This window comes from Hemicordylus capensis, chromosome 5, assembly GCF_027244095.1.
Source record: "Hemicordylus capensis ecotype Gifberg chromosome 5, rHemCap1.1.pri, whole genome shotgun sequence".
NCBI classification, from domain to species: Eukaryota; Metazoa; Chordata; class Lepidosauria; order Squamata; family Cordylidae; genus Hemicordylus; species Hemicordylus capensis.
In genome coordinates this window covers 192,830,810-192,902,898 of record NC_069661.1, presented here as the reverse complement: position 1 = coordinate 192,902,898, position 72,089 = coordinate 192,830,810, and the positions used below count along the sequence as shown (strand labels likewise).

The following is a 72,089-nucleotide window of genomic DNA, read 5'->3' as shown; positions in this document are numbered from 1 at the left end:
TTCTATTCACAGGTAGTGTGGAAATGCTTGGTGGGAACAGAGTTGCTACTAAAGTCTGCTGTACCAGCAGAACTAGCTGGGCCCTTCAGACACTCCCTCACACGTTCAGAAACACATGGACGGGAGAAGGGGACCATGCTCATTGCCCTCAACATCAGCATACCTGTTGCTCCTGCCCTCAGTGCCCGTGTGTTCAGCTGAATGCTGGGCCTCTATATGTGTACAGATCTAAGTGCATAGACCTTCCACATGCCTGAGTGTTTCAAATGGTGTCCAAATTGCATGCTTTCCTGAAAGCTGCCAGCGCAGTCTTTCTGACTGTACACTTAGAAGGTGACCCACAGGTTTGTGCTCTCCTTCCTTCTGCATTCTTGTTCTCTGTCCACACAGCAAGCAGGGAGCTTGTGTGATTTTGGCAGTCCCACCTGCTGGTCAGCTCTTGCATCCAGTGATTTTAACCATACTACTTTTATGGCGACTGTGGATTAATCACCGCACGCACGCAAGAGCTGACCAGCAGGTGGTGCTGCCAAAATTATGCTGACTCCCCACCTACCCGCTTGATGTGCAGCCAGAGAATAAAAATGTGGAAGGAAGGAGAGCAAAGGCTTGCAGGTCTGTCTTTACAGCCAGTCAGATTGTGTTGGCAGCCTGTGGGGAAAGCAACAATTTGTTGCAGTCTGGACAGACCCCATGCTTCAAACAAGACTCTTTCATCTCCCATCCATCCTCCCGTGCTCTGCAAAGAGACAGAGAGATGACATGAGTGTGCAGAGCTGCATATACCCAAGGCTACAGCGTGTCTCTTGTACCTCAGCAAATGAGCAGTAACTGTACTGTTGTACTAGCCTAACAATCATCCCAAATTCAACAGAAGAGGAAGGTCTCCACAGAGGTGCACCTAGGTAATTTTGGTTCCTGGACTTCCCACCCCCACCGCTGCAAGTTAAGCATCTACCCTACACACACACACCATGATCCACGCAGTATTTTTAACACATGGGTTCTTTAGGGCACAAACAGCAACTGAACTCACAAGAATGTGAGAGAATACACACACACACACACACACACACTCATTCATTCATTCAAATATGCATTGACAGAAACATTTCAACACATAACTTAACATATTCCCATCCCACAGATCTCCCCAGTCCTCCCTTTGTCTCTAAAGCAGTGGTCCTGCCCGGCGCAGGTCACAGTCATGCTAGGCTAGCAGTGTGGCCCGGTGACCACACCACCAGGACAGACTAAAGAGGATTTGGGGGCCACCAGGGGGTGTGGAGGCCCTGGACTTCAGCCCAGAAGTTCAGGGGTAAGAGCACTTCTGGGTCCCCAGTTTCCACACAGTAAAAAATGCATGCAGACAGAAGCCTGTTGGCCATGAAGCCCTCATATCCAGGTGTATAGGTGAAGGTATATTATTCTTAGAATTTCTCTCTTGTGTGTGTGTTTTCTTTAAATGCACTCAACCATACCTCCTACAGCAGTATCAACCTTCTTACACATGAAATAGGATCATTATTTGTGTATTAGCAAATGACTGGGAAAGTTATAGCTGTTGAATTTGTACCTGGTCATTTGCCACTACTCTCCAGGCTCCCTAATTCTACAGTGAACATCTATGTGTTGATTGACTGAAGCAATCCACTGTCAGAATAAAGCGACATATGTAGCAAGTGATTTGGAAAGTCTGCCTCTAGAATTTTTATTTGGATATTTACTGCTCTATGCATAGAAATTTACTACATTTTTCTTCCTTCTAAAACTGAAACAATTTGTCCTCTCAGTATAACATTTGGTATGGAGGTTGTCTTGGCTGAGAAATAGAAGCATTCCAGATTTCACAGAAATGCAGTGAACATTCCTGAGTTATTTAATTATTGGGGGCAGTTCCTTCCCACCTTCAGGTACTATAGAGTTAGATAAAAAGAGTTACAACTCTGGGTTCTGATTTCCACTTGAAGACTACCATATGCAGGAACTCTCAGTCCCCTGCTCTTACCCCACATGCATATGGTTGGCATTCAAACAGAAACCAAAGTCAAGATTGTAACTCTTTCTTTTTGTATTTCATTGGTACATGGAGGGGAAAAAATCCTGTTTCCCCCCACTGCTGTAATATAGTTATTTTCTAGCCCATTTCTCTCAACTTTGGGTAACTTCCTGTTACTCAAGAGCCTTCATATCAAAGTTCTAACTGATAGAGCAAATCATCTCAATGTGATAATGAGTGTGGCTGCCAGCTCCCTCTCTCCTCACACCCGGCCTTCTGCCTTCACTAACTACAAATGAGTTGGCTGCATAATTTGCTGACACTTCTCTCTCCATTGAAAATGGGGAATTAAAAACCTTCTGGGTTAGATCCTCATCTTTGGCAGAGTGGTGCTCTGCCAGAAGCTTCTTTTCAACAAATTAAGAAAAGATAGAATACTTGCTTTTAAAAAATAATTTTCAGCTTCCAAAAAAATATAACTTTAATGGGTATTAAATACTGGCAAAAATGATCAGAAACAAAAACCTTGACTGCTCCAGGCAAATTATTTTGCCTAATTTGCCCAGCATTTTGAAAGTAACTACAGCTCACCAAGGAACTCCTCTTTATCCAATGTCACATTTATATTGCAACTTTGCCCTATTCAGGTATTAGGTTCAATGCACATAGAATTTTTCCACAGATCTGTACGCACATACAGTTGTTCATACATGTTCAGCACACATGCACTAGGACACTTCCTCTATGTACTCCGTCTTTGAGAGAGCCTGTACAGTTTCAGTTTAAAATGAATATATACATACATACATAGCCTTTCACACAAAAACATACATGGGTACACAGATACCTGTGCGCACATGCAACATAATGTCTGAATAGGACTCTTGAATCAGTTTTATAAGGAATTCAGTGTTTCAAACAAGGAATGCCATACACTGTTACAAGTGCCAAAAGGGGGTCAGAAGTCGTGCCCTGGCATGTCAATCACCTCCCTCCTTTTGCTGCTTTGGAAATGGCAGCATTTGTGTGAAGAGGGAAGTGCTGTAACCATGTAGGAGATTCTTCTGTGATTGGCAGCCTGGGCAAATCCAGATCATGGAAGTGCTTGACATCATGGTTATGGTGCTTCCCTCTTCACGCTTAAGCTGCCTTTTCCACGAGCAGCAACTGGAGGGAGATGGTTAATGCATGCTGGGGCAGGACTTCTGTCCCACTTTTGGCACTTGTAACTGTGTACAGTGTTCCTTGTTTGAACACCTGACAAGGCTGGAGTGTTCATGCCTTATAATGTTCAAATGTAGTTACACTGAAACTCAATTATGCAGACAGCCTGTACGTTCAGTGCCAACTCTTTGGTCTCTTTATTATCCTATATAAATCAGTTTTGGTGAAGGACATGCTAATGAGATTTAAAAGTATGTGATAATTCCTTTGGTTACCCAAGCCCAACAGGACTTTAGGCTGCTGGGTTTTTTTGTCTTTTTTTTAACTGAACTGCTTTGTTCATTTATTGCAGGAATGTAGATCTCTATATATTTCCATGCCAAAAAGAAAAGCTAGAGATCATATTTGGCAGTGATACAAAGTAGTATAAAATTCTGTGGATGGTAAGCACTGCACCTCTTTTCATATGAGAGGTTTCCTTGTGCACGGACAGCTGTGTTTGTTCATCTTTGCTTTTCATTGAAGCCAGCACCACCTTCCTGGCAAGATGGTTCATTTGCAACTGTGGCAAAGATCTAGCATTACTTGGAAGACATTAATATAGGATGATGCATATCAATTAAGTATTGAAAAGACATGTTCATCTTTCTAAAGCGTAATAGCATTTTTGTTGTGGCACTGTAAACACAGTTATGCACAATAGCTTGTTTTCCATATATGCAGATGGATATGAGGTTCAGTGCTTAATTAGATAACATGGTAGCAGTAATCAAAGAAGATGTAAGAATTGACTTCCAGGTTCATATTGTCTAATCACTAGATGAGAACTCCTTCCACTGTAATAACTATAGTGATGTTTGGCTATGTAAATAAGCCATCAGAAATTAAGTATATCAATAATATGTCAACAATGAAGGGCCCTGTTGGAACACCAGTGTGACGTAGTGATTAGAGTGTCAGAACTGCAGAAGATCCAGAGCCCTCAGAAGGCCACACAATCTCTGAGAGCTCCTCTGTACCCATAATGTTTGTGCAGTAGTGGTGGTGGAGTGATAATCTTGGCCAAAACAGTTGCTCTGTTTTCACTTCCTCTTTCCTATCTCATCTGCAAAGGTAAGTCCCATTAGAAACCTTAAGGGACCAGGTAAGGGGCATGCCATGGAGGGCAGCCTGCTGAATACCCCTGGATCAGTTTGTGATTCTGAGGATGTAGTCAAATTGCTTTGAACTGTTCATCCTACAACTCTTCTCTTGACCCTTGCCCAACTTGGCTTATTTCATCTAATAATTGTATTATCAGAGAAGATCTGGTAAATATTATAAATGCTTCTCTAAGGAAGGGCAGGATGCCTCCTTGTCTTAATTATTATTAGACCTTATTTGAAGGAACCTGCATTGGATTCCTCAGGGTTAGCTAATTACAGACACACTTCCAATCTTCCATAGTTGGGTAAGGTGATTGAGGGGGTGGTGGCCTCTCAATTCCAGGCAGTTTTGGTTTATACAGATTATCTAGACCCATTTCAAACTGGCTTTTGAGCTGGCTATGGGGTTGAGACTGCCTTGGTTGGCCTGATGGATTATCTCCAATTGGCTACTGACAGAGGGAGTGTGACTCTGCTGATCCTTTTGGATACCTTGGTGGCTTTTGATACCATCAACCATGTTATCCTTCTGGGTCACCTGAGGGAGTGGGGTTTGGGTGGCACTGCGTTACAGTGGGTCTGTTTCTTCCTCTCTGGTAGATTCCAGATGGCGTTGCTTGGAGATTTCTGCTCTACAAAGTGAGAACTAAAGTATGGAGTTCTACAAGGCTCCATACTGTCTCCAATGCTCCTTAACATCTAACTGAAACTGTTGGAGAGATCATCAGGAGGTTTGGTGCAGGGTTTTATCAATATGCTGATGACACCCAAATCTTTTTCTCCACATCGACCTCATCAGGAAATGGCATAACTTCCCTAAATGCCTGCTTGGAGGTGGTAATGGGTGGGATGAGGGATAACAAACTGAAATGGAATTCAAATAATTCAGAGGTCCTGATTGTGGGGGTGGGAGGTAGGAGCAGAGAGATGGTTTATATCTGCTTGTTCTGGATGGGGTTACATTCCCCCTGAAAGATCAGGTATGTAGCTTGGGAGTGCTCCTAGATTCAAAACTCTCTTTGGCTTCTCAGGTTGAGGAAGTGGCCAGGAGCACTTTTTATCAGCTTCAGCTGATACATCAGCTATGCCCATTTATGGAGGTAAATGACCTTAAAACAGTGTGTACATGCTGGTAACCTCCAGTCTTGACTACTGCAATGCACTCTACATGGGGCCGCCTTTGTATGTAGTCTGGAGACTACAATTGGTACAAAATGTGGCAGCCAGGTTGGTCTCTGGGACAATCTGAAGAGCCCATATAACACTGATTTTAAAAGAATTGCACTGGCTGACAATATGTTTCAGAGTGAAATACAACATGCTGGTTATTACCTACTGTAAAAGCCTCTTAACAGCTTAGGTCCAGGGTACTTAAGAGACTGCCTTCTTTGTGTGAACCCTGCTGCCTATTAGGATCATCTGGGGAGTTCCAGTTATGGTTGCCACCGGCTCGTTGGGTGGTGACTTGGGACTGGTCCTTATCTGTGGCTTTGCAGTATGCTCCCTGTCAAAAAAAGAGCATCACCATCTCTGATTGCTTTTAGTAAGACCCTCAAAACACACTTGTTTTCTCAGGCATTTAACTGACATTAATTTTAATTGTTTTTGTCCTATGAAATTGTTTTATCTTTTTTATTCTGTGTTTTAATTGTTTTTACTCTGTTTTATATATGTTGTCTTAAATTGTGTACACTGCCTAGAGATACACATATCAAGGGTTATAGAAATATGATAAATAAATAGATACTTGGAGAATGAATAATGTATTATTAATAAAGCAAGTGTTTCAGACACAGTTAAAAGGGAAAAACACCATACTAAGCTTTAGAGCACTTTTTGGGATGTTATGAAAGCAGTGATTTGGGGAGTACTCTTTAAGGAAGTTGCTATGCATAAATGATGTATGGTGGGATTGTGGTGAGAAACTCCTTGTTATGGGAAATAGAAAAAATTGAGGCTGCCCGCAAAATTAAAAGTAGAACACAATTTACAGTAAATTACAAGTCTCTAGAAAAAAGTTACACTAGCTGTAAACAAAATTCAAAAGGCTATGGCTAAGATACTATAAACATTGGAATGTTAACTTGAAACTACTAGCTAGAAGACTACATAATAAAATGACACAAAATAGGATCAGGGAAATGAGATAAAACATGCAAGTCATTTTGGTAATGGAGAAATGAAAGAGCTTTAATTTAAGTTTAAAGCATTTTACCAACTATATTCAACAGAATATCCTAATCTGGCCCACATCAACAGTTACCTAGACAAGATAGGACTGCATGTCCTTGCTTCCACATCATCTAACTGAAAATAACAGATGATAAAATAAAATGTATGATTGCAACACTCAGAAGAATCAAACATGGGTGTTTTCTGTCAACAACAACAAATATTTATATACCGCTTTTCAACAAAAGTTTCCAAAGTGGTTTACATAGAGAAATAATTAATAAATAAGTAATAAAGTAAGCCCCCCCCCAAGTCCTGCTATGCTGCCTCATCGTGGGGTGTGTGTGTGTGTTCCTGGAAGGGATGAGCAAAGTACGCCGGGAGATATACTCCCACTAAGATCACCCAAAGCGTGAAGGTCAACCCAGATGCCCAGCTAAAGCAAGCAGCCACCTATATTGGGCAGCGGTGATATAGGAAGGTGCTGGAGGCGGACGATTACTTCAGTGACAACGGCAAACGCATCATTTCATACTGTGCAAGATAAGGCAATGGTAAACAACTCCCGTATTTTACCAAGAAAACCACATGGATAGACAGAATGGAATGCAGTGCCAGATGATGGGCCCATCAGGTCGGATGGTATTCAACATGCTACTGAGGAAGAGCCTAAGGATCTCTCAGAGTACTGATGGTGTTTATGATGCGTTTAGACTAAAGCCTTTTTGAAGTCTAGCAGTTGAAGTTGCTGTGCAGGACAAGAAAATCTGAAGCTGCAAAGATAGAATTACAATGGGAACGTGGAATGTAAGAAGCATGAATATAGGAATGTTCAACAGAGTGAAAGATGAAATGAATCAACTGCAGATTGACAGCTTGGGCATCAGTGAATTAAAATGGACTGGACTGGGACACTTTCAGTCAGAAAACCATACCGTTTACTACTCAGGACACGAAAACCAAAGAAGGAATGGTGTTGCTTTCATAGTCAGGAAGGATATAGCAATGACAGTACTTGGGTACAATGCGGTCAATGACTGACTAATACCAATTAGATTTCGTGGACAACCCTTTAACATGACAGTTATTCAAGTCTATGCCCTAACGACTGATGCAGAAGATGAGGAAGTTGATGAGTTTTATGCTCAAGAAATTGACAGAACATGCAAGCAAGATGTGATGCTGGTGGTTGGAGACTGGAATGCCAAAGCTGGAGAAGGTAAGGAGGAAAACACAGTTGGCCTATATGGCCTAGGAAACAGAAATGAAGCAGGAGAATAATTTTAGTTTCTGCCAATCCAGTGATCTCTTCATTGTAACACATTCTTCAAACAACCAATGTGGCGCCTATACACATGGACATTGCCAGATGGAGTACATAGAAATCAAATTGATTACATTATTGGTGCAAGGAGGTGGAAGAGTTCAGTTAACAGCAAAGACGTGGCCGGGAGCTGATTGTGGAACAGTTCACGAACTGCTCATGTGCAAGTTCCAAGTCAAGCTAAAGCGGAAAAACAAAGCTATCCAGCTTCCATGATATGATCTTGAGAATGTACCCACCATTTTCAAGGAGAACATTAGGAACAACTTTGAAGTTCTGAACCAGAGGAACTGTGGAATGAAATCAAAGAAGTTGCTAGGGACGAATGTGAAAAGAGACTTCCAAAGACCAAGAAACAGAAGAAACCAAAATGGATATCAGAACAGATGGTGGAAATACCCAAGAAGAGGAGAGAAGCCAAAGTCAAGAAAGATAAAGACCTCAGGAAGGAACTTAATAGGGAATTTCAGAAAGCTGTTAAAAGGGACAAGGAGCAGTACTACAATGACATCTGTAAAGATCTTAAGGATGGAAATAGACACAGAAAAACAAGGCAAGTTTTCAAAAAGATCTCTGAACACAGAGGGAGGTTCCAGCCTTGAATTGGTATGTTAAGGGATGCCAAAAGACAGTTAGTAACTGATTCAGGGAAGATCAAACAGAGATGAAAGGAGTATACAAAATCTGTACAGCAGGGACGTCAACATCCAAGGTACACTAGAAGATATTCCCTACTTGTAAGAACCTCTAGTACAGGAAGATGAAGTTAGATGAGCACTCCGGTCATTACCAAGTCAGAAGGCTACAGGAATTGATGGAATAGCTACAGAAATATGGCAGGCAACAGAAGAAGAATCAGTCAAGGCTCTAACCAAACTATGCCAGGAAATCTGGAGAACAACACAGTGGCCAACAGACTGGAAGAGGTCAGTCTACATACCCATACCAAAGAAAGGAGTCTTAACAGATAACGCAAACTATCGCACATTATCCTTAATTTCACATGCTAGCAAAATAATGCTCAGGATCATCCAACGCAGATTAGAGCCCTATGTGAAAGGGAAATGCTGGATATTCAAGCTGGTTTCAGAAAAGGACGAGGAACAAGAGACATCATTGCTGATGCACACTGGATAATTGAGAAAGCCAAATACCAGAAAGAAGTCAATATGTGCCTTATTGACTACAGAAAAGCCTTCGATTGTGTTGACCATGTCAAGTTGTGGAATATCCTTAGGAAAATGGGAGTCCCAGAACATCTCATTGTTCTCAGGAGAAACCTATACATAGGACAAGAAACCACAGTCCAGGCAGAACATGGTGAAACAGACTGGTTCCAGATCGGCAAAGAAGTAAGACAAGGCTGTATACTTTCTCCTTCTTTATTCAATTTATATGCTGAACATATACTGTGAGAAGCTGGATTGGAAGAGGATGAGCATGGCTTTAAAGTTGGAGAAAGAAACATCAATAACCTGCACTACGCTGATGACACCACTCGGATAGCTGAGAATGTGGATGATCTGCAAGCTGTATTAATGAAAGTCAAATAGCACAGTGAAAAAATGGGACTACAACTAAATGTAAAGAAGACTAAACTAATGACAACGGGTACATCAACCAGCCTCAGAATTGATAATGAAGACATTGAAGTAGTGGATAGCTTCTGCCTTTTAGGATTGGCCATCAACAGTAAAGGATCCAGCAGTCAAGAAATACGCCACAGACTAGCACTTGGTAGGGTTGCAGTGAAGGCCTTAGAAAGAATATTTAGATGCCGTGACGTGTCTATACCTTCAAAGATTAGAATAGTTCAGACCATGGTTTTTCCTGTGACACTCTATGGATGTGAAAGCTGGACTTTGAAGAAGCAAGACAGAAAAAGCATTGATGCTTTTGAACTTTGGTGCTGGAGATGACTTTTGAGGATACCATGGACAGCCAGGAAAACAAACAAATGGATAATATAACAGATCAATCTAGAATTTCCATTCGAGGCACAAATGACCAGGCTCAAACTATCATACTTCAGACACATTTTGCAAAGATCCAGCTTCCTTGAGAAGTCCATAATACTGGGGAAAGTTGAAGGAAAGAGAAGAAGACGACGACCAACAGCAAGGTGGATGGACTCGATTACAACAGCAATGAATGCACCACTGAGAGAGCTTAAAGGCCAAGTTGAAGACAGATCATCCTGGAGAGGATCTATCTATGTGGTCACTAAGAGTCGACACCGACTTGATGGCATTTAATCAATCAATCAATCAATCAATCAATCAATCAAGAAAGTAAGATGGACCTCTGGCCCCAAAGGGCTCACAATCTAAAAAGAAACATGATAGACACCAGCAACAGTCACTGAATGTATTGTGCTGGGGGTGGATGGGGCCAGTTACTCTCCCCCTGCTAAATAAAGAGAACCACCATGTTAAAAATGTGCTCAGTTAGCAGGTTCTGTCCATCTCTAGAATCCAAAAAACTATACATGTTCAGTTGAGATAGATATACTGGAGTATTCCACAAACATTTTAGAGATTTTTTTACACTCCCCATTTGGAGACATCTAATAATATATTAGATGGAGGAGTTATTCCTGATTCTTAGAAACAAATACATTCTTGCAATCCCCAAACCTCAAAAGGATTTAACAGGCAGATTCATATTGCCCCTACAGCATTATCGAATCAATATAAAATATTCACAGCTGTTGCAGCTGCTAGGTAAAATCAAATAGGTGGATAGTATGTTGATGAAGACCAAACTGGGTTTATGCCTTCTTGTCAAATCTCAGATTCCTTTAGGAATGTTTTGAATGCTGTGCACCATGGCAACAAAATGAAATATCCCCAGTTAGTAATGGCTCCTGATGTCCATAAGATAAATTCAGTTGCTTTGAATGGTCCTTTTTACAAACTTTATTATTTAAGCTGAGACCATGCTGTAAATCTGTTAAAAACTGCACTATGCCAATAAGGCATCTATCTGTGCGAACTCTCTCGACTTACCCTTTATTTTTCTTTCCAGCACTAGTGGCTCGTCCTTAAGGAGCCAGGGGGGTGCTAAAGGAGGCAGCTCAAGTTGATCCTCTGATACCCTCTGGAATGACCCGTATTGGGCCATTTCCGGAATTCCGGATCCAATATGGCACAGCCCTAAAAATACCATGTATAAAAATTGTAGATGGTGACTTGGCTATCCAGATTGCAGTTTGTTTGTTTTTTAATTTATATACCATGATTCAAGGAAAATGTTCTCAAAGCAGTTTACATAAAATGATAATGGTAATGATAATAATTTTCCTGTCCCCAGAGGGTTCATAATCCAAAAATGTGAGGCACCTTTGATACACATGTGGATTATGCTCTACACTGGGTTTTGATTAAAGTTATGCTAGATATGGCTCCATCTCTGTCTTATCTATCTATCATGCAATATGAAGACAATCTATAATCCATTTGCTGAAGCAACGTTTGACAGTGTCATGGAGATAGGAATTTAAACCCAATTTTCCCCATTAATAATTATAAGTTTAGCTCATGTTTTTCAATAAAGGTAAGTTTTGTCAGTTTGCAGTTTGGAAACAGGTAGACTTTTGCAAGCATAGGTAACTTGCCTGGGTGCACAAATCATATATCTATTTCCCAAAGAGCTCAAAATATAATCCTTATTATGGACTCATAACTGGAACACCTGCAGATACATCCATTTCACAAAAATCTGAAGAGAATAAACCTAAGAGGGCCAAAAACCTCAAAACGGTCCCAATGTCAATGGAGTAGACTGTTTGTGGACTCAGGGGACAGTTAATACAGGCAAACCTCATTACTCGCAGGGGTTCTGTTCCTCACCTATTACCATGAGTAACAAAACTGCAAATAATGAGGCATTATGCCTATGGGAAAAGCAGGATTAGGTTCCAGAAAGGTGGACCAAAGAGGTGGGACAGCAAAAAAACAGCAAAAAAGAAAAAAAGAAAAAAAGAAAAAAATTGAACTATTTACTATACCATGCTCTCATGTGCTCAGGAATGCCCCCACAATCTGCAGAATGCCTCAAACCTTGAAAAATCATGGGGGAAATGTTTTGGTGTTGTTTTTTTTAAAAGAAATGAGCCACAAAATGGTGTCTCCTGTCTCTTCTTGACAAAATGGTGGCTGGAAGTAAGCTCCACAGTCACTTCCGGCCCAGGGTGTAGCAAGGTTGGAGTGGGCCTGGAGACGAGATTTTAGAATGGTCCCCTCACTGCTGATTAACAAAGGATACTTTCAACCATGCAATGCACTCCTGTGTATGTTTTCTCATAAATCCTAACAATTTAAATATAGTTTGCTTCCAGGTAAGTGTGTAGAGAATTGCAGCCTCAGGCAGCAAATCTAACCACATTTAGTGGGAAGTACATTTCACTGAAACCTAAAGGACTTTGTAATTTTTTGTTATGAAACAAGCCACTTATAGGACTTTTAAAAACATGGTTTTTTAATTTAAAAAATATTAAAAAAACAACAATTGGTCCAATCCACTTCAATTTAAATATACATATTCCTCCCACATCTCTCTGCTCAAAACCAAAGCCTCTGTGCTCAAAACCACATTTCTCTGCTCAGCCTCCAGGTGATCTAAAGGCTGGGGCTGAAATTGTTTTTTGTTTTTTTTTGTTTTTTTTTTTAATGAAAGTAAAGGGCACATTCTTCCATATCGGGGTGGAACTACTTTTTTAAAAATAGGTTTTTTAAATTAAAAAAAATATTTCAAACCAGCAAATTCCTCAATCTCTGAATTAAATATTCAGAGTCATTTCAATCCCCCCCCTTATATTAAAGCTCTATGGCAAGCAGTCCCAGAATATCCAGGGGTGGGGGAATAACCACAAAAAGGAAATCACATCCTACCTCCATTACTAAGCCTGAGGAGTAAAAAGCTGGACAGAGCTGTGGTGGGCAAGGGCAGCCAGCGCTGGCCACCACGCCTCCCTCCCTCCTTGCTGTCTGCCTGCCGGCACTCGAGTTCAGGATTCAGGGAGGCCTGCATGGAGGCCTCTCTGGAAGGCCCGCCCACCTGCTGAACAGCTGAGAGGTGGAGACTGAAGGGGCTGCAGCAGCTTGCAGGCTGCTTCACTCCCCTGGCCAGAACAGGAGGGCTAGCAGTAGAGGGGGCCAGCAGACAAGGCAAGGGGGACTGGCTAAGGGGCCTTGGGGGGCCCTCCAGGCCCTGTGGGCCTAGAGACATTTGTCTCCCCTTGCCCAATAGAACTTACGCCCCTGCTTCCGGCCCTCTAGGAACCATGGATATGTGGGTTTTAACATTAGGTATCTCTGGATAGTGAATTAGACATCTGTGAATAGACATCCAATTAGACATCCATGAATAAAAAGGTCCTACTGCAGATAAGTTAATAGATAGGTGCGTCAATCTAATGGAATTCACTGAGGAGGAGCAGGAAGGAGGACTTGAATAAAAATATTGGAACATTTCTCAGCTTTAAGAATATTCTCTAAAGACCGTCACAACCCCTTCTGCTTCTGAGGGGGGAAAGTCTATAAAACTCTTCTGCCCACCCATTTCAAGCTATTTCACAGCTTTGTGTTTTTCAGGGGGAAGGAATTTGACACATTTAAGTTCTTGGTGGGAGGTTAACCCCCCCTAAATAACAAAAATGTAGGTGTCTGTATGTAAGCTCTCCTGAGGAACGGAGGGAGAAGTTGCAGACTGAATCTTTTAATTTGCTGATCATTTAATGTGTGTGTGCATGCACACATAAAATGATCAGCAGGTTCACAGATTCAGTCACACAATAAGCTAACAACATTCACCATTAGATAAAACTATTTCAGAATCCCTTTCCCTCCTTACAACCTCTCTAAATATGGATGAAAACATTAAACTGACATCTCACCAGCCATTATCTCCTGAAACTTTAGGGGTGGATAAAAGGAGCTAGGATCGAGCCCCTGTGCCCCACCCTAAAACAAAACAAAACAATTCACACACACACACACACCCCGAAATCAGAAAAATAAAATTTGCATTTGAAGTAAGATCCACATGAAAGTAAGGACTCCTGTATTTATTGCTCACTTTTGTTTTTTCACCATGCTCACGCCCAGACTCAAGTAACATGTACACACCAGTGATGTACTGCAACATTTTGTTCTGGGTCCATACTTGTTAATACAGAATTTGAGAGCTGGAAGGGACCTTGGAGGTCTTCTAGTCCAGCCTCCTATTATTTCAAGATCAGTTGGAAAATTAGTTCCAAGTGCACAAAGTACAAAATTTTATCATGACCCGCTCCACAATGTCCTAGCTTAAACAATCCTCTCTTTAGCTGTTTTTGAGCTATTAATAGATTCTAGCTAACTGGATAGTGCTACCCAAGGGAGCACTATCTCAAATGTATACTTTGCTAATCGAACTTACCTGTGGAGACATGTAGGCCTTCATGTTTCCTGGGAAACAGACAATTGCTTACTGATGTCATTGGATAACTGGAAACAAATAGGAGTCAAACTGCTGTGCAAATGACTGTAAATTAGTCTGTATTTAAAGTACTACACAGCACTTCACACAACGCACCAAGTATATAAAACTCTGTCTAATAGATATTTAAGAGACTGTGATGTTTCTAATTAGTTATGTAGTATGTGCTAGATATGCAATGTAATTGTTTCATTTTGGCATCTGATTTTTAAAGAAATATCCAAGATTACAAAACAAACCACTGCAGTTGATTCCAAATTGATTCTTTTGAACCTTTCTAAGATGAGTTCCTAAAATCTGCTTCATAAGGACTAGGTCATGTCACCAGTGAGCACTGCAGGAATGGAGTTGGTTTTACACTGAAAAGATGGACAAACTTGATTCCTAGTCTTTTAAATATTTAGGCTGTAGCATTATTTTTTTTAACCAAACAAATTACACACCAAGGAAACCAGTGCAAATATCAGCCAATCATGTTAAGTAGTATCCTTTGTTATTGTATGTTGAAGGTGGCCCGGAGCAGATACAGCCACCATCTGAATATGGCTCTGGAGGGTTATTTTGATATATTGAATGTTTATTTATAGCTCATTATCTGTGGCAATGTTCTCTGTGTTTTTACATTGTCTAATTTTTGTTAAACTTTTTTCCATTTTAAAAAACCCAAACTTATTTCTTAATTAAAAATTTTTTTTAAGCCACAAAAACCACGGAAGTGTGCCATGACCTTTGTGGGTAACACTAAATCATCAATTCTGAGTCAAAAGGTGTTGGTATGAACACAGGTTTATACAATAATGAAAGTAGGAGCAAGATTTGGCTACATGCATTGGCTAGTGAATATTAATCCTGTTAAATGTAGTACATGAAATTATCACACAATTCTTGCAGTGGTAAAGTGGGTTTGACTTTAGAGATGTTGCATTATTGGAACTGAAGTAATCAGCTACAGATATGACATATATTGTTCAGGCCAGCTTTGCTATCAGCTGACTCATAAAGCTGTGACTGACATCATCTGTTTCATAAGCTTAGTGTGATTCACCAGTGCGTAACTAAAGAGAGAAAAAGCATGAAGGTGAGGGGAAATATAAAGAAAAGACAGATAAAGGGCTGTTTTTCTTGGGAAAGAGTTTGTCTAATCATTGGCCTATCAACAAGGCCTCATTTCCTTGTTGTTAACAAAATATAGGTTTGTAATGTGTCAGGTCTGGAAAAGTCGTCTTTGGCTGTGTCACACATATGCCTCTGCTTGAGAGATAAAATGATGGCATACTGACTGGAAGTACAACTTAAAACCAAAGCAGTCCACCGATAAGGCTTTCAATTGAGAGATTAGGATGGTGGTAGGTTGTGCCATTGCCCAGTCGCTGATTTGGGAGCATGTGGAATTCAGGCTGGACAAACAAATGCACCCTATAGCTCTCCATTATTATTTACTAGCAAAATGTCACTTATTATGATAAATATAAATAACCAATTTACTTTGTCCATAGAACTTCACTGGAATCTATTGAGAGCCAAGCCAGCACCTATCCACGTTTATCCCACCCTTTCAGGCAAAGTACATGGTTCTCATCTTCATTTTATCCTCACAACAACCTTGGGAGGTAAATTAGGCTGAGAATGGGTGATTGGTCCAAGATCACTGATTGAGCTTCATGGATGAGTGGGAACTAAATCTCCCTGGTCCTAATCATTGTACAACACTGCTTCATGGCAGTGTAGACTTGATTTTGGTTCTACCAACCAGTCCAAGCCTTTATCCAGTAGGTGCACCAAAGAAGCACTACTTAAAATGTCTGGATGCTCAGTTCCCTATAGGGACTAGTCTGATTATGGAATAATCTTTTATTATAACATATATGTTTATTGCGTACGTAATAGATACTTTATTTATGGTCAATTGCGTACGTAATGGAACTAAAGCAACCAGAAAGATTCATAGCGAACATCTTCAGACCATAGCTATATGTTGTAAAACGACCAATTAATCTAGAAATATGAATGATACCCTCTGTTTCCTGGAGAGAGCTTTTTATCCTGTGTCTGAAATATTTGTATCCTGTCTGTATATTGTATTGTCTGTTAAATCTATATTGTGATGTAACCACTACACCACGCTGGCCCCCTATATTGGGGCCAGTGTGGTGTAGTGGTTAGAGTGCTGGACTAGGACCGGGGAGACCTGAGTTCAAATCCCCATTCAGCCATGAAACTAGCTGGGTGACTCTGGGCCAGTCACTTCTCTCTCAGCCTAACCTACTTCACAGGGAGGAAGAGCGGGATAAAAATGTAATAATAATAATAATAACAACTGTGGTTAATACGTCACTAAGGTTTTAATTGAACAGATCGTCTTTGCTCTTTTGGATTATGCTGAAAATACTGGTGAAAACGTTTCCTGCAACATTGTGCTAAGAATAGGTGTTTTAAAATCATGCCTATTATCTTGGTAAGGTTCTACAGTACAAACTTACTTTGCTAATGCTGCCTGGATTCTTCTTTTACCTAGAATATTGATAGAATACAATGTTGGAAATGTTGAAGGCAATGTTGAAATGTAGTTTCTAGTGTAATAAATGATCAGTACTGCTTTACTGGCTTAAGATTGTTTTCATGATATAACCCAAAATTACTGCTCTTTTGAAATTGACACAATTATACTGGTTTCCATCAGCTGAGGAGCAACCTACAGTAGTTGCTTTTGTTCATTAAGCGATTTAGAAGTGTATACTTTTAGCATTTTACCTGTTCTGTGTTACTTATTTAGATATCAGTGGCAAATGAATCTGACACATTTGCTGTTGTGTTAAAGTAAGCAGTTAGTCAGTGAAGCAGAAAATCAAACAAATTGTAGTACACTGAATTATTCATATAATTTGTCTGCTGACTTGGGAGATAATTACTATCTCTGGAAGAACGATTGCCAGTTTGGTATGATATAACATGGGATTGTCTAATGAAAATGGACAGAAGTGGGGTTTCCCCCTCAATATAAAGATAAAAGTTATGAATATAGGCTGATTTCTTATTCAGATTGTGAATATTTGGGCTTGTCCTTTAGTGAGTTGCTTGCAACTCCACTTGTTTGGCTGTGATCTTAATGTCAATCAAAGCTATTGCTTGAAGCACAAACCACCATCTGCTTCTCCTGGATCTGACACGAACTTTTTCTAGGACATAATAAAAGCAAGCTTCAAAACCATTCAAACAAAGCAGAAGAAAACAATAGTATCTTCCTGAAGAGGGTGGGGCAGTAATGGAAGACCTATATTTTAGAAAACATAGTAGTAAAATGAGCCACCATTTGGCTAGCTTCCCAGAGGCTCTGAATGTTCTAAGAAAAACCATAGATATCATTTAGAGCACCAGACCTAATTCTTAATACTGTGGTTCTGTTCCACTTCTCTCTCTCATGCACGCACGCACACACACACACACACACACACACACACAGAGTACATTATAGAGAAATATATTTGGAATCATATGGATATGCCATATAATTATTGTAGTCATGAGAATCAAGTACCAGCATTTTGCCTCAGATGGGTTTTTCATAGTTCAGGGGCTGAACTCTGCTTACTGTTTGCTAGAGCTCTACTATGATCAGTTTTGCCTCCTCTCTTGCCTTGCTGAGCTATGAAAGATAGAGGAAGAGGAGGTAAAAAGGAAAAAGGTGGGGGATTATCGGCCACTTAGGATATGTCTGCACCAGTGTTTGCCATTATGTTTTGTGGGCTGCCGTGCATTGAGATGGGAGGAGAGTTAATCCATTCCTTGCTTCTACACTATTTCCTCCTATCCAAATCCACTATTGTTGTGGATGTGGTTTGATTGGTTCTGATTGGTTCTTGCTCCTTCAGTTTCTTGGCTCCTTGTAAGGCCCAAAGCCTATCTAGTCCAGCATCCCGTTTCCCACTGTGGTCCACCAGAAGCCTTTGAAAAGCCCAGAGGCAAGAGATGAGAGCATGCCCTCTCTCCTGCTGTTGCTCCCCTGCAACTGGTATTTAAAGGCATCTCCTCTGAGGCTGGAGGTGGCCTATAGCCATCAGACCAATAGCCATTGGTAGACCTGTCCTCCATGAATTTGTTTAAGCTCCTTATAAGAACATGACCTTCTGCTTGTTGTGACTCTGGTCTAGCATGCTCCTGAAGGACTGATTTATTGGCTTTTGACCTCCTACTTGTGTGACTCTGGCCTAGCTTGCCTTTGATAGACTGACTTCTTTCCTGGTTCCTGACCTTCTGCCTTGTGGTGCCTCTTGACCTAACGTGCCCCTGAATTTCACTTCCTGGTGCTGATTGCCTGACAGATAGTGCTCCTGACACACCTGCCTGCCCAGGAATGATATCATTGTGGAAGTTAGGGGGCATGCTGAATCAGACTGTCATGCCCCCACCCGAGGACATTGGAGAGGAGTGGGAGGCAAGAGACTTAATAGAAAGTGGGGAGATGCTTGAGGAGGAGCAGGCTGGTGATTTGAATGGGGAGGTAGTTGAGACAGGCCAGGGTGAGTGTTTGTCGCAGGAGGGGCCAACAGGGCCGGGTGGTCTTGAGAGAGAAGGGTCAGGATCTGAGCCAGAGATTGAATGGCCACTATCTCCTTGAGGATGCAGGTGGGGAAAATGTCAACAGCAGGTGAAGGAATTACGGAGAAGTAGTCGACTGACAGGAAGGCAGCAGGAGCCAGATTGAATCTATGGCAGCTGGTGGGGCTGGAGTGTTGATTAAGTGAATGGGGCTGCTGACTATAAATTTGGCAGCCTGTGCCTTGAACGAACGGCTGGAAACAACACGTCTAATCTGCTTGGAGTTTTTGTCAGATAGTTTTGTGACTCTGGAGCTTGGGCTTCTGAAATTTACTGGAAAGCCTAGATTATCAGATATGTACTGGGTCTATGGTGCGACTGTTAAAAACTTACCATTTATCAGTAAAGCTGAAACTTGAGCTAAAATTCCAACTGGCTATTGTGCCATAAATCTCTGGACAGCTTTTTCAGTAGAGTGAGCTCGTGACACAGACCCATGGGAGCCAGCCTTCCCATAATTTACCATGCACATGTATAGCTACACTTCTACAGTTTGTGCTATGACCAGCTACACCTTTTCCTCCTCCTCCTGCAATATCTTGCCTTTCAAATTCATGGTAGAAAAAAAGTACTAAGTCAAATGCTACTGATTTTCCACAACCAGAAAGACTAATTACGAAGAGCTCTGTGACACTTGGAAGCCCAGCAAACATTGCCCATAGGAAATGACAAAGCAGAATATATCACATCTGGAAGTATCCCTAGTATGGCCCTGAGAAATATGGTACTCCTACAAGTAGGAATGAGAAACTTTTAAAATTGTGACTGGCACCTCGGTCATCCACATCTGCAGTGCAGATGAAAGCAGGACCAGTGTATGGCACAGTCAGTACATACTTTAGGCATATTTTCACTTTCCCGCACACTTGAAACTACAATGGGTGACTGCGCTCTAGAAGACTTATAGTCCTGTAACAACAGAACCGAGAAGAAGTCTGATAGATAGATAGATAGATAGATAGATAGATAGATAGATAGATAGATAGATAGATATAAAACAAATACTAGTAATTTATCTTTGAAATGTTATTCCTGATGAACCAGTCAGAACTTTAGGGGCCACAACAATTCCTCAAATCTAGAAGTCAGACTCAGTTTATGTAAGAAGACTGGAACATGCTGAAATTCTCTTGAAATGGCTGGAGGCAGAAGGGAAAGAGCACAACAGATAATAATTATATTATCTCAGGTGTACTATTAATAACTAGTCCACATTTTCTTCCTTAGTAGCGCTTACTAGGAAGTAACCAATGTTCAGTGGAATATGGGTTATAATGCTGGAAACTTATGACATGCTACTAGAAAAAGCAAGTTGAAGCTTAAGTGGGTAGACATCATGTACTGTAGCTAGAAGAATCTCTTTTAGTCTCTATTGGATTTAATACAATGCAGGAAGTGGTATTCAAAGTTTCAGGTTAGAATACAAAGTAAGTTATCCTCTCTAATAAAACGCTTGGTGTCTGTCCGTGGACGGACACCAAGCGTGTGTCCGTGCCTCTCTGCTCTGTTCTGCGCCTGCGCGAAGCGCAGGCCCAGAACAGGGCAAGGGAGACACGCTTGCCGGCACCGGCAGCCATCTTGGGCGGCCAGAAGCGGCCGCCCCGAAGAAGCTGGAGAGGCGGCGGCGGGGGAAAGTGACCGAGGCGGCGGCAGAGCCGCCGCCTCGGCCAAAATAGATGGAGGCCGGGGGCGGAGCGGAGGCCATGTAACTTTAAAAAAAAAATTGCTCCCGTGGCCGACGCCGCCGACCGCCCACCCTCCCTCCCAGCTGCCGAGTCCCCCTTACCCTGGCCGACTGCTGTCGGCCGAAGACTGCCCTCAATTTAAGAGGCAGAGAGGAGCTCGCAAGCAGAGCTCCTCTCTGTGCAAAGCCTCTTGCCGAACTGCCGCTTTGGGCGCAAGGGCGAGCTCCTCTCTGCCTCTTAAATTGAGGGCAGTCTTCGGCCGACAGCAGTCGGCCAGGGTAAGGGGGACTCGGCAGCTGGGAGGGAGGGTGGGTGGTCGGCGGCGTCGGCCGTGGGAGCAATTTTTATTTTAAAGTTACATGGCCTCCGCTCCGTCCCCGGTCCCGGCCTCCGTCTCCCCGGCCTGGCGGGGGCAAGTGCCTGGGCCAATTTGGCCCTTAAAGGTAGGGGGGGGCGTACGGCAGAGGGAGGGGGAATGGCGGCGGGGGGCCAGGAGCGCCATTACTAGCGCCCGTTATTCAACGGGCCAAAATTCACTTGTTACATAATATTACTACAAACATATCAAAGTGAATGGAAAATTCTTTTGATTTGATCACAGATCTTCCCATACCTACCTTTAGAAAGGAGAATCACATTAGCTGCAGCTTTCACAGGACCGGTGATAACTATGGCTACCAATAAATATCCCATCTAGGCCTTCATCTGCGTGTGCACCACTTACAGGGAATCATACTAGAACTGTTGCTGGCTTGAGAAATGATAATTTTGTCTGTGTGTGGGAAGAGAGATGCTGCGAAGTAAAAACTTATGTTTTCATATTACAACATAACCCCTGTTGCATTAAACAACTTCTCAAAAATGACTAGTGTAAATAGGGAGATTTTCTGTTTATTTACTGTACATCAGTGATCTTCACAATTTCTCAGTATTGAAATAGTGGTGGCCACAGGCAAAAAACCTTCAATGTGAGAGTGACATTAACTACTAAATTAACACATTGCTTACTGTTCCTGAAGTAAGGAAAGGGATTGGGGTTAGTCAGCACCCAACCCAAGACTTCATTTCCCCTATGGACTTGCTTCCCTTGGCTGCCTCTCTCCTTGAGAGGCTGCTGACCATTCTCTCTTTCATTATCTCTTCCCTTGACCTGTGTTTCCCACTGTCTTAATATTCCCTTCCTCTACCCTTACTTTTCACAAGAATCTGTTTGATCCCTGCTCTTGTGAGAGATTCCTGACACACGCCTTATGCATCCCCTGCTGCTTTTCATCTGGTTGACTTAGCAATCTGTGACATCCAGCTGGACACACAGCATTGCTTTGGCGCATCTTCTGATGTTGTTGGTGCCTCACCAACCATGGGCCATGTGTTCTACATTGCCATCATGGGTTGGGGTCCCTGGTAGTTAGGGAGCTGCACTTAAGGTGATAGGAGCTGTCACTCACTCCTGAGCTTTGTAATGAAGAACACTGGCTGACATACTGTGCAGCATCCCTCAGGTGTTATGGGTGCCACAGGAACTGCTGTGTTATTGTAAAACTGTGTTTGAAATTTGACAAATGGCCATCTGTCACGCAACTGCATTTGCACAATTTTGTGCATTTATGCACGAGTGCTCTTGAACAACTGCATTTCATGGAAATGTTTTTAATGGAACAAGATTGCAATAGTTAAAGTGGAGTTAAGTAGTTGGTAAGCTGCCATTGCACCTTCATAATGTGTGGTTCTGACACCAGTTTATTTCAACAACTTTCCAGATGGCTATTACATTTCTGGGGGTGGGGAGGGGGCGAACATTATCAAGTTGCTGATATAGCAGGTAAGTAATAGGATTTATATGGAATCTTAATTAGGCAAGAAACAATGCTGCTTAAGCATAATTATACATCTCATTACTACACTGGGACTCACCTTTGTTTATCTGTTATATCCTTTTTTTTTGGAAAAAGGAACCACAAAATGGCTCCATGCTGCAAAATGATGGCCAGAAATTATGTCAGAAGTCAATTCCGGCCACCCAGGATAGGCAGATTTTGCCTATTATTAAAACTGCGGATAAAGAAACTGGGTCGCTATGACCCAACCACAGATACACGAAACCACGGGTGCTGGGACCGCAAGTAATGAGGGCCACCTGTACAGTAGACTTTCTGCATCACAGCCATGAAATGGCTTTTATAGATTCATGATACTCATTGAACTACATGTGTAACAGAGGTCAGATCTCTAAGTTTCTCTAACTTTAGTGGAATTATAGCGAGCCTTAGGGAGTGAAAACACATCAAACATTTCTGTAGCAAATATAGCTGCAATGAATGTCTTGACAGAAAAAAAACTCTTGAGGAATTTCTGGATAATAATTAAATTCTATTTATCAGGCTCATTCTCAAAGCTGCCTTTGAGTCCATTTAAGTCAATATTGTCAACACTGGCAACAACTCTCTGGGATTTCACACAGGAGTCCTTCCTAGTCTAACCTGGAGATGACAGAGATTGAACCTGAGGCCTTCTGCATTCATTCTATCACTAACCTACAGCCTTTTTTGAACACGAAGTTGGTTGTTGTTTTTTTAAACCAAAGTCTCATTGGCATAGTACAAACTCTGTTTTGAGGTTCATTTAAGCAAAATTCTCCTGTTGTCATACCAATGGTATCTTAAGAAACAGTTTCCACATGGACTGCCAGATGGGAAGCTCCAACTCAGAATGTTCCTGCTGCTTAATGTTGCACTGAATGTAATTGCTCTAGACTCTGTGGGTGGGGAGGAGAGCTGCTCTTGTGGTAGCAAACATGAATTGTCCCCTTTGTTAAGCAGGGTCCTCCCTGGTTTCCATTTAGATGGGTGAGTACATGTCAGTGCTGTCTGCTGTAAGATATTCCGCTTGGGGTTGCTTAGGGGTGCTCAGTGGAGGAGCATCTACCTTCCATGCAGAAGATTCCAAGTTCACTCCCTGGGATCTCCAGGTACAGCTGGGAAAGAGACTCATGCCTGAAATCTTGGAAAGCTTCTGACAGTCATTATATTTATTTATTATTATTATTAAAAATTTAAAATATTTCTATACCACCCAAAACCTGCGTCTCTGTAGACAATACTGAGCTAGATGAACCAATGGTCTGACTCGATATAAGGCAGCTTCCTACTTACCTAGGTGGGTGGGCTGCACACTTGATGACAGGCACAACCCTGTGGGAAGTGTAGTTAACTTTTTCCATGCAACCTTTTCTTTTTTAAGTTCTGCATCATACACACCCAAGCTCCTATATTAAGCATGGAAAAAATACAGGGTCAAAGCCAGGAAGATTTCAGAATCGTCTTCTTTTGATTTTAAAAACAGAGGCCTTAAATTAATCATACTTTTATTTTAGCCTAGATAAAAGATAGTGACACACAGTTAATACAATCTAGTTAAAAGGGCATGAAACCTACACTTTTTCATTAAAATGAATATCTGCACCAAGTTTAATACTCATCAAATTCTTCTACATCAGGCAGGCCCACTAAGAAAAATATATTCAGTTATGTGCTGCAGAGATGATAGAAACACAGAAAGGGAATGACTTGCATTTGAGGTTTATAAAAGGCATGAAACTGGCTAACTGAGACTTCAGTGCAACTTATGAGCTATATCTGGACCACAATAACTGCAAAGTTGATGTGCATGCACACAACAGTTTTCATTTACAAAAATGTCTTGTCTCCCAGATGCATTAGATCCCATTAGTTTAATGACACATAATGTTTATAAAACCTCAGAATGCCTGAAGAGTTATTTGTTGCTTCCATTTGTTGTGACTATTCTGCAGATAAACTGTTATTAATCCACATTCCATTACTCTGACTGAATCCTGTCTTTTTAATTGCTATGGTTTATTTTTCTCCAATCTCAGATACAAGTAATCAGATTCTGCACCAGGGTTAATTCAGGAGAATTTTATTGAAGTGAATGAGAATTACTTTTACCCATTAGTATGGTTGGAAACAGAAACTGGTCCATACCAGGGGCATAACTATAATAGGGCAAGGGGAGACAGTTGTCTGGGGGCCCACTGCCTTGGGGGGGGCCCAGAGGCAGGTCACATGACTGACTCCCCCAGCCGCGCACCCACCTGGGCTCCCTTCAGTTGTATTCATCCTCCAAAATTGATGTGAGTGTTAAGACCTGGAGATATCAGAACAGCATGTCTTTCTCTAGTACCATTAAATGACTTGCATCGTCCACAATTGACAAAATCTTTTAAAAAACAATTTTTAAAAATAATTTAGGATGATGTTCTATTGTGGCACACAGGATAGATAGATAGACAGATTTACTATGCTTTTTGTTAGCACTATTCAGCCTCATTTAAGATTTCTTTACTTCATGAGCTGATCTTCAGTGAGTGGGGGGCCCATTTTAAAAATCTTGTCTCTGGGCCCACTCCAACCTTGCTATGGCCCTGGTCCATACTGACAGAAATGCCATAGAGATAAACTGGGGAAAGAATGGTTAGGAGCACATGATATATGCACATGAATGACCTGAAACAGCTTCTGCAGAAAGTACCGGTGACTTAAACACTGGGCTTAACACAGGGGGGAATGGCATCTGGCAATTGTCAGAATGACCATTAGGGTAGGTGGCACTGTGCTTGGCTGTCATCTGCCCACCCCCACTTTGGCTGGTATTACAATATTACATAGGCCCCTGCGAATCCATCTGTCCAACCCTACACTGGCAATTGAGATCATTTGAAGAGGTTCATCTGTAGTTGCTACCAGTTCGTCTGGAGGCTACTCAGGGATGGGTTTTATAGCTGCTTCCCTCATACACACAAAGAAATCTTGTGCAGGTTTAACTAAAGGTTTATTCAGCAACAACTCCATTTTCTCCTTCTCTTTCCCCTCCCTTTTCCTTTCTGACTCATCCCCCACACTCTCTATAAGAATCCCCACTGAGAAAAGCATCCAAACAACTAAATAGAAAAGATTACTGGATAGAATACAACAATGGGCTTTCTCTGTTGCCGCCCCGAGGAGTTGGAACGCCTCCCCATAAGAGCCTCCCCATCTCTGACAGCTTTTCAAAAGACACTTAAGACACATTTATTCACCCAGGCATTTTAACTATTGTGGTTTCAAACCGTTTCAGTGTTTTAATTTCTGTTTTAATTTGTTTTATGTTGTGTAAACTGCCCAGTGACATGAGTTTGAGGCAGTGTACAAATACACTAAACAGACAGACAAACAAACAATCTAGCCACCAAGTTGACGAAGAGCTTAACAGGAACCAGGTTCCTGTTAAGCTTGTTTTGTCACCTTCCATGTTTACTGCTGTGTGTAAGGGCCAAACCAGGGGCGTAGCTAGGGGAAAGGGGGCCTGTGTTCACCCCTCTCCCCGGCGGCCCCTCAGAGTGAGGGAGACAATGAAAAAAATATGGAGGGGCAGGTGCGGAGCCTGACCGCCGGTGGTCCGTGTGCAGCTGTGGCAGCCCCGCTGACCCCGCCCCTGCATCTGATGTCAGATGCGGGGGGGCGTGGTCCGGCTCCCGAACAGAGACTTGAGGCTCCATTTGGGAGTTAAAGTTCAACTCCCGAAGGAGCCGTGTGGAGCTGGAGGCCCCTCAGGAGGAGGAGTGTTCGGGTTCTTTGAACCTATCCACTCAATTATAGTTACACCCCTGGGTCAAACTATGTGCTACATAGTATGTCATGATCGTTTTCCCAGAGGTTTTTTCCCTATGCAAAGTAGCTTCATGTGTCTTCAGGTTTAGCAGAAGACTATGTTGTGGGGAAGGGTGGGAAGGGACTTTTTAATCCTTTCCTTGCCAGCCATTTGTCTCTTCCACCTGCCCCACCAGCCAGCTGCTCTTGGGGGGAAATATATGGGGTCTCACTAAATGAAAAGGGGCAGTTGGGCCATACCTATGCGTCACATGCTCTGTTGCCAATACCTTTGCTAGCCTCACCCTCAAGAGTCATATCTTATCAAGGAGAATTAGGTGGTATCTTCCTCCAGGATAACTTCAAGAAAAACTGCTGGCTTCATAGTTTTACCAGAAAGAATTTTGCTACATTGACAAAATATATAAAAATAAATTGATTAGATATTGTCACACATGCTCCCCACTTCCCTGAATGGTGGTAAGTTTCAAGAGTGCAGTGCTACACGGATTCTGGCTTCTTCTGGAGGAAAGATCATTGGATTTTTATGGTGTGGTACTTGTAATAATTGGTTTATTTACAAATACAGTATACAGGTTGTGCATTTGATGAGTTTGAAATAGCACAGCACTCCCTCAAGCAGCAACAGCTTACATCAGATCCCTTGGGAGAAACCCTGCACTCTGAGGTGCTTCACTCTCTTTCCAACTTCTCCATTCCAGTCTCTCCAAAACTTGATTTGAGTCTCTTGCTGTCTCACAGCCATAGGTAGAAGTGATTGTGCACAAGCAAGGTAGGATGAAAACCTGGGTAGCTTTTCCTCCTACCTTGCTTGCACACAATCATTTCTACCCAGGTTTTCTCTTACCTTGCTTTCACACAATTGTAAATTGGGAGCACACACAGCTCCCAAACCCGGGAAGAATACAGTTTTTGATTGTGTGAAAGACCTCCCAGTCTGTTTCCCTAGTTGCTGCTTAACACACACATTATCACATCAAGTGGAAGATATCTGCCATCTTACAAGATCTCTTTAAAGGCTCTTCCCGAACTGGCGCTTAGGGCGCAAAGGACGCAATAGGCAATAGCGCCAGTACGGGAAGAGGCTTTAAGGAGTGAGGAGCTCTGCATGTGAGCTCCTCTCTCCTTCGCTAAATAGCTAATGTGTTCGGGTGAAGGACGTGGCCTGGGGATGTAGAGGTCTTCTAAGGGTGAGGAGGTCTCGGCAGCTGGGAGGGCGGGCGGTTGGTCGGCGGCGACAGCCGCGGGGCCATTTTCATGGGCCGTTTTGGCCCTTAAACATGGGGGGTGGGGTTGGCGCAAATACCAGCTGGGAGGGTGGGCGGGCGGTGGCGACATCCGCGGGGGCATTTTAATGGGCCGTTTTAGCCCTTAAAGGTGGGGGTTTTTTGGAGCAAATAACAGCTGGGAGGGCGGGCGGCCGGTCGGAAGGAAGGAAAAAGGAAGGAAAAAAAGGCTAGCGCCCGTTATTATAACGGGCTTAAAAATACTAGTAATAATATAATTGACAATAAAATTCAGCCACCCCAGGTCCTTGGGAAGGACTCGATGTCTGGATAAAACAAACCAGTCAATAACACCTGTCTGACTGTGTAAACAAGAAATAATATAACAAATCTTTGGTTTGTGGGCTGGTTACCAAAAGGCCCCATTATATCCAGGACAAGTTTTCCCCAGGGACTATTGGCACATTTTCCCCAGGGACTCTACTGGAGTCAAGGGAGTGGTAAAAATCTTCTGTGATTTGCCTCATACAGCACAAGCCATACAGTGTTTGGTTACATTTTCAATGTTTTTTTTCATACCTGGCCAGCAAAAACTTTCTCTGATTCACCTTATAAGGAGGTTGGTACCACCAAACAATCAGTCTTCAGCACCAGCTCATTGAGAAGGGACAGCTCACTCACTACATGCATGTATGGTTGAAGATGTTCAGGTACTTTGTTTTTGCATGGCTATCCATTAGTTATGTAAGGTTTAAGTTCAGAAAGCACTTGATCAACACTGAGGGCCACTTTCTATTCAGAAGACATGATTGCTCCATGAGTGGATGAAGCTATTTGCACAATTACTACTCCTTCATCCTTCATCCTTGTCTTCTGTGATCTCCTCTTGGCCTGGAAGTGAAAGTTGAGATAAACAATCTGCAGTTGTATTACAAAGTCCTGGAACCTATTCCACCTGGAAATCAAAATCTATAAGTCTGGTGACCCATTTGGCTATTCTTGGGTTTGCTCAACTTGAACCCCAAATAGTAAATAAAGCAGGGGTCTATGGTCCAACAGGGGGCTCTGGTGCCGTAAAGTGAAAATAGGGGGCTCTGGTGAAAACAGGGGGCTTTGGTGCCATAAAGTGAATTTTCTGTCCCCCAAGTAAGTCCTGAAGTGGCTCACTGCCCAGAAACATCCTAGAGCTTCTTTTTCAGTGACAGAATGCATCTTCTCTGAAGCAGAATGCACTCTGGAAGCAAAGGCAATTGTAACTTCCCTTTCCCCTTTTTGCGGGGTCAAGACAGCACCAGTGGTTGCATCAGTGGTTACAGTAGTGTGCCTGTTGATGTCAAAAGAAGTGTGAGCAGTCCTTTCAGCAATGACCAATTTGATAGTATGAAAACTAGCATTGTAGGATGCATCCCAGTTAAATGCTACATTCTTTTTAAAAAGAAGACACAATGGAGCAATTTTTGAGTAAAATGGTCTAACAAATTTAGAATAACACCAACAGAATCCTATAAATGAGTGAAGTGCATCGTTGTGTGGCTCTGGTGCTTCTCGAATAGCTTTCACCATGTCTGTTTTGGGATGTATACCATTCTGAAATATTGTATGTCCCCAATACGTCACTGAATATGTGCAAAACTGACATTTCCCTGCAGAGATAGTAAGTCCATGTTGTTGGAGTTTTCTTAAGACTTCTGTCAGCAGACTTGCAAACCTTAGTGAAATATCCCCCCCCTTTTTTCGCACATGTTGCAAATAACCATCTGTGCAGGATAATGAACAAAAGTGGCTTTGTGGGCAGTCTTCACATCAGTAGCATTGGTATCTCCTTCTTTCCTGTGCTGCCACTTTGGGGGCAGTGCCACATGAGAAGGTTCGGCTTGGGAAGGATTTAGACTGAACAGCTTGGATTTCAGGAGGTTAGTTTTGGGGTACTAAAGAGAGCAATCTGGCACATTGAAGAGCATTTTCCATCCTCCTAGCCATCTCTATAACTTGATCCAAGGAAAATTTCCCTTCCCTTGCAGTTTTTCTACACAGTTTGGAATCAGTCTATCAAACTGTTTGGAGCAGTTTGTTTTCATAACAATCTGATTCCTGATCCTTTCATTAGTAAAGTTGGCAAACTCATAGGTTACACTTAAGACACAAAATGCTGTGATATACTGATTCATAGATTTTAAGCTACTTTTTCTGAAAATGCTGGAGCAAACAGGGAGAGGTGCTGATGTAGAATCATTAACATGATTATCATGCTCTCTTCAGAAATGCAGATCTATCTCTGTAGGGAGCTCTCTCTCCCCACCTCCCATTGGCTAGAAAGAAAACACTGACACCTGCATGAGGACTTGTTTAAAAAGAAAACCCAGAGCAGAGGGGAGGGGCTGTTTCCCTCAATGCCGTGAGTGTACTTCGAAGTGGCTTCGCTCAACGTTTACCCCGAAGCCTGAAGCCAAGTCTGAATAACTCCCAGGCAGTTGGGATCTAGAATAGAACTTGTAACGTTTAGCATTCACATTCAAAGGAGGATTGAAATTATCATCTAAGGCTTGAGGAGCAGCTTCATAAGAATTGGCATTCCCTTCCTGTTGGAGATGCAGCTCCTGATGGCATTGACTCAGCACCATCAACCCTATTGACCACTAGTGCATTAGGGGTAGAAATAGCCAGTAAGGCCATTTCCTCTCTGACCATGCTTTCTCTACTATACTTCCCCTTTGTTAGACTGATAGGTTTCACTCTCTCACCTGAGAGAGACTTGCTTCTTCTTCCGTCTCCTTCTTCCTGTATGTAGTTCGCAATAAGGCATGTTGGTCTCAGACTATCTCCCTGATGGATTCCCCAAATAAACTACTTTATTTGGAGCTTTAACACCATGTCTCCAAACATTAATCAGCAGTGCTCCCTTATCTGTGAACTTCCACTGTAGCTGGGGTAGATAAAGAAATCTCCCCTCCTAAGCTCTCTAACATTTACAAGTTGTCAGGAATGGGCAAATGGTTATATATTCTCTGGCCTTCAGGGAACCAGGTAGTGAAGCAATATAACCTTCTTTGCTGGAGTAAAATCAGGGGTCTGTATGGTGAGGAGGTAATTGCAGAAATAGGACCTCCACTGTTTCCAGGGAAGAGTAGGTTCTTCTGGGGTGGACAAGAAAAAAAGGTGGTGATAGGATCTGAAGCCATGCTGCAGTACATGCATCCAGTGAACAACAGACTCCATGATTAATAAGGAAAAAGTACCTTCAGGGGTTGTGCAGGTCAGGAGACTGGAGCCTTCAGCAGGCTTTATTCCGGGATTAAGAGGGGTGAAGTACTGTGAGTTATGGATATTTTGAATTTGCCTTTAAAAACAATGCAAGAAATGGATTTTTTAAACCCCAGACATAGATCAGGCTAAGCTTCAATTAGCAATGAAAAACCCAAATCATGTATGGAGTGTTTCCCAATAGCTTGCAGGGACTTCGACTTAAAGCTGTACAATATGTGAATGCACACTTGCCCTTCCATGGTTAATCAAAGTAAAATCACCATCTGGGAACTCTCCAGGAGAAACAATCAGCAGCAGCGATAGTAGAAAGCAGTTCAGGAATATAGACCCAGTAGTGCAATGAAATGAGGTTGCATTAACATTTACAAGCTTTGCAGGCTCACATGCTCACCTGGTTCAAAATCTTATCACCAAATGTTTTATAGCTGCTTCCCTCACAGACACAAAGAAATCTTATGTAGATTTAAGTAAACGTTTATTCAAAAAAAATTCCATTTTCGCCTTCTCCTTTCCCTCCCCTTTCCTTCTGACTCCACTCCTCCACCCACCCCGCTCTGGATCCCCACTGGGACAAACTTCTGAACAATACAACATAAATGATTACTAAATAGAATACAACAGTTACTAAGGGTCAGTACAGACAATGAGGTCATTCACATCATCAAAAATTGTGTTCTACCTAGGATTGGGAGCTGTGTGTGCTCCCAGTTTTCAGTTGTGGTGGAAGCAAGTTAGGAGGAAAACCTGGGTAGCCTTTCCTCCCACCTTGCTTCCACCAATCACTTCTATCCAGGTTTTCCTCATACCTTGCTTCTACACAACCAAAAATTGGGAGCACACACAGCGCCCTAACCTGGGTAGAACAGAGTTTTTGATTGTGTGAATGACCTCAATATTTCTTCTGCTAGCCCCACTGCATGCAATAAGTGACTGACATACAGCACACTACCTTGCTGACGCAAGAGTAGGGCACCGATGCTGCTTCTGTAAATCTGATAACTATGTCTAGCAAACTTGAGAGCCTCTGTTGCTCCTATGAATAGCGTAAGCATCTGAGTGACACCTCTCTCATTAGGAATAGTGCTTCAGCTAGGCCCTGTGTTGTACGTGAGTCAATGGGGCCATTCGCATGACCAGGCGGGTGGTGGTGGGGTAGGCTGCTCCAACTCACCTGCCCCCTAGACAATCACAGAAATGCTGCTGGGAGTGTGGACCATGCTCCCAGACAATCCACACTGAACCACATACAGTAGCATGGAGCTCCGGAGACCAAGATGACATATCCCAGGCTATCCCACAATTCACCACAGCATGAGCGTGGTACATTGATAAGATTCCCCGTCAGATGGGCATTCTAGGCACCCATCTTTGTGTCTCCTTGGGCTGTGTGCAGCCTGGGGAGACACACAATCCTGGCAAATGGGTTAAGAGGGCGCTTGCTCCTTAACCTCAGCTAAGAGCTGGGCTTAGGAGCTGAGTTAGTCTGGGTGGGAGTGCCACCACAGATTCTGACGCTCTACACAAGCAGCCTAGCCCAGGCTCGGCTGCACTAGCCTGGGCTAGGCTGCTCATGAGAACAGCCTCAATATGTGCATCCATCATGAGTGCATATTCCCCACCTGCTCCATGCACCAGGGTGCCTTTCCCTAATCGATTGGGTTTGTGTGTGTGTCCAAAGTACATATTTCTAGCGTGTGTAGAGAAGTAGTTCAGATGAACACACCCCACATGATTAAGGGAAGCCGGCTTGGTGCATAGGGAGGAGGGGAGGAATATGTACGCTCATGGTGCATGAGTCTCCTCCTTTCATGGGGCCAGTGGCCAAAATATTGTCTGAATTGGCCCTATGCTTAAGTTCATTAGTAATGAATATTTGTCAAGTTAAATAACTTTTGTCTGCATTGAAGATAAGCTGTGTTACAGAAACATGTTATGAGAGGTTTGATGTACTATATACTTTTTCTTTTGAAATCTGAAAACAATAAATAATGCATTGTAGATCTTAGCTGTTTAACTTGGCAATATTGTAATGTTGGATGCCTGAGACTTCTCTGTAGACAATTTACCAACTTTGTGCAATATTTATGAAAAGGGTAGCCAGCTCCCACATGTCGTGTACAACACCATTGTAAACATTGGTTATTCATTCCCTTGGATTGTCCTGAAATTTTGCTAATCATCATCTGGAGCCCAGACATACTTCCTGTCCTGAAATTTGTAAGTCCATTTGCAACACACACCACTTACAGAAAAATGCTTTAGATATCAGAGCACTTAAGCATACATTAGCAATCCAGGAATATGAGAAGAATAAATAATTCAGGACCCATTCAAAATATTTGTAAGGGACATGCTATTAAAAAAGCACACCAGGGTTAATCTTGCCTCTAGGAGTAAGACCCTTTTTAGGAAGTCAAATACAAGTTGTTGAATCTGAACGAATTAAAGGTACTATTTTGGCCTCAGCTAATTCCAACTTTGGCAGAACAAGTGTTTTGTTTCTCTATGGTAATCTGCCTATTTATTAATGAACTGGGTTAGAGGGCTTGCTCTGGGTGTGTTGGCAGCAAAATTGGGAAAGGTTGTGATTAGAGACAGGTCATTGTCAGTCTCTCACTTGGGAATGTTCTGTTCAGGGATGCTGCTGGCATCAATTCTGCTGTCCTTTTGACACGAAGTAAAGACCTTGTTATTCTCTCAGGCTTTTAATGGATAATGACATATTTGATAGGGGTGTGCAATTCGGGTTTTCGGGTGATTTGGCTCGGACCCGAACCGAATCACCCCTGTTCTGTTTTGTGCCCGAATCTGGGTCACCCGAATCACCCTTGATTTGGTTCGGATTTGGATTAAATCTGAATCAGAATCTGAATCGATTTGGGGGGTAAAAAGGGGCCCAGGGGCAAAATTTTGGGGTGGGGTGGTAGTTCCCAATGGGTAGAGTCTACCACCCCAATTTCAGGGGGATTGGGCAAAGTCCTGATTTTTGGTGAATTTTTGTAGTTTTAGTGACTTTGGGGCAGTTCGGGGGCATAGAATGGGATCTGGGCAAAAGGAGTGGGGTGGGGTGGTAGTGCCTAATGGGTGCAGGCTACCACCCCAATTTCAGGGGGATTGGGCAAAGGGGTGATTTTTGGTAGATTTCTGAAATTTTCATGTCTTTGGGGCAGATTGGGGCAGAAAGTGGGGCCTGGGGCAGAATAGTGGGGTGGGGTGGTAGTGCCTAATGGGTGGAGGCTACCACCCCAATTTCAGGGGGTTTGGACAAAGGGGTGATTTTTTGAGAATTTTTGAAGTTTTAGTGACTTTGGGGCAGTTTGGGGGCAGAAAGTGGATCTGCCCCAAAAGAGTGGGGTGGGGTGGTAGTGCCTAATGGGTGGAGGCTACCACCCCAATTTCAGGGGGATTGGGCAGAGGGCTGATTTTTTTGGAATATTTGAAGTTTGGGTGTCTTTGGGGCAGATTGGGGGCAGAAAGTGGATCTGCCCCAAAGGAGTGGGGTGGGCTGGTAGATAGTGCCTAATGGGTGGAGGCTACCACCCATCCCCAATTTAAGAGTGATTGGGCAGAGGGGTGAATTTTGGTGAATTTATTTTTATGAGGTTTGTCTTCATAAGGTGAAGTGTGCTAAATTGATTACTTCCTCATATTATTCATAGTAATTGAGAGTGTGAAAAAGTGAAAGTGGGGTCATGAGAGTTGTCTAATTGAAAAAAAATCTCATTTGCTATGATACAATGAGAATTCACACTGTATCATAGCAAATGAGATTTTTTTTCAATTAGACAACTCTCATGACCCCACTTTCACTTTTTCACACTCTCAATTACTATGAATAATATGAGGAAGTAATCAATTTAGCACACTTCACCTTATGAAGACAAACCTCATAAAAATAAATTCACCAAAATTCACCCCTCTGCCCAATCACTCTTAAATTGGGGATGGGTGGTAGCCTCCACCCATTAGGCACTATCTACCAGCCCATCCTACTCCTTTGGGGCAGATCCACTTTCTGCCCCCAATCTGCCCCAAAGACACCCAAACTTCAAATATTCCCAAAAAATCAGCCCTCTGCCCAATCCCCCTGAAATTGGGGTGGTAGCCTCCACCCATTAGGCACTACCACCCCACCCCACTCTTTTGGGGCAGATCCACTTTCTGCCCCCAAACTGCCCCAAAGTCACTAAAACTTCAAAAATTCTCAAAAAATCACCCCTTTGTCCAAACCCCCTGAAATTGGGGTGGTAGCCTCCACCCATTAGGCACTACCACCCCACCCCACTCCTTTTGCCCAGATCCCATGTTATGCCCCTGAACTGCCCCAAAGTCACTAAAACTTCAAAAAATCACCAAAAACCAACCATGAACCGAATCACCCGAATTTTTCGGGTCCGAAATTCGGGTGATTCGGCTCGTGCCCGAAAAATATCGGGGGACATCGGGGGTGATTCGGTTCGGCCCTGAATCACCCGAAATTGTTCGTTTCGGGCACAGATCGTTCTGTGCCCGAAATTTTTTGCACATCCCTAATATTTGATGAGTCCACCTTTAGTGCTGTTTTATTGCTATGTAAAGTGTTGTTTTATTCGTGGGTTTTTTGGATTTTATTCTGTTTAGATTTTTTTCATATTTTTGTCCACCTTTAGTGCTGTTTTATTGCTATGTAAAGTCTTGTTTTATTGGGGTTTTTTTTGGATTTTATTCTGTTTAGATTTCTTTCTTATTTTTGTTAACCATCTTGGGTGCTTCAGCTGAATGAATATCTGACTGAAGTATGTTGATATTTTTTTTTTAAAGGCCTGGGAAGATCTCTATGGATACTAATCATATTTTAAAAACATATATGTGTGGTTCCTCATAAGTGGAATTACTCATAAGACTAAAGGAAGATACGATGGCCATTTTCAACTATCTGCCACACGAAATGGATTTCTTCTCAGTTGCTCCTGAGGGCAGGACTGGAGCCAATGGGTTGAAATTTCAAGGAAGCAGGTTCAGGCTAGACATTAGAAAGTACTTCTTAACTGCAAGGCTGCATTCAGACATACAGGATAACCACAGTTAATAAATTCCTAACTCAAATTTGTGCTGCAGACGTTCAACAAACCACGGCCAGCCAGACTGGAGTTGAAGGAGAGGCGAGCCCCTCCCTGCTGCTTGGCCTCCAATCCCGATCCCAGCCAGCTCCTCAGCCAGACTGTGGGCAAAGCATCACTGCTTTAGAGGCTCGGCCACGATTGGCCGCGATCTCCAGGTGGGTGAGCCAAGTGCAATCATGCATTCTTGGAGTGCTTCCCCTGCCCTTGGCAAGGGAAGGGCATTGAAAGCCTTTTAAATGCCCTGCAATGCCAGTGCTGCTTCTGCCAGCCCTGGTGATGCCAGTGCCCCAAAGTATACACTCACAATGAAAGCACCACAGAAATTCAAATTCTTGCGGGGTTTGGGGGCCTGGGAGGGATGGAATTCCACTTTCAGTATGGGAGAGGAAGGGAAAGTTTACATTCGCTAGAAAGAGAGATGCAGATGAGGGAGGGCAAAGGATGCTGGGGGGGGGGTCTGTCCCACCACGATTAGGGAAGATGTTGTGAGGGGAGACCCCAGCAGAGCAGTCCAGCCAGACCCATCACAAACCTGCTGCAAGCAGCTTGGTGCCCAGTGCACTCACACTCTCATGAGAGGGCCAGTCTAGTGGGGATCTATCCCCACCTGCAGACTGGAAGCTCATAAGCCGAGCCACTCACTTAATCACCAGGGAATTCGAGGGGCACCCACTCTAATGGGCCCCCCGACACTCTTTGTTAAAAAAAAAAATAGAGGAAATAACACCACTACTTCCTCTCCCCAAATCCCTCTGAAACCTTGCATGCACCTGAGAGGACATCCTGACATCAAAGATGCCATAGCCTGGTTGTGTGCATGGCCTGTCCAAACGAAGAGACCAGAAAGGAACACAAACTCTGGCAAAAGAAATGCAAGGTGACAATAAGGGAGGCAAAAAGAGACTTTGAGGAGCATTTAGCCAAAAGTATCAAGGGGAATAACAAAAACTTCTTTAAGTACAGTACATCAGAAGCAGGAAACCTGCCAGGGAGGCAGTTGGACCATTAGACAATGTGGGAGTGAAAGGGATTATTAAGGAGGATATGGAGGTTGCAGAGAAGCTGAATGAGTTCTTTGCATCTGTCTTCACGGCAGAGGATACTGAGCATATACCTGTTCCTGAACCAGGCTTTTTAGGGATGGAGGCTAGAGAGCTGAGTCAGATAGAAGTGACAAGGGATGATGATGTTCTAAACTGTCTGGAAAAACTGAAAGCTAACAAATCACCAGGGCCGGATGGCATCCTGTCTGTGGTTTCCAGCGGCATCTGGTGGGCCACTGTGTGAAACAGGATGCTGGACTAGATAGGCCTTGGGCCTGATCCAACAGGGCTGTTCTTATGTTCTTATGTCAAGGAGTGGCCCAATGGGACAGTACATTTGCTCATATTTGAAAATCCCGGGTCCACTCTGTCTGTGTACCATATGCAGATTAGCGGGTGTGGAGAATTGTGGGAGAGGGCACTTTCCTCTGCTCTTCTGACCCTGGGGCAGCTGGGTCAACTGCAGGGGCCACATGTGATGGCGCACCTGTGCATAGGTGTGAATGGCCATTGGGGGGCTTGTTTCTGAGGCACCTTGGCTGCTGTTCCTGGGGCCAGGGAAGCAGTCTCTGGAATCCCCCTGCCCACCACTTCCCAACACATAGCAACACAGCTCTGCTTGGAGCACCCATGGCCTGACACTCTCATGAGCAGGCATAATTCACATGGACTTTTGTTGCCACACTCATTGTCAGGCCTTGCTCATGAATAAGCCAGAATTGTAACACACACACCGCCCAGGAAGTGGCTAGGCCCCACTTCTCCACTTGTTCTTTGTAAAAATAGCACAAATCCACCCAACACCTCCCCACTCTCATCCCCTGTGCACACTTCAGCACACCCAAAGGCCATCTAGACACTCCATTTGTCCTTGCCCAGGGGCGTGCACAATGGGGAGGGACAGGTTGACACCGGCAAGGACCTTTCCACTCATTCAAAACTCCTAGGTCCTGGTCTGTCCTTGTGGCATATGCAGTTCTGCCAGCACAGGGATTGATGGGAGAGGGGATCCCCCATTCTCCGATCATCCCTGGACAGTGGGATGGCTGTTCTGGGGCAATGCTAAGGGTTCACGTGCACACAAGGGCTGGCAGGGGGCACCGTTTTGCAGCAGCTTGTCTGTAGTTCCCAAGACAAGGAAATCGGTCTCCAGGGTAGCACTCCCTGTGGCTGCCATCCAGAAAACATCTTTGCTCTATTCAGCCCATGCATTGCCTGACACTCTCGTGAGGGAGGTATTAGTGCAGGCAGGGGATGTTTTGCCATCTAGCACACATATAGATTTATGTGTGCAATCCTCTCCTCTCGCCTCTGATGGTCCTTCTCATGAGCTGCCTGGGGGTGTCCCCATGGTCTTTCACTCTCATGGCTGGCTATTGAGCTCTGGGTTGGGTGGCTGGATCCTTTTTCAAGGATCTCAGTTGACCCAAGACTGACCCTGATCATGAGCAAGACTTTGGGGGCATAAACCCCCCAAAGGGGAAGAGGCTGGGCCCCCCTTCCCCAACCGTTATGTGAAAATAATAGAACTTGGCTGCTTGGGAATCCCTTCTTGGGGGCTGCCTTTCAAACCCTGCCAATAGCACCTCCACCCACCCAAACCATACATGGACAGTGTGGACAGTGCGCTGCAGCATGGACCCTTTAACCCATTCACAATTCCTGGACCAGGACCGGGGTTGCAGCATATGTAGATCAGCCACCGCAGGGAATCCCAGGTGGCGGGAGTTGGCATTTTCAGTGATCCCTGACAAGCTGCATGGGTGTGGTGGGCAGAGAAAATCATGCATATGGGATGTGGGGCAACCTGACTGCCAGAGGGAGTGCTTTTAATCCTGCGGTCTACCAGCCACTTAGACTAGGAAAAGTGTTGCTGGGTACCCTTCCTCCACTCTTATAGGGAACTTGGCTGCTCCAGCTTCCCTGCTTGGGTCTGCCTTTTGTGTCCCTCCCCCCACCCCCACCCCTCGGCACTGTGGTGGGGTTTTCTGTTTGTGCTGCCACTTGGAGTGTTTGTACTTGTGAACAGACATGGCTGTTGCTCCCTTTTCAGGGAGCAAAGCACCGAGTGCCCATCCAGTTGTCCCATATCCTCACCTTACCACTTGCCAGGTGGGAGTCGGAGGGTTGGAGTGGAAATCAGGCATGCCCCAAAGCGTCTGTGCAGTTTGACAGGCTGGCCAGTCTGGGATGGGGCATAGCATTATCCATGTAGCCTGGCCACTCCATAGCTGCACAGCTGACAGGAGGAGTGTGGCCAGTTTTCCAAGAGGCCACCAGTGAGAAGTGCCAAAAGCATGGAGCAGCCATGTCCTCGGTTGGGTCTGTGCTGCCACCTCGATGATTGAGATTTGGAAATGAGCACGAAACTGCGGTTATAGTTGAGTCTGCTCTCAGGTGTAACGCTTCGGCAGCAAAACCACAGTTGGCGGCAAAGCTTAGAGAAAACCAAAGGTTCCAATTGGAGTTTGGCGAGGCAAAACAGAGTTCGCTTTCAGCCTGTAACCATGTTTTCATGCATTCAGACATACTGCAGTTACAACCTCGGCCAGCTATAACTGCAGTTATAGTGTACGTCTGAACTCAGCCTTTGAGTTGTTCAAAAGTGAAACAATCTGGCTCTCACAATGATGGGCTGTTCTTCATTAGAGATTTTCAGATAGAGACTGGATGGTCATCTGTCAGGAATATTGTAGCAGTTTCCTGCTCTAAGCCGGGGGTTGGACTAGAAGACCTCCAGGGTCCTTTCCTGAAACTCTAATATTCTATTACAATTTCAAGCATTATGTTTTGCAAGTGACATAGTGTTTTGCCATTGCTATCTGTGAAAGAAGTGTTAAATGCATATATGAGGTTGCCAATGTTCACCTTATAAAAGAAGAAAGGCAAAATGTCTGCCTGCAGAGTGCCTTCCATGTACATCAAAGCTGTCCATATGGCTATGTAGTTATATTTCAGAAGGTCATTGCAACTATTTTGCTCTATTATTCTTATTTCATTATATTCAGTCTTGTAAACCCACCATTAACACTGATATATACAACCCCTGCTAACTTGGCAAAGAGGCACCTTTTAACGTGGTGATTCTCTTTATTTAGCAGGGGGAGAGTAGCTGGCCCTATCCACCTCCAGCACAGTACCTCCAGTGACTGTTGCTGGTGTCTATCTTATGTTTGTTTTTAGATTGTGAGCCCTTTGGGCACAGTGGTCCATTTTATTTATTTATTATTTCTCTGTGTAAACTGCTCTGAGCCATTTTTGGAAGGGCGGTATAGAAATCAAACAAACAAATAAATAATAATATATTCCATGGTTGGGCCAGGTGATTGAGAAGATGTTGGCCTCCCAGTTCCAGGTGGTCTTGGAGAAAACTCATTATCTAGACCCATTTCAAACTGGCTTCCAGGAGGGCTATGGGGTGGAGACTGCCTTGGTTGGCCTGATGGATGATCTCCAATTGGGAATTGACAGAGGAAGTGTGTACTGCCTTGCAGTGGTTCTGCTCCTACCTCACTGGCAGATTCCAGATGGTGTCTCTTGGAGACTGTTGTTCATCAAAATCTGAACTTTCATATGGTGTCCCTCAGGGTTCCGTATTGTCTCCAATGTTGTTTAACATCTACACGAAACCGTTGGGAGAGATCATCAGGAGATTTGGTGCAGGGTTTTATCAATATGCTGATGACACCCAAATCTATTTCTCCATGTCAACCTCATCAGGAGAAGGCATAACCTCTCTAAATGCCTGCCTGGAGGCGGTAATGGGCTGGATGAGGGATAACAAACTGAGGTTGAATCCAGATAAGATGGAGGTACTTATTGTGTGGGGTCAAAACTTGGGAGACCATTTTGATCTGCCTGTTCTGGATGGGGTCACGCTCCCCTGGAAGGAACAGGTGTGCAGTCTGGGGTGCTTCTGGATCTGAACCTCTCCCTGTGTCCCAGATTGAGGCGGTGGCCCGAGGAGCTTTTTATTAGCCTTGGCTGATATGCCAGCTGCATCCATCTCTTGAGATGAACGACCTCAAAACAGTGATACATCTGTTGGTAACCTCTAGGATGGATTACTGCAATGCACTCTCTGTGGGGCTGCCTTTGTACGTAGTCCAGAAACTGCAGTTGGTTCAGACTGCGGCAGCCTGGTTGGTCTCTGGGTCATTCATCTAGGAGAGACCATATTACTTCTGTGTTGAAGGAATTACACTGGTTGCCGATATGTTTCCGGGCAAAATATAAGGCACTGATTATTACCTATAAAGCCCTAAATAGCTTAGGCCCTAGGTGTTTAAGAGAACGTCTTCTTTGCCATGAGCCCCACCGCTTGCTAAGATCATCTGGAGAGGTTCGCCTGCGGCTGCCGCCAATTCATCTGACAGCTACTCAGGAATGGGCCTTCTCCATTGCAGCTCCTGGACTTTGGAATGCGCTCCCTGTTGAAATGCGCCTCTCCATCTCTGGCAACTTTTAAAAAGGCTCTGAAGACACATTTATTCACCTGGGCTTTTAATTAATTTATAGTTTTAAATAATGTTAATACTGGGTTTTAAATATTTTAAATCGTTTAAATGATTTTAATTGATTTAATGTTTTAAGTGATTTCAATTGTAAAATGCCCAGAGACGCATGTTTTGGGTGGTACAGAAATATTTCAAACAAACAAACAAACAAACTGTAAGTTTAATTTAAGTGGCAAATTAATTGGTTAAAAGTGATTCTCCTCCCCCTGCCATGTGCACTCTTTAATGCCTGCAATCAAGAGTTTCCTTTATTAAGCAGGATTTTCAAGAAGTTTTTAGAAAATGAGATATTAGCAATGGAGACAAGTAAAACCACAGAAAAATGTTAATCCCCCCGCCCCATCCCAAGCAACACTGGAATTTGTGCTAACATGATGCACAGTGTTGTGCTGCTATAATACTCCACCCTGGGACAGCTTCAGACTCATAAGCAGCCCCAGAACCAGCAGTTGTGCATTCATCGTCATCATCATCATCAACATCACTGTTTTCCCCATTTGCCACAATGAGGAAAACTACAGCAGTACTGTGCAGTTGCGCAACCATGGTCCTGAACAGTGTCAGGGCTAATTACGTGTCCAAGTGGTGTTACGGAGATATAACAGTGCGCATCATGTCAGTCTGTGTCTTGTTGGGGTAGGGGGAATGCTGTAGAAGTTCAGTAAACAGGAAGTGCAGTAAACCAGAAGTGTACTCTTGCACAACAAAATGTAAATATAAAAGGTAAAATTTGTTGCTTTCTGTGCATGCACACATCAAACACTTTAGCGTATGCATACATCAAGCGGTGAAAGGGAGGAGGACTGGGAGGGACCATAACTCATAATATCCATCTTAGTAGAAAATAGAAGAATTGGTGCAAGAACTATGATTTATTCATTTATTTGATTTCTATACCACCCTTCCAAAATGGCTCAGGTGCAGAAGCCGAAAAATAGCTCTTGAAAGCAGTTCTTTTGTGAGCTCACTAAACCTCCCCCACACGCACACACCATCTATCTGGAAATATTGGCCATCTTAGGCACGTAGGAAGCTCTCATTGGTCTATCTAGATCAATATTGTCTATACTGACTGGCAGTGACTCTCCAAGGTTACAGGCAGAAGTCTCCAAGTTCTACCTGGAGATGCCAGGAAGTAAACTCGGGACCTTCTGCATGCAAGCATGCAGATGCTCTACTACTGAGATATGGCCCCATCTCCTAAGGGAAATGGGAGATTCGCATGAATCTTTCACCCAAGTGCAAACCAAGTGGACCCTGTTTCGCAACGGGGACAGTTAATTCTTGCTACTACAAGACCAGCTCTCCTCCTCATGAGGTGATTCCCAAGTGCTTTGCCTCTTCAAACTCTCTGAGATATGCCACCACTTGCAGCTCCGGAATTTGCTACTTGGTGTTAACAGATGGATGGCAAGCTTTTGGAAGCCATTTGGCGAGTTTACTCAGAGTTTCTGCTACATTAGAACTGCTCTGATGCCATAGATTGTGACATGCAGGAAGATCAACAGGGCCCTGAGGGCTGGGACACAACTTAAATCAGCAGAGCAGAAAAAGTTTCTGACAAGAGCACATTGCTTGAGAGAAAAGATTCAGTATGTGAAGGATGCCGGAGAACAAGGTGGGGTGGGGGAGGGGAAAATGCATATATTTCGGTCTGTCAGCAGTAGCCTTCAATAAATATTTTCCCCCAGAAGACAAACTGAGGTTCTGAAGTAATTTTTCTCTCCACCATGACAGAAGATGTGCTGCAATGAAGCAATTCTAATTTTTTCCTAAGCCATTCAACAGCTCCTGAGGCGTTTGCTTAACATGGTTTCAATTGGCATACTATCAGCATTCTTTCCACTGTGGTGTTCCTGTCACAATGTTGGTTGCCCATTAGTGGGACCTTAAAGAGTCTACGTACTGTGTGATTTAATGACAAATTTTCTGTTTCACAAGACCAAAGATACCAGAAAATAGGCTTTGGGAAATAACATTGTTACTATAGCAACGGCATCTCCCTGGAGTTAAACAAGTTCATTTAATAATGGGTGTTTTTTGGGGGGGGGGGTCTCCATAAATGTTAGATGGCTTTATGTAAATGCAGTAAAGCAGAGTCCTATAGAAAAGCAGTAAAACTCATTTAATATTTATGATGTGAAACAAAGTTACAATGCAGAAGAGGATGAAATTACCAATTAATGTCAAACACATAGTTGAGCATATAATTTGTCAGCTGAAGTTCTAGGGGGTGGTTAAAGTTAATCATGATAGAGAAAGCAGAAATGAAAAAGAACACATGCTCTTCTCTGTTATCTGTGCATCACTGTCCCCCCAGTTTGGCCATACATGGTTGAAACAGATGGCCAATAACCACACAGTCGCTGCTTACACTTCGTGATGGCTATAACCACTGGAGAGGCAGCAATCTGTAGCCTGTTGTCCCATTAGCACACTATTGCCCTAGATTTTTGGGAGTCTGTTGGTTTGCTATGCTGCCAGAGTTGTAGATAACAGCCTTAGAGTTGTTAACAAGGTTATGTTTTAGCGCAGTTACCGTAGGACTGCTGGTTGCTTGTTTCCATCCATGGGTGATTTCAAGAACTGATGTGTGTAAGGGTATAGATGAGTTTGATAGTATGCCTGGGGAAAATGTCAGGATTTTGTCCATCAGCCTGGAGGTGTTGGGTGTAAACTGCAGTGTAGTTAGTGAAGGGGGTTGTTCGGATGGAGGAAAGTGATGTCTGTGGTTGTATCAATGGTGCTGACACTGAGATGCATCTTTAAAATGGCCTCAGCCCAGCCTGTTTCAAACTCCATATAATTAGATTTGTAGCCGGTTTGCAAACTTCAAGATGTGTAACACGACCCCTGTTCTGCTTGTTATAAGATTCTCCCCAACACAGTTTCTTTACTTTTCTTTTCTTTCTGCCATTAGGGGAAATAGGTTGAGAAAAGGAGAAACGTTGATAGAACAACTTAGAAGCACCTGTAGGCAAATTCATAACATTGATTATCCTGCTTTTCAGTAGAATAATATTGCAATTTCTGAAGAAAATTGTTCTATGTCACTGCAAGCACACATTAAGGTCATCCACATGTGGAGGGCTTGGGAAAAGGCAGGATCCTACCTGGCACTGTGGCTAGCCCAGGAATGATTGGGAGCGGGACAGAGGGAGAGGAAGAAGCCCCCAGGTATCCTACAATGCACCATGCAAGCAGTACAGTACACTGGGAAACTTCCCTGCTGCTGGACCACTCCTAGGGGTGTGCAAACTGGTTCGAGTTGAACCAGACTGGCCCCCCGAAAAGGGGGGCTGGTCTGCGTTTGAGCTGAACCAGGCCCGGTTCGAACAGTCCTAGTGCTTACAAAGGGGAATCTGGTAAGGATTCCCCTTTACAAGCATTGGAGGAACCCTACAGGGTTGAAAAAGAGTGGGCAGGGGGTGGGCGGGAGGCTACCTTACTTGCCATGGCAGTCGCGCAACTCCTTGGAAATGGCTTGCCTAGGATGGCTCCACCCACGTTCCCCCATCAGTGCAGGCTGGCAGGGGCTCAGTTTGGGTCTCCATGGAAGCTCGGAGGCAGAGTGGCCTCTGTGCATGCGTAGAGGTCATTTGTGTCACCACGCCAGTGGCGCCTGGGTAGCCACTGCCAAGGAGTTGCACCACCGCCACATGTAAGGTAACCTCCCACTCGCCCCCGCCCACTCTTTTTTAATCATGTAGGATTCCCTCGATGCTTGTAAAGGAGAATCCTTACCAGATTCCCCCTTGCAAGCACTAGAACTACGTAGGTCAAACTGGTTCAAACCGATTCAACCTGGTTCTAGGCACAAATCAAACTGCTGACCAGTTCTAATGAACCGGCTCATGGGCAGTTCTGTACACACCCCTAACTCCTTCCCCCAGGCTCTATTGCCAAGATGGCTACCAGCAGCCTGTGAGCAGCTGCAGCAGCACAAGCACCCAGATGACCAGAGAGTGAGGTAGGAGCCACATGCTTGTCCTCCTACACCACTTTCTGCTTGGGTTTAGGATCAGGGCTACCTGGGGGAGGAGCAGCAGGATCAGGAGTAATCCCAGCATTTCTCACACCAGACTTATCTGGAGTAGTCCTGTCCTACTCCCATATAGGGCTGCTTGTGAGAATGACCTCTGTACCATCCCAATATTATGTTTGTGCATGTGCTTAACCTTGTGCAATGGACAATCTCCCAATAGTTCATCTCAGAGCTGGTTTGAGTGCCCTTGCTGCTTAAGGTGAGCATCCGCACTGTCAGGCCATCTCCCCCACCCCTCATCGTTCCCTGCCATGCCGCCCATTGCTATTTCCCAACTGGCTAGCACAGTGCTAGGTGATTAGATGGGTTCTTCTCTCTCTCTCTCTCTCTCTCTCTCTCTCTCTCTCTCTCTCTCTCTCACTGTGAGCAGGAGAGAGAAGTGAACCCATCCAGCTCCTGCACTAGCTGCTACACTAGGTGGCTGGGAAATGGTGAGAGGGCACATGCACCTGATGCTGAGTACGCCTCCTAATGACAGCATGTCAGCATCAGGTTGCAAGCATGGCTTGTCCACTGGCAGCTAGTTGATCTGGACTTTGATAGGCCACATTTGTGCCCTGATGCCGATGTGCTGGGCTTAGGGTATGTGTTCAGCATCATGGTGCATGTGTGCCCAATGCCATATCTTAGCCACCTAGTGCTGCAGCTGGATGGGTTCTCTTCTCTCTCATTTGTAGGAAGCAAGAGAGAAAAGAACCCATCCAACTGACCAGCACTGTGCTAGTTTTCTGGGAAATAGTGACAGGTGGCGAGGCAGGGAGCAGTGAGGCAGTTGAGGTGACGACCCCGGGCAGTGGGCGGATGGGGCTGAATGCCTGCAACATGCCACCCCAAGGCACAGCTTTATTTGCACTAAAAAGCCCCAGCAATAATGCTTCTATTCTTCACTTACTATTTCTTCTGATTGTTTTTCATCTCTGCCTCTTCTATCTTTTTTTACACCTAGGCTGTTGCGGAGGTGGACTGCTACTGCAATACTCCTTGTGGAATGGAAGAAGCATTATCCAATGGAAGTGGCGTGAAGCAAGTGCACATATGCTGTTTTAAGTAGTTCTGCAGAAGCCCCAGGGCTGCCTTTTATATGCTCAGCAGCCCTGGTGGATTGCTGACACCAAGGTTGCACTGCACAGAATGTTAGCCAGTGTGTTTAATGGGGTTTGCTCCCTACCCTAAGGGTGTTTGAAAATGCAGCCTTCATGCTTAAATTATTCTTTTTCTTCCAGTGCCCTCTTATTTTTATTTTAGTATTCATAGCTTTGTTCTCCATTCCTCTGACCTTGCTTGTAGCTTTGGTGTTATTTATCTTATCTATTTATATCTATTTATTTTTAAAATGTTCAGGCCACTTTTCAACAGAAGCCCCCAAAGTAGTTATGGTAAAAAAGAGTAATAAGATCACTATAAATAACAAACTAACATCCTAAAATCATGCAAAACAAAACAAGAAACAATAGAAATGTCAACAGTATAATGTAACACAGCAGGGCGAGGCAAAAAGGAAACAATTCCAGATGCACAAACACAATCTAAACTGAAGGGCCATCTAGCCAAGATGGTGTTTGCTAACCTGAAGGATGGGACTCAGTTGACTCAACTGCTAAATCATACTTTTTGTGCAATCAGCCAGACTATATAACCAGAGATGGGTAAAACTGGCCATAGCTTTATTGTAAAGTTGCAGTGAACAGATGATGGATTAGTTCTGGGCTATCAAGGTGTACAACAGCTTCATTATCTGTCCTGGCTCTCCAGACCACACAGCAGAGGAAATTGTTGGGCCAAGTTTGATATAAATGTGCTCATGGCTTCTCCTGTCTACAATATGAGCCTTAGACTTTTGTCAATGTGTTGCCATAATTACAGGCTAATCTGATCTTCTGGTAGAGCATACATTTAAGACTGAATCAGGTATTGCAGTTCTAAAACGCAGTGACCAACTCACCAGGCCCACTTTTTAGCCATTCAGGTTTTAGAAGAAGATCTGGTACACTTGCTCAGGGTTTATATGTCAGTTAATTAAAGAGTGGCTGGTATACTGCACAATGCTTTGCACACAGTAGAATATAATGTTTGTGCAGTTGTGCAAGAGCACTGTTGTGCATGCAGAAAAATCGCACAGAGTTGTGTGACAGCAAAGCCCTAATTTACAGTGCTTTCACTGTTGCGCAACTCCATTTGTGTATTTTTTGAGCTTGTGCAAGAGCACTCTTGTGCAACTGAATGAACATTATGTTCCATCATGTGTAATGTTGCGCAGTCACAATTATTTCCAAATCGATCAAATTGTTAAATCACATCACATTCTTCACTATCAAAAAGTTTGGGCAAACTAATCACGATCACATTTGACTCCCATGGCATTAGTTCCCCCCATGGATGTATGGAGGGATCATAAAGTTCAAGAGAGGCAGTACAGGAAAAGTGGAAAACAAAAAACAAAACCACACCAAAGTCTTTATCACTGCCAGTTGGACTTGAGAGAATCTCTTTCCCAGCCTTGCAAAGAGCATCGGACAATAATCTATATTACAAAACTGAAGAGCGGAAGACTGACCAGCTTGATTAGCCCACAAAGACTGAGAGAAACAAATGTTGAGGCAAGTGTAGATCCTGGTTTAAATACTCCTCTGCTGGCATTCCCATTGACATGAGGCGAGGTGGTCACCTCAAGCAGCAGTTTATTGTGGCCCAGCAGGGAGGTAGGGTGCCCCCCGCTGCCTCATTTGCCTCCCTCTGCTGCCCCCCACCATTGGAGCAGCTTTTGCTGAGCAGCAGCAAAGCCACCACTCAGCAAAGAGTCATTCTTTTCTTTCTCCTCTTACTTTTCCTCTCTGTTGCCTGCCTCAGCATGAGGGCACACACACACCTTCTTCCCTTTCACCCTCAAGTGCCACTGAGCTGGTTATGATAAGGGGAATCAAGCAGATAAGAAAATGAGGAAAAAGCAGTTGAGGAAAATGATCAGAAAATGAGGGAAAACCCCTCCTGTATTCTACCAAGAAAACCACAGGGCTCTGTGGTTGCCAGGAGTCGACACAACCTTTCCCTTTCCAACTAGAAACTACTGCTTTTTCCTCATTCCCTCTTCTGTTTATTCCTCCTTCTCATGACCAGCCTAGCAGTGCACAAGGGTGTGTGGGACACGTGGTGGCAGCGATTGCCATTGCAAAGGAGGAAGGGGTGAGTGTATGTGTGTGCACATGAAATCAAGTGGTGGCAGCAATAGCCACCACTTGAAAAGAGGAGGAGGAGGAGGAGGAGGAGGAGGAGGGCATATGTATGTGGGAGAGGGGCAGTATTTGGCACTCTGCCTTTGGTGCACAGAGGTCTTGGGCTGCCACTGCCCATTAATAGGTGAGGGTGAGCTGGATAGTTCCATTAACACAAGAGATTTAAATCTTGCTCCTTCATCCCAAATAGAATCTGTACAAACAGCATTCCCACTCCATTAGCAACAGAGACAGGATTGCCCTTCTGGTGGGTACAAAGAAGTCCTTCTCAAGCCTGACACATATTCTTCACTCAATAATTCCCTTTTCAATATGAGACAAATAAAACAAGCAATAGGAGGGAAGGGGGAGGGAAGGAAATGGCTTACAAGAATTGTTACCCAGATGGCTTCAAATCAAGAACACATTTTAGAGTGCTTAAGTCTTAGTAGGTCACCAAATTACTCATAGATTTATACAGACAACAGTTTCAGCGTATTCAGAAAAGACATCCCTGACAACTGCCTAGTAGGCAACCTCATAAAAGCGGTGGGAAGCTGGCAGTAACTCCCTCCAACATGCTGGAATCAGAAAAGAGTTGGTGGGAATGGAACCTTTCCAAGGTACAAAAAGGGACTTTTCCATCAATTTTCCTTGGGCCATGCTCGGAGAAGCAGGAGAAGCAGGCAGGAACCCAAATGACCTTCTAAGTTCTCTGCTGAATTCATTGGGTCAACACATAATTTTAATTGTCTGTTTGACATGCAGGTGAAGCATTGCTGCCAGAAATTTCCTTCCTTCCTATAAATAATTGTTCTCTTATTCTGAGACAAGGTCAAACAATGGCTGTCCCAGCTTGGCTCCTCTTGAATCTATACAGTAACAGTAGATAAAGTAGGATGGGAGTTGACTGAAAGCACAGTGTGGACCAGCCAGGAGCTTCAGCCATTTTTCTTCTCGTGGGGAAAAATGGCTGAGCATTTCAGAGCCTCATTTCACACACACACACACACACACACACACACACACACACACACACACACCCCTTGGTGAGGCAGCTATGGGACAAAAAACACAGTGTGGGGAGATTTGACCCTTGCTGTGAATTTGGCCCCTCCCTGCTGAAATGTCTTTCCCTGCCATGAAAACCTGAAATGGTGCCCCTATGCAGACAGGTAAACATTAAATAAAATGTCATGGAAGGATGTTACTGCTGGATTCTTGACACCCTTTGTCCCTTTATCAAGTTGCAGTTTTGTAAACTGAAGTCCTACATCTGCACAGCCCATGGCAGTCTAGATTGTAATCTTGGGCCACAGTCCCCTGGGAACTTTTGCTATGCAAATTCTATAGAAATGAATGGCTGTTGCACACAAGTATGGCCATGCTCTTGCAAGCTTTCCATTTATTTTAATGGAGCCTGCTTAGGAAAGCTTCCAGATGGAGTATACGCTTTTGTCAACTTGACATTTATTAAGTATCGGAAAGAAACCCATTCAATCCATTCAAGCTGTGCAAATGTAAGCTAATATCAATCAGTATGTTCAAGAAAATGGACATGTGCTGTAAGGATACACGATTGAAGTACTTTTTAGCTGACCAAAATATTTTGTAACTGATTAATCTAGTTGATTCATAGATTAACATTGCAGGCAACCTTTAATACATATTATACAATGATGCACACAGTTATAATATTTCAACAGACTGTTGACAAGGTCAATGAAACTTCCAAAAGTACTAACTGCAAAAGAATCTGTGATTAAAATAGTCTGCTTCAGTCTCCTGAAATGAATACTAAGAAATAACCTTCTTAATCATCTTTATGTTCATATTATTCACAGGTCCAGCTATTGTTTGCAGATGTTCTTTTCTCATTTCCACAGTTAAATGAGAGCATCCATAGGAAACATATCCCTGAACTAGACAAGCAAAGAAAAATCTAATTGAAAATGATTTGCATTCAGTGAGCCTCACCAAACCCAAAGATAACATTCATTCCAAATGTAAACACAAAGCCCTCTTCAATTAAACTGCAATTAAAATCTGACTCCAAATAAGGGCTGATTTAACAAAGCACACGCTTTGTGCACACACTCAGAGCCCTTTCTCACGATTGCATGAGAGGGCTTCAGGGCGGGTAGCAGGGAAGGCTGCAGAAGCTTGCCTTCCCTGCAGATGATCTGGCTGCCGGGTCTGGGAGGGTCAGGGCATGCAGACCACACGGTCAGATGGTCCGCTGCTGCCCCAGGTGTGGGGGTGGGGATGTTTCATCCTGGCTCTTGTAAATCCCACTATGCCCCAAGTGAGTGCACAGTGTATTGTGGACATCCCCCCAGTGAAAGCCAGGAGCCCGTTCCTGGAGTAGCTGGTGCTTGCCCACAAACAGTTAGCCCGAGTTAAGGGCATGCTCTGTAGGTGACTTTGCTGCCGCTGCTGCACCGCTGGAGCCACACAGCTCCTGCTGGTTCTCATGGGCAGCCAAGCCCAGGCTTAGCTGCCCTAGCCCAGACTTGGCTGCTCAAGAGAACAGCCTCACACTTTCCTTAAAAAAAAAAAAACTTTCACACATTAACAAAGTTGGCCAAACACTAAGATAGAGAAATTCCATAATTTGTTATGCAAGAACTAAATACCATAGATTGGGCATTCCTACCACCTGTAACCGGGGTTGCTGGGTGCCCCCTTAGTCTCAGATACAGCATTCATCTCTGTAAACATATGTTGTATCTATGGAAGTAAAGGTGTAGAGTTACAGTGCACGTTAGTGCTGTGGGTGGGACTTGCTGGTGCATGCTAGTGCACTCCTGTTGTTGCTGTAATCATGTATAGCTTACTGCTAAACTATTTCTGAAGTGCTAGAAATATTTAGGTTCAGTGTGCCAGCCACCTAACCAAAATTCAGTCACTATGGCCCAATTGAGGCATTACTCTACCCACGGTTTAGATTAATGTGAGCATATTCTCTCCTCCCCTCTCCTTCACATGCAAGGGAAGAGACTGAAAGCTTCCACTAACTTCTGAATAAACTACAATTCTCTACTACATCTGAACTGATTAAAACTGTAGTTTAGTTAAACCAGGATCTGGAACCATGGTTTGATCCTGGTTTGTTGGGACTAGCCATATTTCAAATAAAACACAGCTTCCAGAGTTTGGATAGTAATATCACAATAATAGTGAACTGCAGTTTGTTCAAAGCCAAAAGTGGAATCTTTCTATCTCCTCCTTCATGTGTGAAGGAGGAAGTGAGAAAAATGTCTGTGCGCCTTGGACTCACTGCAGTTCATTCATGATAATCTAAGATATGGCATAGATGATTAGAACTCAGCTATATGCCCTTTTAGTATGTTAGTATCCCATTAAATTGGTCCTAGAACCCTATTCCTACAGTCTTTAACTATCCATTTGTCCATTTCTACCTGCTTGTGTATATTTACCCTTCACAAGTTAGATTTTCAGACATTAATTACTCAGTCATCTGTTAATATTTAATCCAGGATTTAAAAAAAAATTGTATGAAGATGATTCCTTTTTTCAAAATATACTGGTTGTGTATCAAATCTAGCGTTAGAAGGTTTTTAAGGCTTAAAAATAATCAAGTTTTAAGTTTGTCAAAAGAAAAGAAGCTATTATAATACTAGCAGAAGGTTCCAGCTGGTTGGAAATTCTTAATGCGTGTTCAGCAACAGCTGGGACCACTGAAACCTGTGCCTGACTAAGCAAGCAAGCTCATTACAAGCTAAGCAGGTGGACTGAATTTCACTGTGCAGAATGTAATGGCCAGCTTGCTCGGCTGCTTCTGCTTTTGAGAAATTGTCATCCAAGGAATTGTATTAAATCTACAAATTAAGGCTTCCCACTCATGAAGCCTTACCAAAAAGGAGGCACTGGCAATAGTTGAGGGCACTGTTGTTAAAGACAATAGTTGAGAACACCACAGTTGAACAATGCCAGCCAGTGTAAAATTCACTCTACCAGCTTATCTTTGGGCTCTGTTGATGAATGAAGACTGAGAAATGTTCCTATCTGTGCTCAGTGGGTACAAGACAAGGGTCAGATTGCATTTTAAACTGCCGCACATGCATTTAAACTAGTTTGTTTGGGTATCTTATAAAAGCAATTTAGCATCTTCACAAAGAAAGATGTAACCACAGGAAAAGAGATGATTGCCATAAGCCTGATTTCAGGAATTTGGTTATCTAGCAAAGGCAATAGTCACTGACATAAGCACAGCGAATAGTGAGCATCGCCCACACTGTTGTGTCTGTCTAAGCACTGCAAGTGTTGTTGTGGAACAGCTCTGTTCCATTCCAACTAAATTGGAAATAAAGGATATTGCATTCTGCAGCAGAACAGGGCTGTCCCAAAACACTGCCACCAATGTTTAGACATGTGCAGAAGCATGGGTGGTATTCAACCACATGCATTTTGCTATGCTGTATGTGGGCTGCTATTCCCCCCCCCATCTGGTCCTTGTTTCATTTGTCTTAATTTATTATTTCATCCTAATATGATATCCCTGTATTTTATCTATATAGAAGTCACTAACTCTGAAGATATATCTTCTACATGATGAAATGTTAATTCTATGCATTTTTATATCCAAGGAAAATATGTGTCTTTAAGGCTGTGACGGTTTGTATTTTTAGCATTACTTGTTACATTTATTCATTGTGTTGTTATGTGTGTTTTGAAATCTATGTGTGTAAACTGTTTGTGTAAGCCTGTGCAGGAGGTTGATTGTCAGAGCAGCTGTTGTGAGATCCCTTCAGGAAGGACAAGGAAACCCCGTGTGTGGAATGCAGGAGGAGGCAGTTGGGGGCGGGAGGGAGATGAAAATTAAAAATCAGCCAGATGACACTTTCTCAGAGAGTTATGAAGGGGAGAAGATGTGCTGGAAGCTTGGATCAAGAACATAATTGTGATCAGGAGGGCCTTCTCTGGAGAAGAGAGGCTTAGGGAGAGGCAGGGGATGGAACTGCCTATTACCTGTTCAGGAAAAGTCCTGAAACTCTTGAGAGGGGATGCAGGTCAAAGTGATCAGATTGATCAAACTAGGCACCAAACCCCTTTGTGGAGAAGAGTAAAGGGGAGAAGGAAGCTTAACTGTGTAACATCTGGAAAATACCTGCAAGGCTGTAAGTAAACTATAAGAAATGACAAAATCACTACATCTGTAACCTTGTAACCATTACACTGGTTAAACAGTGTTTAAACAGTAAACCTTGTTTTTATAGTTTCATCAAGGCATAAGAATGTTATATTTTCCTCTCTCAGATCACCAAAAGAGAGACCCCCCACAATACTACACAGACAAGAGGGGGAAGAAGTGGATTTCTGATTCTCAGATCCTGCCAGATTAGATCTGAGTGGTGGCAGAAAACCAGGCCAAGACACTCTGAAGCAGGGAGAACCCTCACAAAGGCATGCATGTTTGTCTTGGAAGTATTATAAATTGGTTTAGGAAAGCTTGAGCTCCACTGAACACCTCTGCATAGCTAAGGAAAGTCCTGACTGAGATTGAAATTGAGACACAATTTCTTAATTTTCCTGAAAGAGGAGTCTGGGTCTGTCTGTGGCCTAATTGTACAGGCAGCACAAACCCTGATGACTAGCCATGTGAGCTCTATCGTAACTCCCCTGTTGTTTTATATATATGAGATAATGTTTTTAACAGCTATATCTCTATATATGGCTATTAAGAAGAACATTAGGAAGCATCATTAGCATGCTGATAAGCCGTGTGTCCACTCCGAGAATACAATATTTGAACTGTGATTGCTAGAGTAACATAATTATCTAAATAAGGGTCAGCTCATTGAGTTTCATCTCAGATGAGATGGGGTCAGACATTGATGGCAACTGATAGAATGATGGGAAGAAAAGCCTTTAAGAAGTTAGCATTTAATGAGAGCTGCCCACTGATGAAGCAGGTGAAAGATCTGGATGTATTCTTGAGTATTTACTTAGCATGGAGGCTCATTTCCATGTCAGGAATACATTCTGGCTATTTATGTCTTGGATTCCTTTATTACTTTGTCCCAACAGAATCAAACCTATTGTCATCAATGTCTCTATAATTCTACATGTTGGATTACTACAAAATGTTTCTGTTCAAGCTTTCTTAGCTACCAGCCTGTTGTAACACAATAGTGTTACAAAGGCCCCTCACTGGGAGTCATTACTGCTTCAAGTAAGTAAAACAATACATAGTTTTATTTACTGTGGCCATGTTCTCAGGACCACAGTGAGCACAGCTGAAGAGTTAACTGTGATTGTTGAGCCCCATTTACTCCTGCATTGCATGATGTGGGAATTCAGAATTTCTGGGCAATGCAGGTCAAACTACTACAGTTAAACCACATTTAACTCTGAGCAGTATTTTAGCCTCATAACAGACCAGTAAGTAGCTTAGTGCTGAGAAAGTGTGACTTCCCAGTGTCACCAAGCAGGGGTGGATTTACAATTGAGCAAATGTGTGCAGTGAACATGGGCCACCACTAGGGGGAGCTGCGCCTGGATTTCTGACTTAAATAATAATTTCCTTATAGAAATATATGGGAAACCCAAAAATATTAGTAACTCCCGAAAGGCTGGGCAAAAAGCTCCGAAACTTCATATGGTGTCCCTACATGATTGTAGGATTAAATGTGTGGATGTTCAAATTCTCTCATTGGTTTTAAATGGGGGTGTTTTCCTACTTGGATGTCCACACATTTAATGCTACCTTCATGTGCTACTCCCATATGAATTTTGAGAACTTTCTGCCCAGCCATTATGGAGTTATAACATGGGGTGCAAAAAGAGGGCTATTACTCTTTTTATATGAAGGCTAGGAGCCATTTCCTGCAAATGAGGTATGAATGATGGACAGAGTGGTGTATTCAGTTCCAGAACTTTTTTAAAAAAAAACTTTGTCATGAAACAAAGCAGTTATGACATTAAAAAAACTGTTTTAGACACTTCTAAAAAAATCATTCAAAAGCAATGAATAAACCAATATCTTTGAAAGGTTGCACACTTAGGCTTCAGTTATCGGTCTGAAAAGGCCAGTGGGCTAGAAGTGGAACCAAGTAGCCATTTCCATTAGCAATTAGTGACATGCTTTTTAATAGGCTTGTGCCCAAAACGTTTCGGAGGCCATTATGGAGGCCTCCGAAACGTTTCGGCTCCGGGGGCCGTTTCGGTGCTTCGGCATTGGCGGGGGTAGTCCTTTAAGGGCGGGGGAGGGTGCACTCACCCCTCCCACCGCATATCCCCCGCCGGCGCTCTGTCACTTTTAAGCCCCTTGGGGCAGCAGCGTTCCTCCCTGCCGCCCCGTTTTTGTTATCGGCCGGAAGTGGCTGGAAGAAGCAAGCACGTGTGTGCCTGTTGTGGGCGTGCACGCGCCCGTCTGCCATGCAGGTGCACGCACACGATGGGCGCACGCGCGGTTACTTCTTCCGGCCACGTCCGGCCGATGACAAAAACGGGGCGCAGGGAGGAACGCTGCCGCCCCAAGGGGCTTAAAAGTGACAGAGCGCCGGCGGGGGATATGCAGTGGGAGGGGTGAGTACACCCTCCCCCGCCCTTAAAGGACTACCCCCGCTGGTGCCGAAGAAACTTTGTGCACATCCCTACTTCTTAAGCGTCTGTTTCCACATTGGTGATATTTCACATTTCCTGAAGCAAAGCAATGATTTTGATTTTCCTTATCTTACACCAGACTTGTTGTGATGAGTGTATTGCTCATTGAGGTTTTGTTTATTATGAGTTTTTTAAGCCTGTGGCAAAGCATAAATTGCTTTATGCTTTTCTAGCCAAGACTGCCTCCAGTCTCAGAGGCAAGATGCCTCTAAATACCAGTTGCAGGGGAGCATCAGCAAGAGAGAGGGTATGCCCTCAGCTCTTGCCTGTGGGTTTCCCAGAGGCATCTGGGAGTTATTCGCACATGCTTTCATGCTTCGGGGTAAATGTTGAGCGAAGCCACTTCGAAGTATTCTCGCAACATTGAGGGAAGCAGCCCTTCCCCTCTGCCCTCGGGGTTGCTTTTGATGCAAGTTCACATGTTTTCCTTCATGTTTTCCTTCTAGCCAATGGTGGGGAGGGGGAGGGAGAGATTACTGAAGACCTACATCTGCAGCTGTAAAGAGAGTATCCTTCTTATCATGCTAATGATTCTACATCAGTGCCTCTCCCTATTTACTCCAGCATTTTCAGAAAAAGTAACTTAAAACCAGCATTTAAAAAACCTGGAAATACCTCAAGATAAGCTAGAATTTGCAAGACAAAGCCCGACATGAGTGGAGTAGGTCCAAGAATCTCAAAGGGACTTCAAGGTAAGTTTGGCTGATGTGTGAACGCATACACTCTCCTCTGAAGTAAATTCAGGGTAAAGCTTCATTGTGGGCCACTGTGTGAAACAGGATTGTTGACTAGAATTAGATAGGCCTCAGGCCTGATCCAGCAGGGCTGTTCTTATGTTCATTTCCTGCAAATAAAGAGTGCCTCCCCATCCACTTCTCTGTATAAGTCTGTTCCCATGCAAGACAAAGGTATATTTGTATGTACGTTTGAGGAGTACAGTATCTCTCCTTCCCTTGAAAGAACAGATAGATTGCAGTTCCTTGTAAAGTGGAAAATTTCAGTCTGCAGAACAGTAATCAAAGTGGTCAGAGTACCATTTAACCATGACAGATCTCTTCTGTGATTGGTTTGAAAGTGAAAAGCCAGTGGGCCAGAAGAGAAACCAAGCAGCCATTTTCTTTAGCAAGAAAGGACATATCTCTTAAGAACTTACCTCCATGTTGGTGGTAACTGCCTGTGATCTTTTACACTTTCTCCTTCCAGAAACAGTGCAAGGATTAGTATCATCAGACTTCCTGTTATGAGTTTGTTGCTTTCTTGATTGAAAACCAAATCAAGCCATCTCCTGCTAATAAAGCACATTGTGATGGTGTTGCCTCTCATTCTCTAGGAAAGAAACCAAATGGCCGTTTCCTTTAACAATAAAGCACACACCTCTGTGATGGTGATGTTCATAACTGAGGTTTACCACTTCGCTTTTTACAAAACAGTGCAAAATGTTATATTCTTTACCTAACTTACCTTGTATCACAATTTTTGTTTGGAGTTTATTTTCTTAAACTGGGTCAAATCTATGATTTTTCCAGCATTTCCAGATGATTCCCAAAATGTTGTCCTATTGTTGTCCATGTGTCTATAGTTTCCTGTTCAAGTTGTCTATTTCCAGGGTGAAGATTCTTCTTCAGGAGCTTTTTCAGACGGCAGCTTTACCGTGACTTTATTCTATTGGCCAGATTTGCCCTGGAGTCTGTGTGATATTTCAGAGAGCCCTTCACACACAATTTGGGTTTCCCCTCCGTATTGGAACCTAGCCCAATTTATGACCAGAGTTTAAAAAAAAAAAAAAATCCTCTTTTGGGGTCAGAGTATCTGTTATGCCCAAACCCACAGTAAACCCATGGTAAAGCCTGCTTTCTAAAAAGCCTCCAGACAACCTACTGTAGTATCTTTCCCCCTACTGTCTCTAGAATTAAGCCTTGGCAAAGGTTATTTACAGATTCAAACAAACAGCGGAAGTAAAAGATTTGGCATTTAGAGATGCTGAAATACTTGCCTCATCTGCTGGTTTCAAACTGTCTCCATCCATTACAAATTCCTGTTCTAGAACAGAAAGATTTTTCTTACCTGGCAACCTTACCACTTTTTAAATTTGTAAATTTAAAAGGAGCACAACTGCTTTGCCATGATTATTCCAAATTTCCTTGGGATAGGAAGAGGAAAACTGAGCTGCCCCTATGAGATGCTGCTTCTGCATCCTCCACACCTTGCTGGCTAAAGCTTGGTGATGGAGCTTTAACCATCACCAAGGAGACAATGAACGCATCATAACAGAGAATCCATAGGCAATAACTGTGGATTATTTCCACCTGCAGAGGTGAGAGCAAAGTGTCATTTCTCAGTACTGGGGAGAGATGTAGCTGGTGGTCACCAATCTACACTATAAACATGAATGTAGTTTATACCAGTCCTATCCTGGGAGTTCTAGTTTGTAAAGAGTGCAAATAAATCTCAGTTATTAATCTTTTTGAGTTTCCCATTGATCCTTATAGGGACATAATCTGATGGGGCCCATGTTCAGTTCTTGCACGCAGGCCCCTTTAAAACTGGTCACACCACTGCTACCAGGAGGGATTTCATACCTGGACAGACCTTTCAATGTGGTTTTTCTACATCCACATCCAAAACTGCAGCCACTGCATAACATCATCTTTCCTGGGCTGTGGCCTTAGTCTCTGGTGGGCTTGCTTCTATCCAATTTAACCTTTGCTTGACAGCTAAAGTTGGCCATAGTGGGCCTGTTCCCAGCATAATTTCATGAGCAAGGACAGCTTCTGGATAGTGGTGCTTTTTCCATAAATGAGGATCCTATATCTTGAACTCTTTGGCATGCCAAGGAATGGTGGACTCTTGGCAGGCAGCAGGAGGAAGGGTTATGATGGCCACAGACTATGGGTTGGTTGCACATCACAGCGGCATTCATGCATCACAGACCAGTAGAACCTGCCACTTGATTGGCAATTCATTTTTAACAGTGGATATATTTTGAATTGAACAAGGGCTGAAAGACCAGCAATATGGCTTTTGCGATTGACTCTTTTCTGCACAAGCCAAGATGCAAGCAAAGAGCTCCTTAACACCTCAGTATCAATAGCAACAGAAGCTTCAGTAGAGCATTCAGTAGAGAGTATTATGCACTTCAGCTCTGAGACATGTGGAAGGGGCTCTTAGAAAGCTACTAAAGTAGATAAAAAGAGATGTTCTTAGAATAAAAAATTATGTCAGAGTCCAATAGGATGGGTTGGATTCAGCCTCAAGGCTGTCAGCTGCGTATCCTGAATCTGCAATGTCTGTGGATGACAATGTGATGTTAGGATCTGTACAGGGACAGAAGTTGCTTTAGGCTTATAGTCAATTCACAGGTAATTTTGCAGAGATGTATATTTGATGCCTTACCCTGAAGATCATTCTCCATGCCCAAGACTGATTTCTAGCAAAGCAACATAATTTGACAGGATCAGCGTTTCAGACAGGGCAAAGTATGAAGGGCAAAACATTTCTTACAGACTAGAAATTGAGAAATGCATTTCCTACTTAAGCTATTCCTGTTCCAAACAATCACATTACTCTTTGTTTTCAAACTTGCTCATTCATGAGAAGTTTAAAAAAAGGAAAGGGAGTTTAATTCACCCAGAGAACTTGCGAACCACCCAGAGAACTGGCGTTTGGGGCGGTATAGAAATATGCTAGTTAAATAAATAAATAAATAAATAAATAAATAATTTTAGGAGACAATCATGCTGAATATATTATAAATCCACATCTCGCTGATCTTGGTATCTTGCTGATCTTGGTATCATTGATGGATCTGATATTATCCTTTTCTTTATCCAAATCATGGTGCAAAAACACATGATATAGACACCTTAATGAAGTGAAGCAGGTCTGGCACTGAACATAAGACCGTGGGAATCATTCATATATAGGAATCATTCCAGGGGCATAGCTAGGGGAGAGTGGGCTTGTGTTGGCACCTCTCCCTGCAGCCCCTTGGAGTGAGGGAGATAATGAAGAAAATAGAGGGGGGGGGTGGAGCTGGAGGGCCCTCAGGAGCTGGGGTCCCCGGGGTTTTTGAACCCATCTGCTCAACTACAGCTACACCCCTGAATCATTCATAATAGTTGCTGATATGATGAGGCAAATTACTGAAAGAAGTCTCAATGAAACTAATAGAACAAGTCAGGCATTGCCTAACTTTTCCTTTTAATTTCAATGTTACTACATTGAGTAATTTGTCTCATCATGCCAATAAATACAAGCTTTATAAATAGCTCTCTATGGTAAGAATCCTTTCCTGATGGTCCAAAAACAATATCTTAAAGGATTCTGTTGTGGTAAACTGGAAGATAATTTGTCGTTGGTTGTTGTTGTTTTTAGAATCTTGATGTGCCACAAAATATTTACAATGGTATGTGTGTGGAGGTGGGGATAGTGGACATTGTAAGGTTGAACGACTAGCCTATTAGTGCAATTTTTCTCAATTGTATAATCTTATGGCAGATGTACCATACCTGCATTTTTATGTATATGACTATATGGCTATCACCTTAAGTGGTGCAGCAGGGAAATGCTTGACTAACAAGCAGAAGGTTGCTGGTTTGAATCCCCGCTGGTACTATATCGGGCAGCAGTGATATAGGAAGATGCTGAAAGGCATCATCTCACACTGTGTGGGAGGAGGCAATGGTAAACCCCTCCTGTATTCTACCAAAGAAAACCACAGGGCTCTGTGGTAGTCAAAATCGACTTGATGACACACTTTACCTTTATATATGGCTTAGCATAAAGGGACAACACGCTGTTATCAAGTTATCTACAGCTGGAATTATAAAGCTATCAAAAATGAGCGGAATATATCCCTTGTGTTCCTCAAGGGCTTTTGTTACAAAGTCTCATTTGCAATGGCCAGACTTGAACTAAAATCTGTATATCTGTTTTTGTCTATTTTTCGTTTTTATCTATTTTTCTTTTTACACAATAAATGAAGGTCCTTAAGGAGAAATTGTGAGTCACCTTATCATGCTTATTGTGTCGCCTGTATACCAACTAATACGTATATTGATATCAAGATGCTCTGCTTTTCATACACACATTTTTAAAAACAAAGCTGGCATGCTTAAATGCAGTTTTAGAGGAATTATTAACATCCTTGGTGTTGCTGTGCTGTAGATGAATATGTGTTATTAATCTCCGTCTATGCCCGACTGCTAAACAAAGGCCTTTAAAAAGGAACTGATTACTAGCAAAATTCTTGGTTGAAGAGTAAAGCAGATTTTTGCTGGGTTCATGAAGAATGTTTCAAATGAAAGCTGTTAACATTACACACAAAGGGAATGAGGTCTTGTCTTTCTGTAAATGGATGCATTATTCATTAGGTGGAATAGGCTCCTAAACTAGCTGTTTTCTGAACTGCTGTTGCCACCACATTTACTTTTGCTTATTCAGCAAGATGACATCTTATGCACATATGATAGGTCTCATGAACAGGGGCTAAAGGGCCACAGAAGAGAGGGAGAAAGCTGCAGAACTCTTTCTAATAAGAATTTTTGCCAGCAAAATGTCATTTAATGCTGTGGGTTGTAGATTTCTCTCTCCTATGTATCCGTCAATAGGCCTGCAGTATGAATAAGACAGAGGGAAGCATTGTTCCAAAACAAAAATACATTTTTGAAGCAATGTCATATATAGTTAGGGCTCAGAAAATCCACTAGTCTACTTGTCTGTGACGGGTGAAAAATGATACCTGACGAGCGAAAAAAATCCTGATGAGTAATGTACCAACATAGCTCAACGAATAAAAAACTTTTATCTGGCTTGTGAACAGAACCAACATTTCTTGACCCTTGTATGTAGTCCATTTGTTTTTCCTATAAGCCAGCTAAAGTTTTGACACTTTGATTTATTACTGTTCCCTGCACTTCACTTCTGGATTTCTAGCATTCATGTTATTAGCATCCACAAAATAGGCGCCTCCCCTCCTGTGATGTCCTTGAAAGCCAGTAATTGCTGATGTAACCATGCTGGGCCACAACAATGACAGTACAAAGCTCTCCCCTCTTCATTGTGTCTTCTGTATGAGACACATTCTCTGGTGACTCCTTCTCATGCAGTTTCCAAGCTTCATCCCCCCAGGCCCAATACAAACTTGTAAGCACAGGTGCAGGCCCTTCCCCTTTCTCTTCTCCAGGCCCCATGAAAAGCCTGGTCTTTTTTTTTTAAAGGTAAGGTTGTTTGTTGTCTTTTAGTTTCTTTAGGCCCTTTTCTTTAAGCTCCATACATTTCTGGCTGCCTGAATGGTATTTATAGCCAGACATGCTGGGTGTGTATGTACATTAAATATACATGAGTGACAAATGCCTTTTATTAAAGACTATTCCCTGCCCCTAGTCTCTAGGGCCAGTTATGCATTGCACTCTGGAGACTAGAAGCCCAGATCATTTACTAGCACATCTTCCAGAGCCCAGAAATCCTATCAGCTTGACTAGCTCCCTCTTTCCTTTGGATTTTAATGTTCCTGATGATTGTTATGGTGCCTGTCCTCCTGCTGCCAGTTGAATGCCAAATCCCGTTGGCTTCAGTGGCTCAATGTCCAGAACATTGCTTATTCTGTTGTAGCACTGCTTCTGATTGGCTTCAGCGAATTGTGCAGTTTCTTCCAGGACCAGGTTTGCATAAATATTCACATGCATATCTAAATCCAACCTAGCCTCTTTTTGTCTTCACAACAATGAGCTTGCAGCTCAGGTCTGGCTCCCCAGGACCTTTGAGCACAGGTGAAATGGCTACGCATATGGTGCGGAGGGTGCGGGATATTGCCGGGGTGCATCTGGCAGCTCTGGGGCAGCTATTGCTGTAGTGATGGGGAATAGAAGAATTGGCGCTGGCAGAGCAGCTGACCGTTACAGGGGAAGGGAAACCAGTAATTTAGTAACTGTTTCCACTTCCAACTGCCTTGTCAACTCTCAGGCCTTGGGGAGCAGCTCCAACTACCCACAAAGTCTGGCCTTGCTCCTCTGCAATGCCAGGTCAATCCAGAATAAGATTGAAATTGTCCACAATTTGATCGTGGATGAGGGAGCTGACCTGGCATTTATAACTGAGACCTGGTTGGGGGAAGCGAGTGATCCAGTGTGGGCCCAGCTTCTCCCACCAGGCTACTCTGTTGTGCAGCAGACTAGGGAAAGTAGGTGGGGGAGCGTGTAGAGTGGCTGTGGTCCATAAGAATACCATCTCCCTTACCAGGGTCCCTGTGAGACCGTTGACTTATACTGAGTGTGTATTTCTGAGGCTGGGAACTAGGGATAGATTGGGGATTCTGTTGGTGTACCGTTCACCCTGCTGCCCAACTGACTCCCTAACTGAGCAGACAGAGCTGTTCTTGGAGTTGGTGTTGGAGTCTCCCAGGCTTTTGATGCTGGGGGACTTCAATATCCACTTTGGGGCTGGCTTGTCTGATGTGGCTCAGAAGTTCATAGCGGCCATGACAACTATGGGCCTATCCCAATTAGTTTCTGAACCAACTCATGTTGCTGGCCACACACTCGATATGGTCTTTTGTTTGGATCAGAGGGGTGTTCTGTGTGTGGGGGATCCGGTGGTTTCCCTGTTGTTATGGACGGACCACTACCTGGTTAAGGTTGGTTTAACAGCCACAATACACCCCTGCAGGGGTGATGGACCTATTAGGATGGTCTGCCCCAAAAGGCTACTGGACCCCAGCAGGTTTCCAAAAGGCCTTGGAGGGTTTTGAAGTTGGTGTGTCCAGTGATTCTGTTGATGCCCTGGTGGGAACCTGGAATAGAGAACTCACCAGGGCAGTAGACATGATTGCTCCTAAGCGTCCCTCTCAACCTGCTTCAAAAATGGCCCCTTGGTATACCGAGGGGCTGCGATGATTGAAACGGTTGGGTAGGCAACTGGAACACAAGTGGAGGAGAACTCGGCTTAAATCTGACAGGATGCAGCATGTGACCCATTTGAAGATTTATGCAGTAGCGATGTGTGCAGCAAACAAGGAATTTTGGTCTGTGCGCATTGCGTCTGTGGGTTCGCATTCAGTTTAGTTTCTGCTCCTTCAACTTCAAATCAGTCCCTGCAGTTGTTGTGCTATGATGCTTTTAATGGGTTCTTTGCGGACAAAATCTCCTGTATTCGGGCTGACTTGTACTCTACTATTTCCATAAGCTCTATGGAGGAGGTGTCCAGCAACCCTTCTTGCGGTATTAGGTTGGATCAGTTCCAATCTGTGACACCTGAGGATGTGGACAAGAGGCTTGGGGTGGTGCGGCCTACCACTTGTTCTCTGGATCCTTGCCCGATTTGGCTGCTTCTATCCAGCAGGGAGATGGTTGGAGGTGGCCTAGTTGATATCATAAATGCATCGCTGAGGGAGGGTAGGGTGCTTCCTTGTCTGAAGGAGGCAATGGTTAGACCACTCCGTAAGAAGCGTTCCCTGGACCCCTTAGTGATGTATAGTTACAGGCCAATCTCCAATCTCCCTTGGTTGGGTAAGGTAATTGAGAGTGTGGTGGCTGACCAGCCCCAGACAGTTTTGGAGGGAACTGATTATCTAGACCCATTTCAAATTGGCTTTAGAGCTGGCTATGGGGTTGAGACAGCCTTGGTTGGCCTGATGGATGACCTTTACTGCGGAACCGACAGAGGGAGTGTGATTCTGCTGGTTCTTCTGGCTCTCTTGGTGGCGTTCGATACCATCGACCATGGTATCCTTCTGGATCGCCTGGGGGAGGTGGGGATGGGGGGCACTGCTTTGCAGTGGTTCCGCTCCTATCTCTTGGGTAGATTCCAGATGGTGGAGCTTGGTGACAGTTGCTCCTCAAAATGGGAACTGTTATATGGAGTCCCTCAGGGCTCCATTTTGTCACCAATGCTTTTTAATATTTACATGAAACCGCTGGGTGAGATCATCAGGAGGTTTGGTGCTGGCTGTTATCAGTATGCTGATGACACCCAAATCTATTCCTCCTTTTCATCTGTATCATCAGGAAATGGCATTCATCTCCTAAATGCCTGCCTACAAGCAGTAATGGGCTGGATGAGGGATAACAAATTGAAACTGAATCCAAGCAAGATGGAGGTGTTCATTGTAGAGGACTTCCATCTGAGGACTTCCATCCATATGTCCCAATGCAATGCATGCAATGCCATATATCTCAATGGATGCATACTTCCATCCATATGTCCCAATGCAATGCTGAAACTTTCATGAAGGGAATTCACTGAAAGGAAGACCTCATTTCTGATATACCAAATGTCCAAACTCACTATGGGAAGATGTGTTCAAGTGAAATATTCACCACACAAAACTGGTGTGATGAGGTGGCTGAGCAATTGTGTGAAGTGGCCCCCGTTAAAGCCCACATGAAGCTGAATGAGGTGGTGAAATTGACTTCAGACTGTAGGCAAGGGATCCCAGCTCTTAATATTCCCTGTGTAAAACAAAATCAAGGGCAAAAACAAATCACCCTTCTCAGCAAATAGAAAATTATTTCTCCTGAGGTGAGCTAGAAACTTTTATTTACTGTTCTACCTGCAGGGTGTTGTTTTGACATAGGAAACATTAAAAAATGGCATCTGCCACCTGTAGGCTGAATTGGCACAGTCCACTTTACTACCGGGTTTTGTTGCATGTGCAGTCAAAAGCAAAAACATGAACAAGCTTGCATTCCTTTTTGCTTTCACATTGTTGGCGAATCGATAAAATATATGTGGGACATAAGTTAAAGCACCTCCCCTTCTTCCTTGATGAATGGATTTTCAGGACACTGTTTGCATTTCTGCCATGCATCGTGTCATGAAGGATGTTCTGGGTTTCCCCACAGTGGTAGGAAGACAACCTGTTCAGAAGTTATGTAACTAGGTACAGTATATCTTGGCACAGGGCTAATGTGAGTGCACTCCAATGTACCTGGAGAGAGTTTCTCTCTGTGATTGGGGATCCTGTTTTTCTTGCTATGTTCAGGGAGAGTGGAAGGCATGGATATGGAGTGCAATGTCATTGGAAGCAAGGAATGTGGATTAGCCAGTGCTTTCATGTGTTCCCTGTACTGGAGTACACTGTACCCAGATACGGAGTAGGCTTGTTCAAAGTATTATTATTAGGGTAGGCTAAGTGTCCTACCTTAGTACAGGAGCTGTGCATGCTCCTGTTTTTTATCATGTGTGAGGCAAAAAGCAAGATAGGAGGGATGGAAGTGATCATCTGGGAGAGAGGAGCTTTCAGACAACATTGCCTCCTACCTTGGTTAAGTGCTGGATAGGATGTGCTGTCTGGCCCAGCTCCTCTGTCTCAGATTATCACTTCCTTCCCCTCCTACTTTGCTTTTCCCCTTGCACATGTTCACAAAATGAGAGTGTGCACAGCTCCTGAACACTTGTCCTACCCTAATAATAATTGTGTGAATGAGCTTAGTGTCTGAACAGGGCTAGAGAAAGACAAGGAACTGAACTGTGAATAAATGATGTACTCTGGTGGTACCAGAGGGGAATGAGGGAAGGGAGGCTGTCCTGTCTAGACCATGTAGCTCACCCAGTTGCTGAACCCCTGTGGTTATTTGTTGGAAAGGCAATTTGCACATGATCAGAATGCTTTCCTTTCTTATCATCAGCTAATAGATTTAAAGAGAGCATTAAGATAGATAAAGAGCAATTCCCCATAGGCTCACTTCTATCTATGATTAGGATTGGAGCATTAAGGTAAAATGTAGTGTTTTTATTTCAGGAATCTAGCAGTTGTGAAAAAGCTTGCCACCTGCAGAAATGCACACTGCCCCTTCTGTGATCCCCCTAATTCTCTCTCTCTCTCTCTCTCTCTCTCTCTCTCTCTCTCTCTCTCTCTCTCTCTCTCTCACACACACACACACACACACACACACACACACACACACACACACACACACACACACACTGGTGCTACTGCTGACTGGAAAAGAAAACACTAGGAGTTGCCCATTTATAAAGGAATCTACTTCGTTCAAGGTTGTGCTAAATGGCATAATTACCTGTAACATTCACATTGCTGAGTGTAAGCATAAAGAGAATGTTGTCTGCCCTGAGTACATCATTTGTACAATACCCATCGAGACAGAAGAATGCATGTCGTGGCTAACTCAACCTAGACAATCAGTGAGGGTACAATTACAGACCTCTGAGGTTATTAAGTTACATTCTTAGGCTTAGTTGATATGAGAAATAACAAAGAGGAACTACTAGAAAGCCCAGTAACTAATGCCCTCTTTGCATTAAAATTGGTGGGAAAATGCACATGCGGGCACTCACAGTATGTAGCTTGGCTAAAGTTACACTCAAATAAAAAGCAGGATCTCTATGGTCAAGACCAGATCAGTCTCCTTTACAGCATACCTCTCACTAGTAATCCTCTCTATTTCCCCCCTCAGTTTGCAAGCCTTCCCCCTACTACACCTGTTCTTGCCAGCCTAAGATAATACCATTTGGATCCCAAGGCAATTGATATGTATTTGCTATGTAGATATATTAAAGGCTCATCTAAGATAGACAAAACCTTCTGTTCCTCAGGACAAGTTCTGGTGGAATGACCCCAGTGCTGTTGTCAAAGATTCACAGAGTTGAATGGTCCATCTATACCAACCCCCTGCTCTGAGCCAAGATATCCTATAACTAAAGGCATCAGTGCCAAGTTAAAACTGTTTTTAATTGAAAGAATTATTAATCATCTGAGGGTTCTTCCACTACTGTTTATAATTCAGCTGTTTCTGCTGCTTTATTTAAGAAAGCCAAGTGGATATGGTGTAGTCGGTACACCAGTAGGCTAAGACCAACTGCTAATTGAGCAAAGTGGCACCATTCAAAGTAGTGATCCCCCTTAAATTTAGCAGAAGAAGAGCAACTGGCCCTATTCAACCCCAGCACAGCTTCCCTCCAGTGGCTGTTGCTGGAGTCTACCTTATGTTTCTTTTAGATTGTGAGCCCTTTGAGGACAGGGGACCATCTTATTCTTTTTCTATGTAAGCTGCTTTGAGAAATTTTTCATGGAAAAGGAGAACACCACCCACACTGGCATCCCCTGCGTGCCACCGCTGCCTCTGGGCCCACTCCGCCATGGCCTTCACATTCACCACCTTCTGTTAACATGCTGGCACTGCTCCTCACTACTGCCCTCATCTTCTTTGCCATTTGGCATATTATAGCTTTTAATGACTGAAGACTGACTACAAGAATCCCATTAGACCAGTGTAATATGCTCAACCCTCTTGTACTCCCAGAGTATCTCATCCATGCATTTTTCTATGTTGTGTTGCTGTGTGCAACAGAATGGCTTAATCTGGGTCTCAATATGCCATTGTTGGCTTACCACATTTGGAGGTATATGAGTAGGCCCGTGATCAGTGGACCAGGACTGTATGACCCTACAACTATCATGAATGCAGATATTTTAGCATATTGCCGGAAGGAAGGATGGTGCAAACTAGCATTTTACCTTCTATCATTTTTTTACTACCTATATGGCATGATCTATGTTTTGATGAATTCTAAAAAGATGACATCCAGCAGATTGGTTCCACCACAGTGCATGCAGAGAAGCCACAAAACAAAGGATTGTTTTCCAAGAAGAATTTGTTATCAAGATTTAGCTATGGAATCTGACAATCATAGTTCAATATAGAGAGAGAGAGGTTACACCCTCCCCCCCCCTTAAAAAATGTCCACCATTTAATATTCATGCAAAGACTGGTTGTTGTTTTTTTAATGTACTAGGATGTTTAAAGTGAAAAGAATTACATACAAAATAATGCAAAGCAATTGCCTATATAGAATTGAATAGTTTTCTCCAGCACCAAAGTTCAAAAGCATCAATACTTTTTCTATCTTGCTTCTTCAAAGTCCAGCTTTCGCATCCATAGAGTGTCACAGGAAAAACAATTCTAATCTTTGTAGGTAACTAATTTTGCTAGCATGTGAAGAAAGCAATTCGTATTAAGTTCCTTCATGAGGTCTTTATCTTTCTTGACTTTGGCTTCTCTCCTCTTCTTGGCAATTTCCACCATCTGTTCTGGCATCCATTTTTCTTTCTTGTGTTTCTTGGTCTTTGGTAGTCTCTTTTCACATTCGTCTTAACAATTTCTTTGATTTCATTACACAGTTCCTTTAGTTCCCTATCAATGAGGTTCAGAACTTCAAAGCAGTTCCCGGTATTCTCCTTGAAAATGGTGGGTACATTCTCAAGATCATATTGTGGACACTGGATAGCTTTGTTTTTCCTCTTTAGCTTGACTTTGAACATGTACATGAGCAGTGCACGATCTGTTCCACAATTGGCCCCTGGCCATGTTTTTGCTGTTATAACTGAGCTCTTCCACCTCCTTGCACCAATAATGTAATCAATTTGATTTCTTTAAACTCTGTCTGGTGATGTCCGTGTGTATAGGCACCGCTTTGGTTGTTTGAAGAATATGTTAGCAATGAAGAGATCATTGGCTTGGCAGAAACTAATAAGTTGTTCTTCTATTTCATTTCTGTTTCCTAGGCCATACAGTCCAATTGTGTTTTCCTCTTTACCATTTCCAATGTTGGCATTCCAATCTCCAACCACCAGCATCACATCTTGCTTGCATGTTCTGTCAATTTCAGACTGAACTTGAGCATAAAACTCATCAACTTCCTCTTCTTCTGCATCAGTCATTGGAGCATAGACTTGAAAAACTGTCATGTTAAGAGTTGTCCACGAAGTCTAATTGATATTAGCTGGTCACTGATCGCATTGTACCCAAGTACTGTCATTGCTATAACCTTCCTGACTATGAAAGCAACACCATTCCTTCTTTGTTTTTCATGTCCTGAGTAGTAAACGATATGATTTTCTGATTGAAAGTGTCCTATTCCAGTCCATTTTAATTCACGGATGCCCAAGATGTCAATCTGTAGTTGATTCATTCCATCTTTTACTGTATCTTGCTTTCCCATATTCATGCTTCTTACATTCCACATTCCCATTGTAATTCTGTCTTTGCAGCTTTGGATTTTCTTTTCCCGCATGGCAACATCAGCTGCTAGACGTCCAAAAGGCTGTAGTCTAACCACGCCATAAACACCATCGGTACTCTGAGAGATCCTCAGTAGCATGTTGAGTACCATCCGACCTGAGGGGCCAATCATCCAGCACTACATCGACAATCATTTTATCTTGTCTATCCATGTGGTTTCCTTGGTAAAATACAGGAGAGGTTTACCATTGCCTTCTCCCGTGCAGTATGAAATGATGCCTTTGTCATTGTCACTAAAGTGACTGTCCTTCCTGTATTGCTGATACCCAATATAGGTGCCTGCTTGCTTTAGCTGGGCAATTGGGATGACCTTCGCGCCTTGAGTGACCCTACTGGGAGTATATCTCCTGGCGTACTTTGCTCATCCCTTCCAGGAACACACACATACACATTGGCCACAATGAGGCAGCATACATGAGTACAATTGCAGGAAGAATTGTAGTTCAATTTTCAAATATTTGGATATTTTCTCTTTGTAATGTGCATGGCTCAGACTTTCCATATTTACAGCAAGCAGTAAACAGTTATCCCCCTGCTTTAATTTTTCAGTGGATATTGCAATGGAAATAGTTATCTGTGAAGGAGTACATTTTAAAAACCACCATTTTTAAACCAAAGAAACAAGTATCACGCAACAGTCTCAAACTACTATACAACCTGGATCAAATTCGGTAACACATTTTGTGAGTTTGCAGGTAAAACTGCAAACTGTTTGAGAAGCACATTCAAGAATAAAATGAGATGGGGAAGAACCATGTGTGTTGCCCAACTTCTTGGAAGAAGAGCAAGATCTAAATGTCACATAAGAAAGAATATTTGGATGTAGTTATGTTGGTGCAATTTTTAAAATCTCAAATGCATTTTATCCATTATGTTATCCACCTTGTAGACTATACAGAGAAAAGCTGGAATATAAATATTTTAAATCAGTCAATAAATTGTCAGTATTCAAAATCTATTGACCCAGCCCCCACCCCATCTTCTTTCCTATAGGCTAAACATACAAGCCAGGATCCAAAGATCTATGTGATCCCAGCTGTTTGCATGTGCTCTGTGAGACTTTTGTTTTGCTTTATCTTAATTGCAGATTCCCATGCAATCATCTTACTTTTGGAACTCCACTCAGTTTCAAAAGTAGTTTGCCATGCCATGCGGCATTAGGATGGCAGTTGCAGTTTGGAAAGCACAAGCCCCAAGTCTCTTTGACTATATGGCACTTGTAAGCCTCTCACTTTGATCCTGGCCATGGAGGTCTATCAGTCTGACATCTCATTCCTGGCCTTTCCTTTTTGCATATAGAACTGCTCTATTCTAGGAATTACTGCTTTCCTCTGAGTTCCCCTAAATCAGCCTGTTCATATATTCATCCTGAATGTTTGGTGTGCACAAACAAAAATTAGAATCTTTATTTTCCATGCTAAATGAAGAACTTGAGGACAAGAATGTCTGTTGTGTTTAGTAAGCCGAGAATTTGCATTCTTCTTCAGGGCATTAAATAACATAGGCCTGCAATGAAGATGAATTGATCCATTTCGTGCCAAGACTAGTTGGCAGCAATATGGCCAGTCTTTGTGTCTTGCCAGCTACTGTTCGGGCATTTCAGTGTGAAAGCCAAATGGCAGGATGGGAGTTAATTAAATGTTCATTAAAAGTGTGGCTAGGATTTGCTCTTAATTGGAACTAAGGGCAAGAGCTTATTCACCCAGGACATTAGTGACTTTGACTAGGTTTCCAAACTGTCTGGCTTATTTTGCCTTGCATTTTATCAACTAGTTACTGCA

General features: G+C 43.3%; 1 long non-coding RNA gene and 1 pseudogene across 3 annotated transcripts; one reads left to right on the top strand and one right to left on the bottom strand.

Moving 5' to 3' along the window:
* Positions 1-43,503: 43,503 nt before the first annotated feature.
* LOC128327246 (uncharacterized) lies at positions 43,504-58,470 on the bottom strand. 3 transcript variants are annotated; one of them, XR_008308545.1, is made up of 4 exons: positions 58,334-58,470; positions 57,731-58,016; positions 57,423-57,554; positions 43,504-44,296 (listed from the first exon to the last, which is right to left on the bottom strand). It is a non-coding gene; the product is annotated as an uncharacterized LOC128327246 (long non-coding RNA). The 3 variants fall into 3 exon arrangements; XR_008308544.1 differs by lacking the exon at positions 58,334-58,470 and having other exon boundaries at positions 57,423-57,557; positions 57,731-58,316; XR_008308543.1 differs by lacking the exon at positions 58,334-58,470 and having other exon boundaries at positions 57,731-58,316.
* A 9,895-nt stretch (positions 58,471-68,365) lies between these two features.
* On the top strand, positions 68,366-68,930 carry LOC128327431 (protein cornichon homolog 1-like; annotated as a pseudogene).
* Positions 68,931-72,089: the final 3,159 nt, after the last annotated feature.